Source organism: Dermacentor albipictus, chromosome 1 (genome assembly GCF_038994185.2).
Source record: "Dermacentor albipictus isolate Rhodes 1998 colony chromosome 1, USDA_Dalb.pri_finalv2, whole genome shotgun sequence".
Classification (NCBI taxonomy): domain Eukaryota; kingdom Metazoa; phylum Arthropoda; class Arachnida; order Ixodida; family Ixodidae; genus Dermacentor; species Dermacentor albipictus.
Window position 1 is genome coordinate 426,686,911 of NC_091821.1, and position 72,089 is coordinate 426,758,999.

Genomic DNA, 72,089 nt, shown 5'->3' on the forward strand with positions numbered 1-72,089 from the left:
GGAGCCTTAAGAAGGGATCCCCGTGAACAGAAGTGGTACGGATTAAGTCTTGCTAGACGAGATCGGTCTTGAAACTTGTAGGAAGTCGATCGCGAAACGTGAGCAATTACAGGATGCATGAGCTGCATTGCGCGAGATATATACCCCCGGCTTCGTTTCAGCTGAATTATGTAATTGCGTGCTGGTCTCACAGCAGGCTGTAAGAACCACTGATACATCAAGAGTGATATAATATTATCCGATGTCTTGTCATTACAAAGCCCGTGGCGGTTCAAATCCAGGTTACGAATTTAGGAATACGCATTTGGCTAAGTAAAGGTAGCTTGCAAAGATATTGCATAACGTGAAATCACACCGTGTTATTTCCTGCGTTCCAGCTAATGGAACGTTACCGCAGTAATGCTCGTTGATCGACAACAAGCGCATTCATTCAGTCGTGTCATACTACAAAGGCAGGCTGTGCTGATACGCGTGAGCACCACAGTGCCTGAATCCTCGGGCAAGCTGCTTTATGTGCTCGTTGTTGTCACTAACGCGGCGTATGTGGAAAATGTTTCTGCAAAACTTCAGGGTACCACAATACATATTTAGAAAGGAATATGATACATTATTTCGCAAATAAGTATGGCCTTTACAAGAAAATGCCTGTAGCGGAAGCAGGCCACGCTAGCAGCTGTAGCTTTTTTTGACGGGTAGAAGGCGTGGCTCGATATTTCAACATTTCTCTCAAATTCCTTTTTTTTGTACGCGTCTTATAAATGAAATAAAATGCAAATGATTTCACCTGTGCCTCTGTCAAATTTGCGCAAGGTCAGCGATGCATAACACACTCTCAAAATGTCCCGACCTTTCAATGCATTTGTCGAACGTATTATCAGGGCGCTGTTATGAGAGTGTTATAATAGCGATTATTCGGCAAATGCGATCGCGTAGCAAAATATAAAACAACAACAGCGTGGCATTACGTGCTTCTCCTCGATAGCGGAGGCTGTTTTCTCCACATAGCACGCAAGAGCTTTCACGGGGTGCTTGTTTTTCAGAAAGCAGGAAGCTATTACGATAGAAAAACAGTGCGTTGACGTGAGCCGAGATTGCCATCACTGCAAGCCGTTGCCTACGAGTATAAATCAGTGTGCTTGTTTGTCCTGCAGAGAGCAGTTTTGTTTACCCAACACATCGCCATTTCCTGGATGCTTATTTCTTGTGGAAATAGAATTAGCAGTGAGGGTAACATTTGTGATTTCACCGAAAGCGTTGCGTGGAACTGAATTTCCGGACTTTGCGTTATCTTTGGTAACCACCAGTTCTCTTTTCGCCTTTCGAGCCCCTTCTGAGAAATCAACATTGCACTTAGCAATTAACCTGCCTTGTCTTAGCATCACGCCCTACACTTCGCGGCTCTGCGTAGGTTGTGAGAATTTCTCAAAGAAAAACAGCAGCTGCGGATTATCCGCGCTATATTGTTTTGACGATCGTGGAAGAAATTGCGTTTTTTATCAAAATAAAGCAAGCTTTGTTTATCCGAATATTGCTTAAAGCTTGGGTTCCCATAATATAGGATCCGACGCTCGGATCTGGAAAAAATTTCGTTGTCTTTTATATGTGGCCTCTGGCATGGTTTACAGAAACTTCGACAGCTGAAAGGAACGTGATGACTTCGCATATTGTTTTGTGCATTTATTTTCGTGCGTTCTGAATGTAGTCGAAATAGAACGAAATGTGGAATTCAAGACAGAAGTGCTGTACAAATAGGCAACGGAGAAAAAGTGAGGTGTTTTAGAAAATGTTCACCGACCGCTTTGTGCGACTTTATAGAATCACAGCCTAAATTCTAGCGAGGATATCTTCACACCGTGTTATATCTTCGGAGCGCTTTCACAGCGAAGAGGCATTTTTCCCCGCTAATTGTGAAAACGTTTCGCCCCCAGCACACCTACCATTTCAACATTCAAAACACATTGATTTTTCAGTTAGCACAAAACAAGCGTTCCGGAAGCCTGAAGGAGTCACTCCCACAGGCACGTTCCACAAATTGTGCGGGCCGCTTCGGTTGCTGAACATGCCCTGGGCCAGTAGGCCTGATTGCGCCAAAGATGCTCGAACTAGGTTCCTTTGAGACTGACAAATGCCATTTCTTTGTCCTCCTACTTCTTATTCGCCGCCTTCACTGCCATCGCGTGTCGCGCAGAGCCACAGGTTTTGCGCCAGTGTGGAAGTTGTTGAGCATCATGAACACTTACGATTTAAATTTTCAACCAAAAGTTTTCTTCTTTGGAAATTCATAATGCACATATCTTGGAGCGTACTAGCACGAACACGAAAAGGGAGTCTAGGCACAGAGTTCCTGCTTTAAGTGTTCAAAATCTGAAGCAAGAACGTCGTGTCGGAGCAACAATTTTCAAACTTTATTTCAATGTTTATAGGAGCGTTTTAAAACTTACGACAGCATTTTGGAAGTGTTCTTTGGTTTGATCCAATGCACATGAGATCTCGAATATTTTCTTGTTTTTTATTATACGGAAATTTATCCCTAGCACATGGCATCTCAAGGCACTTTTCGGTGCCGAGAGTCTTCAAACGTACACATTCGATGATTATTTCTGGCGCCTTTACAATGACAACATTTTTTTTTACATTCTGGAAACACGTTTTCATTATGACCAAATTTATTCCTCTTAAGCTTCATTTTGTGAGCCCAGAACTACAAGAACGTTGTCATGAAACCTTACTTAGCTGCAAATAAAATGCAATTAGTAGATATTTTCTCGCACCTTCGCTAATTATGGCACAAGCTTCCAAATCTTTTAGCGAATTAACCTTAACATTTCCAACATTCTCAGCAAATTACATTGCGTTACCTCTAACTGAGTCTCAAAAGAAGTTCAGCAGCATGTCACACTGCTGTAACACGTGAAGAGGAAATCCTATTCAAAACTTGGTAATCCATTAAGTTATACAATCGGAGGGATCAGGCTTATGTAATGCAAAAGGATAGAGTGTGAGAACGAGCCACAGTGTGAAGTACATGTGTGGCGCTTTCAGTCACCCTCCTCAACAAAACATGCGAGCACTTAATGCACTAACCTGAAGGTGCAGCATGCTTGTCGCTAAGAAGTGTTACAAGTGTGTAACAGAAACCGAACGCAATTACGTTGCATTCTCTCAGCAGGGGAAAGCAGCATTCGGAGTGAAACGTCTTGCTTCAACCGCTTCGCGCGTCGCACCTCGTTCCTCGCTTGGCCAGCATCCCCGGCCGTATAGCGCACGGCCGAGGCCTACCACGCAATGCGCTAGGCCCTGGGCGAGCGTCCTCCATCGCGCTCTCCCTTTGCAGCCGACTGTCGTCACTACCACCGCCACAGTCAACACCACCTAGATAGCACAAGGCCTGTCCCCTCCAATCCATGACGTCATGCTACCTGGCCCGAAATTTCGACTGCCAAGGCACGCGTGACAAAAGCGGTGACGTCAAATTCACCGCAGCTTACTCGGGAGCATCCCCATTAGATTCTATGACAGTCGGGCCAGGTAGCGTGACGTCACAGATCGAAGTGTTCAGGCCTTGGGCTATCTAGGTGGTGTTGCCACAGCCACGTGACGTCAGGGACGCAACACCAGTTTATCTGCCTGCGCGCAATGCTCGTTCCCCTCTCTAGCCGCCGCTCGCTCGAAGAAGGTCACGTGGGTTTTTCTACCGCTTTTTACGCCTGCTGTGTTTCGCTCAAGGTCAGCGCGCCACGAGCTACTTAAAGCTCTCGCCTTTCAATTCCGTCGATATTTGAAGTCGATACTCTTAACCATTCTACTCCTAATAGGAGCTTCGGTGCAAAATTCCCAAGAAAGTGGATAATTATACTGAAGTACTAAAGCGCCAAACAGACGACACAAGAAGAAACACGGATGAGCGCTACGTGGATAACACTGGTTCGAAATGACGAAACGCGGTTGCTTTATGATCCAAATCATTTATTCCATATACGCTTGTGTCTAGCGTCCTTAAAGCGATACGAGGTATAAAGAACAGAAATTAATTTCAAGTTTTCTACTTACTGCAAAAACTTGTCCCTCCTCTTTCAACATGCATGCTGCGTTTTCAAAACCCTGCTTGGCTGTTCACAGTCCTGGTGCCTTTTTTAATGTGTCGTCTTGGTCCATCTGACCATATCAATAGATTCGAGTGTCGAGGTACTATTGCCTTCATTAGCCTGATTTATGTTTCCTGAAGAGGCAAGGGCTTTCTATTGACGTTAGTAAACGTTATTATGTCAATCGTTTTCCTAATGCTATACACCTTTAGCCTAATCTTCCAACGTTTGGATGTAATCTGGAAAAAAATGAAAAGCAAGTACGTACAATGTATGTATGTATGTATGTATGTATGTATGTATGTATGTATGTATGTATGTATGTATGTATGTATGTATGTATGTATGTATGTATGTATGTATGTATGTTTGTATGTATGTATGTATGTATGTATGTATGTATGTATGTATGTATGTATGTATGTATGTATGTATGTATGTATGTATGTATGTATGTATGTATGTATGTATGTGTGTGTATGTATGTATGTATGTATGTATGTATGTATGTATGTATGTATGTATGTATGTATGTATGTATGTATGTATGTATGTATGTATGTATGTATGTATGTATGTATGTATGTATAATCACGGTTGACCAAGTGTTTCGTCAGTCAACTATATTCTGCACACTTCCTGACTTCATCCCACCACGTCGACACCTGTCGTAAATTACAACACTTAGTACTCATTCTTCTACTCTTACAGAACACCGCTTATAGGGCAGGTAGCAATACAGAACTTGGCCAACTTCCCTCGATCCTCCTTCATAAGTAGAATATTAGCTCACATCTCTCTAATCCATGCTACTGCCATCCTGCCTTCTATAGTTAAACCTACAATATTCTGTTTCACCGCTCATTTCATGGTCCTTATATAGCTTTCCTTCAGATATCTTTGCTATAATGCAAGTTCGAGCGTAAACGAATATTGTAGTATAATGAATTGATTTATGCGACGATTTTGAAAGATACGAGTAATCTCTCTTTCATAACTTCGTAACCACTGTCATACGCACTCCAATCCGTTTGTATTAGTTTAAATTTATCTTCTCACGATGTCGCTCATGTATGACTGGATCTGATCATCGTTAACTCGCACAGCTTGAACATGCCGGCCACTAATCTCCAATTTTCATTACTTCCTCAGGCTACTAAACACTGACTTAGAATATATTTCATAATATTTCATTAACCTAGAGCCCTTAAGCTTCGTAGGTTCAGAACATCGATCGTTTGTTCCAGCCGTTGTAATAATTCCTGAATAAAAGAATTCCATCAGAAAAGCAAACGGTTTGAGATGTTAATGGCAACAGGCATCACTTGAAACAGCGAATAATGCTAACCCAAGCATGAGATTCCCACTATTCTGGAATCAAATCTGACCATTGCAACGCCGGTGTTCTTTTATTTATGACGTATATTCAGTTTGACAGCCTGATACAGGACAGTTTGACCTCCAAAAGCTTATTATTCATATACGTATGCTTCACCATCATGCAGGAATAGAGAAAAAATGTTTTCGGATGTAACGAAAGTACATTCAACATAGCACACCCATACCACTTTGACAGAGCACATTTATATCCGGCTGTATGGCACGAGCTACAAGCATAACGGGCAGTCTCGAAATATAGAAGCTTCACCTTGACAACAGATATATGTATGAACAGTTCAGCAACACCAGATTCAGCTTTCACCCTGAAAATCCCTAACGTTTCTGTCACAAAGAACAAATCGTAGATAATGTAGGGATCAGTGATTTGTTCTTCGTTCATAGAAAAGTTGCAGCTTTTCAAGGGACACCAAGTCATTCCGAAATTACAGGAGATGTCACTGTAGGTGACAGGGCTCACGAAGCTCATCAAAATGGAGTACTATCGCTACTTACCCTAGCTGCAAGGGATGCACGTTGTCTTTTAAGAAAACTTCGTCGTCGCATGTCCAAATAAACTTGGTTCACAAATGATACGGAAAGCACCAGATTATATGCGACAGACCCTGCATGACGTGCAATTAACCATACCTGTGAAAACGAGGCGTACAATAGAAATAATTCATAAACGCTACTACCACGAGATAGAAAAAAAAACATTGCTGGGTGCTCTTGCAAGGAGGCCAAAGAAGACATAAAGCGTCCGCTATTATACTGCAAAGAAAATACAATAATATACTCTCCATCCGAGGAATTTTGTGAACATACATGCTCTGTATAGGAGGCAAATATGACTACCTATAATCTTGGCAGCATGGCGATCAGAACACTCGCAATGCAGTTCAGCAGACGCGTTGTATGCAGTTTCTAGAAGAACCGGGAATATCGAAAGTTACCAAATTTTAATATTGAAACTTTGATCACGGCGCTATATTTGCATAAGTGATTCATTCTTTTGATTTTTTTTATATATAAGTGCGTCCCGATTCACTGTTATTATTCTGTTCCCGTGCTTCTGTTATGTGTGCTTGTGTACGCCCTGTTTTGGTTGCTTGTAGCAGCCAGTAACAAATTTTTGTGGGGTGTATGCGAATTTTATAATTGTTCCCACTATATTTTTTTCTCTACACTTTGTTCTATGCATTAAGAGTAGACGAGCAGCTGGCGCCATCTAAGAGGCCCCACTTCCTCGTAGTTATATCTGACTATAGATATAGCGAAGCATGCACCTACTTGAATTTTCTACATCTATTGTCTCCTGTTTTGCGAGAAAATGAAGCGCTAATGTTTGCTGTTCGCTCCATATTCTTGCGCATCCCTACTAATGCAGCATCAATAACCTAGAACTTACACCTTGAAGGGATCTGGTCATGGAAAAAGCCGGTCGTCGCAAGTGCGGCACTCTGCCTGAGGAGATCAAACATCGGTGCAATCTGACGTGCTGTTGAAAACCTCAACTGCCAAAAAATGTAGCTGTTCAATCTATAATCCTTCACTGCATTCTATGTTAACTAGCTGGTGCAGCTCCAGGTACGTTCGTGCCATAATTGAAAAATGTGTTACCAAATTTATTAGCGAGGGCATTCCTGTACTTCGAGGAAGACTTTGCTCACTGATTCTAAACTTCGCTATTTCAGCGAGTCCGCTGCGTCGCGAAACTCTCCTACAGTATACCTACATTAGCCACCTACTTGTGGCTACTTCACGGCGCAACCACTACTTGTGGTGCGAAAGTTGGACCCTACGTACAGCCGCACTCGTTGCTATTCCGGTCCTGTTTACGTTTTTATTAGTCAATGTGCAAAACAAATCTCGGAATATTGTAAGCTCCTGCGTCCGCCAGCGCTCCAAGCCGTATTCATGTTTCAGACCGACAAGAAAAGGCAAAACATGTAGCGCAGACGCAGCAGCTGCCGGCAGTCGTGTACGGCAGTCTCCTGAGAAATCTGCTAGGCCAATTCCTTCTGGGAACTGCTTCTTTCGACATCGGCTTCTTTTGACGAAAATTCCGAGAAACGACCAGAAAAAGTTAAAGTAGCAGTGCAAACCTAAGCTGCGTGGAGTTGAGTATTGAAGACACTCAAGCGCACTACGGGCTCAATTTTGAGTAGGTTTATCCGAAATCGCAGCAGTGGTACCCCAAATGCTGGATTGCTTGGCCATGATGGATTATATTTTTTGAAAGCACAGCTATGGCACACAATGTCTCACAAATGATGTTCAATATATGCAGAGACATTAAGGACAGAATGAAAGGAAAATGGTGCAAAAACCGCGTCAGAATGAAAGTTGGTGATCTGGAGAACAAAGGCAGCACAGTTTTCTTTTAGGAAAACATCAGATAAGAATGGTCTCAATGAGAACACCACCTTTATGCGTTTCAAGTTATCATCATTGCGCGCTTTTCAAGATAAGCAGAGGTCAATGCAGTTTGTGTTCTGTATAGCATGCAGCCTGTCGCTGCTGCTCGTTATTTCATTTATTTTTCAAACTAAGGTATGTTCAGACTGGGGTCGTCACACTAGCAAACCGCGAATCTGTCGGAAAGCCCGTATCGCGCATTACTAGCGGTAAGAACGTTAACAATGCTGGCCGTGCACATTGTAAGTGGATTCCATTACGCGTCTGAAGACCGGCTAACCAAAACGCCAGCTGACAAGTTGTTTCTCAGTGGATTTCAACATGGCGAAACCACTGAAACATTCTAAGCACAGGCACCAAAGAAATACGGGCGCCGTTGCAGTTTGAACGACGCACACATACGCATGCGCAGTCATGGCTGTTACTCTCACTGGGGATTGCTCTCGCTGGAGTTGCGTCACGCGAAATTTCAAACCTAAATTGCGGCGCTTCCTGGCCACGTCGTAACTGTCGCACCTGTATGAAACGTAAAGCTAGTGGGCCTTCCAACAAATACGCTCGCATGTGTGTCGACTGTTCGTCTCTTAAGGCTTCATACGATTGCAGTCTGAACAATTTAGTTGCGATTTTAGCGTCTGCGCCTGCGTTTTTTGCGCCATATTTGCACATTACGTACGTAGTCTAAACAGAGCTTTAGACTACGAAGTGCGCAAGATAAGCGGATCTATATACCCCATGTATCAGGTTACCATAACATAGCTTTAAAAACAGAATGTTACGTCGATTGAGAAGTTAGACGGGACGTTAGATGAACGAGTACCACGCTACGGTTTCTGCAGTAGTCTTAAGTTCTTCAGACGATGCTTTTAAGCGTGTTTAGCGAGCTGATTAGTTTAGGCTATTCACGCAAAGTCCTAAATTATTCGTTCTAGAGCATATGTCGAATTACAAACGTTGTGGAGCGTGCTGGCGAAGACAATCAAGTTCTTTGCTTGACATTATATTTTTCGTGCTTCATTTTTCAAGGCTCTGAAAAAAGCCCGCAAAGTATCAAAAAATGACTTGGCTGCCGCTACTGGATCGGGCGCCTTCCCACGCGTTTCTCAAGAACGAGGCCCGTGTGCATGTCTGAAAATAAAACTACGTGAGTGAACACAGAATACAGCGTGCGCTTTGGTTCTCAAGATCACCATCCACCATGGTCTAAATGACAAGAGATTGGCTGGCGATGAAGAAAAATTCCAACACACGTGTCAGCATTCGTTTTTGTTTTATTGCGGACGTGCTGGGTTAGTTTTTTCGTAAGTTCAAATGTTTGGAAGAGTGCCAAACGACGGTGCAAGGAAGGCAACAAATGGGCGGGGACTACAGAACTTTGGCGTAATAGTTATGCGGAAAGCCGCAAGGTGGAGAGAAGTAATTAATGAAGGGAAAATGAGACATCCGCCCAAGCGTAGCTAAGTGCTACGAAGAAAACCCATACGGGTTCCTCAAACGAAAAGCCTCGCATTTGCATAAAAATACGTACTCGTCTGGGACTCGAACCCGGGACGCCACCTTTCCGGGGCAGCCGAGCTACCATCTGAGCTAACCAGGCGGCTAGCAGATGGCAGGTCGAAGTCAAAGTTGTCAACAACTCTAAGTAAAGGCAAGAGTTTTACGTAAGCGTTCTGCGGAAACCAGCAAGGTGGATAGAAATAATCAATAAGGGGAAAATGAGACATCCACCCAAACGTAGCCAAGTGCTACAAAGGAAACCCATGCGGGTTGCTCGAAAGAAAAGCCTCCCAGTTGAAGAAAAATTCATCCTAGTCCTTTGGTCTCACTTAGCTACGTTTCGGTGGATGTCTTATTTTCCCTTTATTAACTACTTCTCACCACCTTGCGGGTTTCAGGAGAACTATAAGTGAAACTCTTGCCTTTGCTTCGCGTTGTCGATAAAGTCGACTTCGCCCTGCCATCTGGAAGCCGCCTGGTTAGCTCAGATGGTAGAGCGACCGGCCCGCAGAGATGGTGGTCCCGGGTTCCAGTCCCGGACCAGGACGAATTTTTCTTCAACTGCGAGGCTTTTCTTTCGAGGAACCCGTATTGGTTTCCTTTGTAGCACTTAGCTACGTTTGGGTGGATGTCTCATTTTCCCTTTATTAACTAAAAAGTTTTATTCGAAAGAACATGTACCACAGGGTGATTTCCCAGCTAACGTTAACCAAGATCTTAAATATAGAATATACGAGGACACAATCAAAGATGTTCGGTCAGCAGTGACGTACCGCATCAGGAGGCTTATTTTTAATAATTGAACTATCGATTATTGGATGAGAATTAACAAACGTAACTTTTTAATTACATAATTTAGGGCACGAAGTTTGACAGAAAAGTAATAATTATGTTTTAAAACACCCGTTGCTTTCGTTTTTCAGTGTGGTATCTATCGCGGAAATATCTGTTACGCGTTATAAGGAAAACGCGCGAAATATGGAAATAGCCACATGATTACGCGTCCGCACGCCGCATATATATATATATATATATATATATATATATATATATATATATATATATATATATATATATATGTATATATATATATATATATATATATATATATATATATATATATATATATATATATATATATATATATGTATATATATATATATATATATATATATATATATATATATATATATATATATATACATATATATATATATATATGCGGCGTGCGGACGCGTAATCATGTGGCTATTTCCATATTTCGCGCGTTTTCCTTATAACGCGTAACAGATATTTCCGCGATAGATACCATATATATATATATATATATATATATATATATCCTCGTCTTAAGCATCAACCATTCTAATTGTGTAAAATATGAATGGTCGACTGGTATCTAAATAACTCCTTCGCTTTCTAATCTGTGGATGCCGCCATATTATCACCTGCTTTCAATAGGAGTTGGGGCCAGTCATGCATCTGTCAAACACTTTTCTCGTACCTACCCCGCGGCATATGTACATCTGTTGTGAAAAAAGTGTATATGTTTACTCGAAATTACCGCTAAGTCAGCAAGCAATGTATCTGAACAGAATTACCTGCAAATTGCACGACAAAATTGCTCGTGTTCCATCTCTATACTCGTTCTGAGAAATCTAAGAAAAAAAGTTCTTATGTGCGTCCTCTAGCTTTCATTTTAATTTTCTCACGGGCCCCCACGGTTCCTTGTGTGAGCAGCGATGCCTAAAATTGTATTTCAAAAAGAAAAAAAAGAATTGCCAGTGACATCATCTAACCCAGGCCTAACACCACATAGGGAACGTCGTGCCATCATTCCCCTAATGCGCGGCAACCCCGCCCTTAATCAAGCGAGACGTGCCCGGCATTCGCACGCGGAGCGTATCACGCGTAATGTGGCGAAGACTTCGCAAGTGCTCTTGCGTGCGCCATATTTTCGCACTCTACATTTCTTTAATGTCATTCCCCGTTCTGGTCGCCCGCTGTGGATGCTTTTGTTTTCCCCGTCGGGAAGTTTCTTCCCAATGGGAAACCTTGGCTGCATCCGTGGCCACAAGCACCGCGACAACTTTGGCACCGGCGATTAATCTCTTGCTGGGCCGCGTGGGCGTTACTCAGCGTGACAGTTGCGTGACAGAGTGTACGCGTGAGCTTACGTGGTTCATCAACATGCGCCTTCCTGTCGTGGGAAGCGTGCGAGAAAACCCCCGGGCTTCAAAGAATTAAAGAATTTGGCAGTACCCAGCGAGACCTCCGCCGCGCTGTTTTGGATGATGATGGAGATAAGGCGTTCGTTTCGTAAAAACGTTCTCCCAAACTTTTCCATGTACGTAATTTTTGTTAAATTTTCTTGTGTCTTTCCTTTCACATTCTTTTAGTGTACACGCTTTTATCGATTTGAGATAGCGCGCTCCTCGATAGCAGCCCATAGTATATGGATAAAAAAGTTAATTAGAGGGGGAATTTGAATGAAATTCGCAATCATACTCGCGCGAAAGTAGTGGTACCAAGAACAGAAGTAGTGATAAAAACATACGACCCAAGAAATCCGCTGGATAAGGATCGCCTTATTTTTTTCTCCCATGCACAGTCTTTCTCTGCCTGCTTGCTTTTCTTCTGACAGTCTCTGCCAGTGTGGATGTCCTTCATAATAAGCCATTTTGTTCAGTAATAAAATGCATTCTATTCATCAGAACTACATTGTGTCGGTATAAAGAAGACAAAATTTATTTCTCGTTCTTTGTTTCTATGTCATCTGACAAGCAAATGTAAATAATTTCCCACCAGCTATGACAAAGTAGAGCATGAAAGTTAATTAAATCTCTGCCCTGTCATTTACCTCATGTTTTATTTTTCTCAAGCCCTTTGACGGGGACTGCATAATTATTTACCAATTCTTTTGCAATCAACCTGAGTGAAAACAAGATTTTCACCCGTAATTCCAACCTTAACTTCGGCCCACTAAAGTCATTTAGACTGCTGAATCAAGAAGCCCAGTTAACATGATAATCGCGTCGGTATTATACAAAAACGTACGCTAGGACACCATACCACTGAAAGTAAACTATTTTCTGAACCGTAAATTACAAGATTCAATCGAATTGCAGCAAATAAATGGGATTTCACAGTAACAGACGTGCAATAAACTAAAGTTTTGCGGCCGCCTACTTTCGCAACAGAAGTAAGAAGGAAATATTCGAAACTTGGCTCTCGACAGACAAAAAAGTGGGGCTTCTCTTCGCAGGCGCCGAGACCATGGATTGCGCAAGCTGGCCTGTCTTCAGCAGCTGCAAATTTTTAGGACTAACCTTCGGCCGTCTTTTGGAACTGTACAGGGTGATGATTTTTAAGTGTTACAAAATTTTTAGGGACCGCCTGTGGTAGATACCACAATTCTTCTCCTTGAGGCGGATTATTCGGCGAGGGCATTACAAGCACAAGAAATCAAAACACGTATTCGGGTAATTGACGCAAAGACACTAATTAACTTTTTCATTAATTACTTTACGACACATTGCAATTCAAGGATTGTTGCCGGTGAGATTGCAAAACGTATCCACTTGAAAGAAAATTCCAGGATAACACCAGTTTAGAGATATTATTTCCCACAGTGTTGAACGAAATATATGGGCGCTCCAGTTACTTTTCTGCTTCAATACATAAACAGGGCGTTTTATTTTGAAAAAAAGTAAGCAGAACAACGACGCATTTTTACGGCGACTTTGATGTCGCACATCTCCAAACTGGCTTTATTCTGGAAATTCATTCTATGCAGGTACGCCTTGCACACTTACCGGCTACAATTCGTAAATTGCAATATGTACCGCAATGTAAATAATTCAGACGATAATTAGTAACTTTTCGTTAATTAGTGGAGCATGTATTATAATTTCTCGTGCAAGCAATGTCTGCCTCTCTTAATAGTCCAGCTCAAGGACTAGAAATACGTTATCTGCAACGGGCGATGTTCAAATATTCTGTAAAACTTAAAATTTGATCACTCTGTAGGTGGCAGGGTATTACGAATACACATGCAAGCACGCACGCACATTCTTGAATCTACAGCGCGAAACTACGCAGTGCGAAAACAGTCTACGATACACACGCCCACGCATTCAATGCCGTCTTCTGCTGCCAAGTCTAGCATCTCTGTTACTTCGCACGGTGAGTATTTTCGAAGTAAGGACATACAGATTGTATCATAAAAATAACTGACCATAAAACACGGCGACACATCTAGGCAAAATATAATTTTGCGTGTCTGTTTATGTGCATTGGTGCATCGTACAAGCTCTCTGCGCTGGCACCAAACTTTCATCTAAAAACCTATTTGTATCTTTTAGGCCAACGAAATCTCTCGTGCACCAATTACCAACCTTTTTTTGTGGGGGTAAGCAAAGCATATGAAGCTATCTGTTATTTACTATGCCGTCGAAAAAACAGCCTTGCTACCTATTGCGAGGGACCAGAAGGGGATCCCGTTCCAGTGGTTTCGAATATATGCCTCGTGGTGGCGCTAGTATTACCAGCGCACGAGGCGGATAGGCTGCCAAGATGTTGCTCTCGTATTGTCTCTGAAATTCAAAAGCTCAGTAGTATACAAAGGACTGACACTCCTACAATTTTGTTGATCGAGAACGGAAGCGCTAGAGGCTATGCTTAGTTAAGATCAGAAGATCGCACAATGATCGTGCCTCAACGAACATATGTATTGCTTGCCAACGACGACAAGGGAGAAGAGAAAGGCCCTAAATGACGTGGTAGAACATGCGCTCAGGAGGAGCTTTCTCTGCGAGGGTGTTCGCAAAGCTTTATTGCATTGACTAAGAAATACTTTCAGGGCTCAATGTAGAATCAGTGCAATAACATTTTCTTCCCAGCAGACTTTCTATAACACACCTTGCATTAATATGGTGATTTAGTTGTTAAGTGAATGTCATCTTGAGGAGTCCATTTTGGAACACCATAGGCAAAAATTACGTTACCTGTGTTGAAAATTACATAAAGTACGGTCGTCGGCCCCTCTCCCTCGCCTCACCCCCGGGCTTCGCGCGGGACAGGAGAGGGCGCGCTTGCGGCCCGCCTTCCTCGCTCCCGCATGCGAGATAGAGCTGCCTTCGTTAGCTCACCCTCGAACGCTTTCACTCGCATATACAGCGTACAGCGACTGGCGACGATTCTATCGCCCTTGGTCTTTACACGGAACATCACGGCGATGACAACGCCCCGGACGATGGCATAAATATGCCTGGAGCGTACATATAGTTGCCGTCGCAATAGAAGTACCTTCAGGAAGGCTCACTTTCCTCAAGCGTATAGACACGTAATACAATCCATGCTTCTATGAAAAAGAAAAAAAAAGAAACCTTAGAGAATTGATTTTCAATGTCACTATTTGTGGTACGATGTGCCGCACAAAATTTATTGAATCACAATGCGCACGTCGCGTTGACGAAGTATTTCCATTCCATGAGCTCAGTGGAACCTCAACATCAACGGCTGCAGGCTCATTATTGAACAGGTAAACATGCACAGAGGGACAGCGCTACTATCATGACGATTAGAACTTGTTGCTGGGCGAGTTAGTTGAGATTTAATGAACGCATTGTTGTGTCAAAAGCAAAATAAATACTTAGGAGGGAGAGTAAGAAACGGCAGGTTCAGCGCTAGACCTGTCGTTTCTGGCGCAACAATGCATTCATTATATCATGATGACGTCACTAAGAGCTGTCACTAGTTGTGGATTGCAAGCGGGACACATCAAGCTCGCCTGTCAATCATGTTGGTAAGGATACAGTATCATCAATTCTTACGAACTTACTCAACCTTCAGTTCTTTTATCAAGCTCTCCATTACACTGAAGCTCTTGGCCGGGATAACGTGATGATTATACTCCCATGTTATTCCTTTTCGTTCTACGACAGTGCTTCAAGCGGCGCTCCACCCATGTTATGTGTATGTTATTTATTATTATTTATTATATCACCGTAATCGGCCCACCGTCAGCAATGGATGGCAAGAGAGGGGTAGTGAAAGGAGGCTTACATTACACTTCTTTTTGTCTGTAGACTTGTTCATACAATATTCAGGTAAATCCGGCGCGATATATTACAATCGTCAGCTTTCTTATTTTTTTATTTTTGCCGAATACCTTTAGGAAAGAAACGTGCTTCTCGATCAGCTTTTGATGAACATCGACATGCGCATGCCGCAGAAACAGAGAAGATGATGACGAAGAAAGAGACATCTGGAAATCGTACACGGTATTATCCCGCCTTTATTACACTTTTGTGCTCGATAGGCATACTGGATATTTGGTGCTGCTACAGGCCGCGGGATTTGCCTGAAATCTGCTGATCATCCGATCAAATATCGGTTGCCATGTGGCGCAGTTTGATTTACAGAAAAAAGAGGAGTAGTAGCGCAACCTTGTCATCGAATGTGCCGAAGTCGGTGAGTAGTAGTAGTTTCGAGCAGTCGTTTTAGTTCTTCTCTCTATGTCCATTATAGCACGCAACGTGCCGAATGTGTTCTTCCTATCCATTAATGCAATGATCATTCTTAGGACACATCTTGCATTTTTCTTGCGCTATACATATATGTCTGCAACCGTTTTCCCGACAACTTGGGTCGCTCGGTACTCCATGGATCAATGCGTAGCGCATCGGGGTGCTGGGCTGGGATCAGTGTTCACAACCAACCTTTAGACTAACTTGGGTCACTGGGTATGCGGCCATAGGCATGTGTCTGTCTTCAATGAACCTCTGCCACCAACTTCGATCAATGGGTAAGTGTCACTGGTGCGTGCCTCTTTTGAACGGCAATAAAGCCCCTTTAAAATGTATCCAGTACTGGACCGACACGAACCCGCGTTATCTATATTTGGACAATGTTATGCGAGGATGTACTCACACTCGCGGACTTCCCGGTGGCGCCGACTAGATTGCGCAGCATGTTCAATGGGAAACGGGAGAGAGGAGCCCAGCTGCAGACACGCCTTATTCATGACGCGTTCAGGCGTTGGCATTGCGGTGCGTCACCAGATTGCTTCAATGCTAATCGAATTAAAGTCGATATTTGTCGTGCATACGTCCTGCCCTCCCCGAATCTTTTAAGCATGAAATGATGTTAGCAACCGTTGTGGGCGACCTTCAAGTGACCTTGAGCCAGAAGCCAGAGCCATCATCCAGGTACTCAAACGATAACATCCAGAGTAGTTGCGAGAACAAAAGGAGATCCCTCCCCCTCCCCCTTCCCACCTTTACAGGATCGCAACACATACGCTAGTTGCTCCCAAGCAAGTTACAAAAAGCGTTGCTTACGAGTTCTTCCTAATGTTTCTTCACAATATCACTCAAGCTTTAACCTCTAGTACGCTGAGGTTTCATCTTATTTCCAATAGAGGCGTTGAAAAGGCAGATACAGGATATCATGCACTTCAATTCTGGGAAATGGATCTGCTGCGGTCGCCGAGCTGCTGTGTGGCGCGGCGCCGGACGCATCTGGAAGCGCTGCTTTGCCTTCAATGTGCGGCGCTCGCCGAGCTGTGGTGTGGCGTGCTGGTGGAAGCGCCTCATGCGCTGCTTTGCCTTCATGGAGGAAAGAAAACGTCATGACAAAGCATTGCGCCACGTAGCCAGCCATGGCAAGCGAACTCTCCTTGTAGCCAGCCCTTTGCTCAGTGGTGACTCAACACGGAACCTCTTGCGTCGAGATCACGGAGCAAGAATCGAGATTCGCTGAGATGTTTGGTCGCGTCTCCTTCGGGCGCTTTTCTTCTAGCTGGGCTGTGCGCTCGGTCTCCTTGGCGTGTTTCGCTGCATCTCGTACACACCACACCACGCCATAGTGGGCATTGGTACATATGGACGCTGCCCGGCTAGAAAACGAAAATCGGCTGAAGTCGGCATGACTTTGCGACATAGCATTTTGATGCAATTACACGGGGGAATAAGCGGAGGTAGACTTCTTGCGACAGACGCGCTTTCTCAATTTTACCGAAGCAGCTGATCGCGATGCCAGCGTCACCTTAATGTACGTATCGCTACTACCGAACTGGCTAGTTAGCTCTTAAACAAGTACTCCTGTCTCGCGTTTCTCTGGTCTGCTTTGTAAAATGTGATTAGAGAGTTATACATGCCAGGGCCACGACCCGACTATGAGGCACACGGCGTAGCTCGGAAATTTCCAACAATATTGACTGCCTGAGGTTTCTTCACGTTAGCCCAATTTACGGTACACGAGCGTTCTTGCATTAGCCTACGTCGGAAGGCAGCCGCCATGGCTGGAATCGAGCCAGCAACCTCGAGCTCACAAGCGTAACGCCATAACCTTTGAGCTACCACGGCGGTTATCAGCTGGTATCGAGAAGCTATAATAGCCTGCAGCTGTTTGCGCAAGCGATCAAGCGCCAAATTTCTAGCTACATTTTCAACAAGCCTTTACGGTGACGTAGGGTGCCGTTTCTCCCTCGGATCGTTCTGCGGGGCCGGTTTCGCCAAGCGGCAGCATATACCAGACACGTCGGGATGTCGCCCTGTCACGTCGCCCGAGTCAGCAATCTGCGAGGCAGGCGCTGTTCTCCGAAGGCGCCCACACGTTCTGGAGCATGCGTACCGGAATGCAAGCTTCTCGCACATATCTGTGAGTGTTCGGCTCTTTCTTTAACATTATCTAGCTGCGCCTGAAATTTCACGCCAATTTGCGAGAGCACTAAAAAAAAAAAGAAAAACGGGCTCCAGGCGGGGCATTTTCGCTGACGTTTTTGTTTCTTCTACCCGCTCTTTATGTTATAAGGGTCACCGAAACTAACCTTGCGCCTGCATGGCTCGTTGAGTGCACGGCTAGTTTTCGATGCTTGGTTTTTCTGTCTCAAACACGCATCATTTCTTCGCGCATGCAACCGACTGGGTCAGAGAAAGAGAGGGAAGAGCGGCAACGTCGAACAATATGAACCGGCGACAGCACCAGCTATGTCAAAAATAATTTGCACGAGTAACAAGTATCGGTATCACATAGTAGAAATATGGCTTTTTCAACGAAAACAGCGGCGAAACGTTCACTTGAAGCACTGTCACTAAACCGGAGTGCATATAGGGCATGGAGGAAGCGAAAAATTCACCAAGTAAAGTTCGAACGGAAATAAATAGGCCTACTTTCTCGCGTAACATAGCTACGCCACCGCAGCCTTTAGCCCTTAGAACTTCCTTTCTTCTATCCATGTCGCAGAAAAAGACATGTTGCCTTGAGCATGACTGCTGACTGCGCGAAGCCATGCTAGCTGCAAGCACGGACATTGGTCGCAGTCAGTGCTCCCCTTTTTTTTTTTGCACGGCTAAATAATTTCCTGCGCCGAAACCAATCGGACGGATTAGAGCCCATATAGAAGTCCATCAATACTCCCTTTTGGGCGACTCGGTTCATCTTGAAACACATGGGTAACAGCGCAAACAGAAGACCACCCGAAGGGAGACACGTACACACAAGCGCTCACTATGCTGAATTTGATCTTCGGGATGTGGCTATCAGGGGGTTCAGATTGCAAAAAAGAAAGAAAAATAATTGTTTCCGTTTTGTTGCGCTTGGTCGGTTGTATTGCGGTTGCGTTGCTGGCACACTATCATCCTTGTCATGTTTCTCCGCTTCATTTCCTTTGCTTCACTCTGGCATGTGTAAGGTGTGCTATCCTTGCGATCAAAACGAGTTGTTAGTCAGCGCTTGTGTGTACGTGTCTTGCTTCTTGCGGTCGTCTGTTCGTGCTGTTACCCGTAGGTTTCAAAGAAGCCCACATTCCGCGCAGCGCCAGCGATTGAGTCGATGCTCCACATTATCCTCTTTTGCCGTGGACAGCGCTGGCTAACACATCAATACTTCTCCGGCTGCGCTACAAATGCTTGTCAATACTTGTCTCCGAGAAAGGACAGGACAGCCCCCACCAAGCTCGTGTAGTACACACTTGCATACGGCGTGCATGTAGGTCCGTATCATCGCATCGTCGGCTCCCATCATCGTCGGTTCCCATCCGTGCCCCGGTAGGACAAAACTGCCACGCTGCAGCTGTTCAAGAAGACAAGCGTCATTATGTCGCATGAGCTGATATAGCCCAGCCACGTACGTAAGGCACGTAATGCTCGCAAAGCAAACCCGCGTAGTTTCACGCATGTCCAAGGGTGCATGAGGAAATTCACGACGTTCTGCGTTCGCGCACTTCGATGCCGCAAAATTTTCGCAGCCGCGCAGCTCCGCCGCACATACAGCTAATACTGTCATACATTCTGACCATAGTCGCATTTATCGTTCATGGTTGGTTATCCACAGTAGTGAACAAAAATATATGCTAGTTTCTTCTTGGGTCCTGCGAGATACTGTTCACGCGGTTGGTCCATGCGTTGGGCCAGACCGCTAACTTTAGGGCAATAGTGGGTTGGTTTTTGATAGGGGTCCTCAAATATTTAAGGGGGAGGGGGGCTAATGATTAGCGTTTTGCCACAGCGCGTACGCCGAATCCAAACGGCATCTTTAGGCTTTGGTTTCCGTGCACTCCTAACGCCAAATTTAAAAAAAAATAGCGTGGGTGTCCTAAGCGACCCTAACCTGCTTTGGGTCCTCTCAGCGTCGCCACGAACATATCATAAATGTGTCAGCGCGTCCTCATCGAGTATAACCGACACTTAGGTATACTTTTCATCCAGAAAGATGTTACGGATAGCAGTATTTCATCTTTTATTTCTCTGGAACTGTGTTTTCATTTTCCTTCCGCGTGCACGAAGGGCACTGCAATCGCATGACACTATGGAAAGGTGGTGCTGTGAGGGACGTGGGCGCGGCTAAAGAAGGGAGAGAGAAGTGAGGCCTGTGTCCCTGAGGAATAAAGCACGACTGACTTTTAGAGCGATAGCTCTGCTACTCTAGGTACAAACCCTGAAAACACTTCTTTCCGTCATGCAGACCTTCAAGCTCAGCCAAGGTCAAACTGGGACTTTGCCTGCCACTACCAGCGTCTGCTGTATACGCCGCGTGGGCACAAATATCTGGAAAGCGATCTATGATGTGTACAATGTGCGCCGAGTGCTGGTAGCTGCTATCCTTACTTCGTATAGCTCTGTACTAATTTTCTATCGCAATCAATGCTTCGCCTTTCGGGCGAAAGTGCTATTTATTTCTGCTGTAGTCAAACGTCGGCAACTTAGTAGTGCACTCACGCACCGTTCTCCTTTCCCGCACACAATCTGATAACACTCCAGCAATGCTGAAAAACGCGAGAGCGTGGCTCGGCTGCATTTGCATACTGTGCTGCGGCCGCGAGGCCACCACATTACTTCGCTTCCTAGTGAGTCCTCAAAAATTTATACAATAATTGATGTTGTCCAAAGGTCCTTACTACGGAGCGTCAAAGGTTCTACGACGAGGCGCCCTAGACCAGCGTCCACTACGCTTCAATTGCCTTGGATGCGCCGGCATCCTGGGTACTTCGCGTATGTGCGCTGTTGGAGCCTCGGCGGGTGGCGCCACAGTTACCAGGGCAGGTGGAAGGCCGTCTACATCCTCAATGTACGCTGGCTTCAGCCGGTCGAGTGATACTACTTCGCGATGAACACACAAGTCGATTGTGAATGGCTTCTCACCTCGACGTAGCACTGGGAACGGCCCGTCGTATGGTGGTTGGAGAGGCCGATGAACTGCATCGTGCTGTACGAACACATTAGTGCACGAAGCGAGTTCTGATAGCACGTGCACCACACGTGGCGCCACCCACCTCCTCGCGGTGGGCAGTGCCACAAAGGTTGTTCATTACGTCACGTAGTATAAGTTCGTAGCACAAGGCCGTATCCTGCGGACTGTGGACTGTCCGTGAATAATTCTCCTGGGAAGTTGAGCGTCGTTCTGCAGACCAATTGAGCCGCGGTACGACCGATGTCTGTATTGGCAGTCGTCCTGACTTCCAAGAGAATGAGTGGCAGTGCCCCCCATCCGGCTGCGCCCTTCCATTGCAGCGAGCGCACTCTTCAGCTGGCGATGGAAACGCTCCCCCATGTCGTTGCTAATGGGGATGTAGGCGGTTGTTCTGATCTGAGAAGCGCTGATAAGACGCGTGACGCTGGCAAAAAGGAAAAATTTGAATTTCCTGGCACGGTCCATCGTTATTACAGACGGTGCACCGAAACGAGTAATCCAGTGGTGTAGAAAGGCATGGGCAGCAGGGTAAGCGGTGATGTCCACATTAGGCATGGCTCCACCCAGCGCATGAATATGTCGATGCATGTCAGCCAATGGTTATGTCCTTGGCAAGGTAATATAGGTTCGACATTGTTAAGGTGTACATGATCGAGCCTTGCGTCGAGAGGCGCGAATGTTGTAACGGAGTCCCAGAATGGCGATGAATTTTGGCGTGCTACACGGCATGCATCATCTTGACGAGCCGCAAACGTACCGATTCAACCTTGCCCTGCGCAACGTTTACGTATCTTTGATTCGTGCATAGGATAGTTTGTGTAGAGACGAGAAAATACAGCGACGTTGACTGCGGGGCACAAATGGGCGTGGGTTGCCTGTGGATCTGTCGCAGCCAATCGGGTCGCATGATTCCGTGATCTGCTTCCATTGTAGCTTGAGAGCACTTTTTCTCGTTAGAGGGCTCTTTAGCTTTCCGTCTTCAAGATGAGCTGCCGCCAATTTATTGAAATCAGTTCCTTCTGCAGCGTTTACCGCCTTTATGGCGCTTCGCGAAAGGGCATTTGTCTCTTCCCTTCACGTATCGGATGTCTGTCGTGAACTCCGAGATGTATGTTAGTTGGCGCAGTTCATGGGCCGTATGCGTGCCACAGCTCGAGCGTATAGAGCCCATAGCGTAAGGTATAGAATCGAATAAAATGAAAAGCTCGGCGACTTCAGAAAATGACCGAAGTTGCATATTCTGGAGTAGGCGGCTAGCACTTCGCGCCCGAAGGTGCTGTAAGGGCACCCAGTAGGCGTGAGGGTCCTTGAGAAAAACGCAGTTGAGTGCCATGTACCATCGCTCGGTCATTGCGCCATGGCGCCGATAGTTGTGTGAGAAACGATCATCACGACGCACTGTGGAATGTCCTGTCGTAGACACGCCAGGAGAATCGCTTTCGCCAAGGCCTGTTTACTTCAGTGGAAACCGTCTTACCTATCGTCGCACCAAGGCAGGTCGCTTGAGGAGCTTTCCGTTTCCTTCAGCAGCCTGTGGAGTTGGAGTTGTGGATTTGGGCGCACCTAGAAACAAAGCGGCGTAGAATTTATGGTCCAGAGAAAGTCACGTAGCCGATGCTTCGCAGTTAGCTGCGGAAAATGGGTGTGGCCATACGCCCGAGGCCGAGATGACGTGTCCCAAAAATGGTAACTCCGGCACTCCAAATTCACTCTTGGCCGCAAAAATGACAACGCTATGTCACAGTAGACGCCGAAAAACAATTAGTAAGTGCTTTTTGTGTTCTTTCGGAGTGTTGCTCGCTATATCCAAGTTGTCAAGATAGGCGTCACAAAACTGAGGTCTCGCAGGACGCCACCGGTGAATTTTTGGAAGGACTGACCTGCGTTGCAAACGCCGAATAGCATGCGCAGGAATTCGAATAGAACGAACGGCATAGTGATGGCCGCCTTTGGGACGTATTGTGCTGCTACATGTATCTGGTGGTATGCCCGCACAAGCTAAATTTTCGAAACAATTGTTACGCTGTGCAGACCCGCCATTTTGTCATGGATATGTTGTATGTGATATATGTCAGGCCTCGTAACAGTGTTTAGCGCTCGATAGTCCCCGCAAAGACGCCAACTAGCGCGACGACGACTTAAGAACTATGTGGAGGGGAGATTCCCATGGGCTGGTAGAAGATTGGATGATGCCCAACTTCAACATATGGTCAAATTCTTGCCGTTCCACCAGCAACTTTCCAAGTGGCAGTCGACGTGGTCGCGCATGCACTGGTTGATCAGTGATAGCCATGTGCTGGCACACACAGTGTTTCACTGGGGATCCGACTTAGCGTTGATGTGCCAGGTCAGTAAGTTCGCTCAGTATGGAAGTGATGCGAAGAGTGCCAGCTGGCCTGAACGGCGCCAGGCTGAGCGGCGTATGTTGAGAAGGCTTGCCTTTAACATCACTGTGTAGGACGGGACCTAGCAGTCTCTGGTTACACACGTCGACTAAGAGAACGAAGTGGCGCCGAAAATCCACCCCGAGGAGGACGAACATCATGTTGGCTACTGTGAGAGTCCAGCGCATCTCTGCAGGCCTAAACTTACAGGTACCGTGTGGATTCCGTACGTAGCGATGACCTTGTTGTTTACCGCTCGCAGAGGCGACATATTCGGGCGCTTGTGGTTCGCGGGCGAAGCTGGGACCACGCTTAGTTCAGAACCTGTGTCAACGAGGAAGCGCAAGCCGCTGCTGTGGTCTGTTAGGAAGAAGGTGGATGAGGGACGTTGGGGCGTGGCAAAGGCACTGATCGCCCTCAGGACTTGCCCGGGGTGTTTTCCGAGAGCTGTCAAGGCGGTAAACATTTGCGCGAGGCATTGTGGTGATTTGCGCGAAGCTTGCGATGGTACCAACATAGCCTCTCGCGCTTGAGACGCGGCTCCGTAGGAAACTAACCACTTGACCGCGACGCAGTCTGGAGGGCGGCCACGGAATCCACTACACGTGAGATATTGTCCTTAGCCTCTTGAAGCAGCTCGGATTGAGACGGTTTGCTTGTGAGCGACCACCATAGGTTGTCGGCTGACGCGTCTAGCTTGGATAGCTCTTTCTCCATAAGGAAGCCATAATCATTCTGTAGTTCGGGGAATTCCCTAAAGAAATATTTCTCAGATCAGTACACTGTCTAGACCGTCCACTCTCTTGCTCAGTAGTTACTGCATATGACGCAGCAGCTGGCGTGGTGCACGGTCACCGAGGTTTGCTTAATGGAGAAGCTGTTGCTACCGCTCGTCTTCAGGGGGCGTAACCTTGCGAAATAGGGCTGCCTTCAACGTGTCCTTAGCGTTGTCTACTGGTGGAGAAACCAGCAGAGCTCGAACTTCACTAGCAGTTGACGTTACAGACTGCTCACCACGTAGTGGTACTTCGTGTGGTCTGCCGTGATGTGCCTTGCAGTGAATCGCGATTCCGCCTCGGTCAACCTGAGTTCAGGTTTCGACGAGCAAAATGGAGGCAGTTTAACCTCGACAATAGAGAGCGTCGGTACCTTGAGGTATGTCCTCAGCAGTTGCGGCTAGGCCGGGTCACCAATGTTGTGAGCGATGCGAGCGTGGCTAAAGAAGGCAGGCAGAAGCAAGGCATACGTGCGACCCTGAGGAACAAAACACAATTGATTATTTCTGCTGCAGTTAAACCTAGGCAGCTTGGTAACGCACCCTCGAAACATTCCGCCACACCAGCAACCCTATTGTAAAGCATCTTCCCGACGGGGCAGACCATGAACGCAAAGCGGTCGCTTGTTGGGGTACGCTCAGCTCTAGGGCCAGACAATAAAATCTTCCTTACCTCAGTAAGGAAGCCTTCATTGCAGTGAGGCTACCTTATGTCACTCTGAAAGGTTCCTTACTGAGGCGCCCTCGGTGAAGGCTTCCTTGGTGCTTCCTTGGTACTTCCTCAGCTTAAGAAGCCAAACAATGAAATCTTCCGTACCTCACTAAGGAAGCCTTCATTGGGGTGAGGCTACCTTATCTCACTCTGAAAGCTTCCTTACTGAGGGGCCCTCGGTGAAGGCTTCCTTGGTGCTTCCTCAGCATAAGGTAGCTCCAAAGCTACCTTCATGCGTCCTTACGCCGCTCCTGGCCCTGAACGAGCGCTTCACCTCACTGCTTAACCACGTGGCATTCGCTTGCGCATGCGCACTGTCGCCCACCTGCGGAGAAGAGCGAGCACGGTACGTCTTGCCAGGCATGTTCGTTTCAGTCACGCGTGCGGCATGCAAGCATTGCTAGGCGTTGCTAGGCGTTGCAAGACGCCGGCGTGCCAGCGTTGCTGGAGCACATCAAGTTTTGCACTGTAATGCGCAACTTTTTTTTAAGTTTAGTAAACGAAACTAGAAGAAAGCGTCCACGCTTCTCTATATTAGCTATTCAATTTAAAGATTGTGCGACGATACAACATTTTTTAATAGAATAATGGTGTTCGCGGAAAGATTTGAAGAGATAATCTCGAACCCAGGCACGCGGCAACCGCTCCTTAGGTGAGGACGGGTGAAGGGAGCTTTCAAAGTACGCTTGCTTCCTCCATCGGTCCTTCGCTGTAAGGAGGCCTCACGTAAGGTTAGGAAGCGCTCGAAGGAAAGGAACTAGGGGTGTGCGAATATTCGGAATTTTGAATACGAATCGAATATTTTCCATATTCGAAGCGTATTCGATTCGAGAAATGCATGTTCGGAAATTCACGAATATCCGAGGACGGCCGAATAACGGTGGAAACGGCGAATATTCGGATAGACTGCGAATAATTGAGCAATTAACCAATTGTATGCTTGCTCCGCATTCTCCTAAGAACATGTTTATTAACTGAGAACTTCGCATGATCCGCTCATTATCAGTATGCTCTGTTTCAGTCTATCTGCTTCAGGCATTTGAGACATGATCAGTTTCGGTTTCTTTTTCACCAAGCTTTATAATTCCAATTATTTTGGAATGCCCCATTGCCTTGAAGGTTGCAAAGGCAACTCAGGGTCGCCTTTGCAACCCTGAGTTGCCATTATCTGTATGCTCTGTTTCAGTCTATCTGCTTCAGGCATTTGAGACATGATCAGTTACGGTTTCTTTTTCACCAAGCTTTATAATTCCATATATTTTTGGAATGCCCCATTGCCTTGAAGGTTGCAAAGGCAACTCAGGGTTTGCTAACATTGATTCAAGATGTATCAATGCTCTTTGTGCGGAGTGGAAATTTGATGAAGTGGCCAGCCTAGGCATGTTTCTTGATCCGCGCTTTATGGCCACAGTTCATCAGGCATCTGGTCAGATGATCTGGCTGAAAAACCTTGTGACAAGGGAGCTCCAGGAAGCCGTCGTGGAACACCATGGGGACACCGCCGTGCCAGCGTCGACTTCGTGTCCACTGGTGGCATCGAGTGTATGGAATGCTTTTGACGATCTAGTGATGAACAAAGAGAAGACACATTTGGCATCTGCCCCTGAGAAGGAAGTTACAGACTACGCGCAAAAGCCTCTTCTGTAAAGGGGCATGAATCCTTGTGAGTGGTGGCAGTCCATTGGCCGCTTCAGGTACCCGCTTTTAAGTGCACTCGCCCGGAAGTACTTGGCGATCCCTGCCACTTCAGTTCCTAGTGAAAGAGTCTTTTCTACCGGTAGAAATGTGACAGTGCATAGAGAGCGTTTACTTTCTGGCCATATTGAGCAGTTAATTTTCCTTCACGACAATCTGTAACAAGCGTTTTACCTGACTGAGGGCATTACCTGAGTCCGTTATCTATAATTGAGTACCTCTTTAATTTGAAGCAACCTTGTAAAATGCAATGTTATTTTTAAAAGGGTAATAAAGCTATTGTTACCTCTCTTGCAATTTTTTAATACTACACATGTATTCGATATTCGATTCGATATTCTTAGAGAGTTCTTCGTCTTATTCGTATTCGATTCGTAATCGAAAATTTCAATATTCGCACACCCTTAAAAGGAACGTTTTATTGTTTGGGCCAAGCTACCTTCATGCGTCCTTACGCCGCTCCTGGCCCTGAACGAGCACTTCGCCTCACTGCTTAACCACGTGACGTTTGCTTGCGCGCGCGCGCTGTCGCCCACCTTCGGAGAAGCGCGAGCACGGTACGTTTTGCCAGGCACGTTCGTTCCAGTCACGCGTGCGGCATGGAAGCGTTGCTAGGCGTTGCACGACGCCGGCGTGCCAGCGTTGCTTGAGCACATCAAGTTTCGCACTGTAATGCACTGCTTCTTTAGATTTAGTAAACAAAACTAAAAAAATAGCGTCCACGCTTCTCTATATTAGCTCATCAACTTAGAGATTGTGCGACGATACAACCTTTTTTATTGAATAGGGGTGTTCTGGTGTTCGCCTAAAGCTTTTAAGAGATAATCTCGAACCCAGGCATGGCGGCAACCGCTCCTTACGTGAGGACGGGTGAAGGGAGCTTTCAGAGTACGCTTGCTTCCTCCATCGGTCCTTCGCTGTAAGGAGGCCTCACGTAAGGTTAGGAAGCGCTCGAAGGAAAGGAACGTTTCATTGTTTGGGCCCTAGACCCCTATTTTAACGCTCCGTAATCTCTTGAACACTCAGTGCCGTCATAATTTATTCCGACACCATAGTCTATCAACGACATAAGTACTGTACACATTCCAAGACAATATCACAAAGAAACCGTAATATGAACCAGTATTGAAAATACGTCCGTGCTAGTAAGAGAACATTTATTGATTGGTGGAAAGTGTAGCCGAGCAAAAGGTTTTGCATACTGCTACTTTGACCTGTTATTATTTAACAATAGATCATAGGACGAGAGAACAGAAAAAAACTCGGATACATCTACTCGCACGAAACCTCGGAAACTTGCAAAAGGGAGCGTCGTGAAATCAACACAGTCTAAATTCAATGCTTCTGGCATAGAAAATAAACAAAATGTTCTCTGTGGTCCGTGCATACATAAGGACAGGTATTTTTATTTATGGATGGTGCCATAGAGCTCGACATTCTACTTTGTTCATTTCACTTTGCTCACTGCGGCCCATTTTTGGGTTTTCATTAGAAATGATGAGCCTGTGTTCTTTCTTTTCTTTCATCCCTTGGCCCATCGTTCTACATTGAACACGGAACAGAATGCCAAGCCGCTTTCTCGGCTAGCATCTCCACCTATCAATAATATTTATCTCACCAGCACGCACACATTTTTACTACTGTTTGAAATTAAGGTTTTCTAGTGGTGCATTCTTGAACATGCAAATTATGTACGCTGTGGATGGGCTATGCCATGTGCATAAAATACGATGATAGTTCGTGTTCCAGAGACTATTTGCGTATGTTATGCTATATATATATATATATATATATCAGTTCTTCAAACCATACCCACACCTGGCAAACCTATTTACGCCAAAGCCTCTCAATCTTACAATGCAACTCTGGAACCACGTACAGTTTGCTAACGTGTGTCCCACATTCTAATTCTGTTCTCATTTTACATTGACGCCATAAGGCTGCCATGAATCTCGCATTCGATTTTCTCGCATCTGTTCTCTCTGGGATCAAGCCAAGACGTCCGGACCAGGGACCTGATGTGCTTGGTGGCGAGCATCGTGTCGGTTGCGCTGGTGCTCGTCTCGGTCCATGCGGTGATACAGCGGATCAGTCCCGAGATAAAGAGCGTCGTGGTGGACGGACACTTCGGAAGCGTGCACGGGAGCGTCACCGTCGTCGCTGGCGTGCTCATAAGCTCGTTCCTGGGTGTGCCGTACGCCGACCAGAGAACGCTGCGATTCGCCGCGCCCGTGCCTTGGCACAGGAAGTTGTATCAGTTCGACGCCACGTCGCCCGCTCCCGCATGCGCCCAGTCCAACATCAAGCAAGGTTAGACAGCAGCAGGCGATAAATTAAGTAACGAAATTCAGAGTAGAATGAATACCAGGATGTAGCGTAAACGCCTGGCGCGCCTTAGCCGGGAACGGTATGTTACTCAGATATGCCTGAAGGCAACAAGAACTTTGGCAAACTCAGTTGGAGTGGACGTCCAGCTAATGCGAAGCATTCAATTTCTTTCTGTCCTAGAAGCGTGACAAATATCGAAGCAAGCAAAGTGCAGTAAGAAAATATTAGCACGAAGCAGAGATCAATAAGACTGAAAAAATAGAAGCACTGCTCTTTCCGCCATCAGCGATTGTATGCGTAGAGTAACTGTAGTGCAGCGAACGGTTATGTAAATATTCATATGGTGTAGTTTCTTAGATTTATAGTAAGTAAGAGAGAATTTTTCTGATGACAACAATGTCGTGGAAAATAAACTAAAATCCCAGTGGCACATACGCAGTGGAGATACCCAGCAACATATTATACTCAGTGGCCTCAGATTCATATAACCAGTGTATGTACCGAGTGGCCCTAGTGCACATATATAGTGCAGATACCCAGTCCCTCCGAGGTACAGAATTTCGGACCAATACCGGGATCAGCCCACCAAAACGGCAAGACACTCCGACCGCGAACATGTGGCTGCAGCTGAAGAAGAATGCTTTGCATTGTTCAGTATTCTCACTCATCCTGCCATATATAGCTTGATGTGGTCCATGATGTTGAACGAATGAACTCTTACCTGAAGACCATGTAGCACAGAACGGTACAGAAAAATATATTTATTATTATTAAATAGGCAGACATAGTATATATAACAGCGCAAATGGGGATAGCTGCTATATGCTTGAAATGAATATTATGCAACAAGTTTGTTTGGACAAGCAATATATTGCGCATTCCTATTGAAGAAAACTCGTATGCCTCCCATATCTAGTAATCGATACGAAACGTGCAGTATCCCATATAAAAACCTGTTTTTCTCGTATGGTATATGTTTTTATTGATTTAGGAGTTATGCAGGATAGGTTTTTTTTTTTCGCTAGAGAACGAAGCCTTACCAGCCCTCTCTCATAGATTAACTGAATAAATTACCAGGTAATGCAAACACGATCAAAGAAAGGAGAGAATTGGGCGACACATTGATGCAGATAGGAAGTTTGCAGGTGACATACGAAGACAGTAGACGCAGCAGGAAGTCTCTGTAGACCGTCGCGAGATACCATTTTTCTGCAGCGAACTAGGATAGGATCAATACACTAGAGAGAAAAAGAACAACGCAAGTTGGATAGTGATTGTCGCATAACTACGCGTTACAAAGTTTTTACGAGCAGGACCGACGAATAAGCTAATTAATAAGGCGCAGCTTACTCTGGCAACTAGGTTACTGCAGGGTTTTTGCGCTAGTCGTCTATGGGGAGATCAGTAAATGGTGACCTTGATTTCTTATCTCATGTAGTATTCGCGTCATCGATGGCAATATCTGACTCCCTCCTACGTCGGAAGCCTGGCATACTCAGAAGTACGCCGCCAGCGCGGTCACTGGTACGGATCAACGGGTTGTCAGTCTGCATATACTGTGACAAATCGAACAGTATATACTAGAATGTCAGCGGCAAGAAAAGCTCCAACAGGACATACCGATCGAACGCTTGAAGCAGCGAATACTAAAAATACTATGGAACGGTGACTATGTTCTCATGTCCTGATGAAGGTATACAAAATTGGAAGCGCTGTAGCTTACTGAAAGCGTTTTGGGTTGCCTCCAAAACGTGGTTACTTAGTTCTAATATTTGCATACGTTGCCCACGTACTCAATTGTGCTTTTACGTTTTTGTTCTTTTACACCGTAACCTAATTTTCGTAATAATGAAAATTCAAATTACAGCAAATTGAGGCGTCATAGTCAGGAGTGGTGCACATTGTGGTAGCCTGTAACCTAGGACAGCGAGCTGTGCATTGGCCTCTACATTTAATGGAGCACACATCTTCCCCTGCGTCTGGAGAGCAGAGCTAAATTTTTATTTGTGATCACGTGTCGCAAGGCTGCATGAAGTAACTCAGTGTCTTCCTGGCGCTTCACAGACAACGCTGAAACGCGCCTTTTCGGTGTCTTTCAGATGAGATGAATATAAGCACATCGGAAGACTGTCTGCACCTTAACATCTGGACACCGTCGTGTGATGGACGTATCTGCCCTGGCAACCTAACCATCGTCTTCTTCATACATGGCGGTTTCTTTCAGGTATGCACCCCTTTCAAGCTGTATCACTCGAACGTCCATTACACATATGAAACTGCAAGACTAACTAAGCAAGGTCCTATTTTTGTTGAGAATTCTTTTTCCATAAAGTTTCCTAGCCTATTTATGACCTTAGCGAGTGTTTGTTCTATATGCAAACTGATGTTTCTTATGCCAAGACGGCGATCTCCATTCTGCGCTTTGTGTTTCTCTCTTCAAGAAGCATGCTAAGCATTGCGTCTCGACAGGAAGGAATGCAGTTGAATTACCTTGTATGATCTAATACTTTCTGAGATAAGCACAGTCCATTTTTAGTGATCGTAATAGACGATATATTAACAGGAGCATAGCCCAGACCTGCCTGCAAAAAAAAAAAGCAATTTGGATCTTGTAAGCACGTAAAAAGTATAGCATTCAGCACTTTCGGTACTCCCTGAATACTACCATTTGTCAAGCAAACATGAAGAAGTTATTTCATAAATTACATGGCCGACACTTTAAATAGGTTCATCAATACAGATTTCTATGCGACGCTTAAAAGCGTTGCGTAGAAATTTATGCATGCGCAGGACCGTGCAAGACCCAGCATGGTCGTCAAGTACATCATGAACTTAAAGAGAGTGCAAATAACCGTGTAACTGATGCTCTGCAGAGAGCAAAACAATATGGCGACGCCAAAAATGAATATTTCTTAACTTGCGATTTATGGTTTCAGTAGCAAACTGAGATTTGTATTTGAGAATAGTTTTCCATAGGATTTTCTAGTGTTTCCGTAGACAAAGGTACTTCACTGTACACAGAAATATTTTCTATGTTCAGTTGGAGCCTCTTGGTAATGCCTTTGTTAAAACAGCTTGCATGTAAGTTGTCCGCTGCCAGAGTAATCCTTATTGTTGTTAACTCGTTGCACTTACGTTTGTTCGTTAAGTGCAGGAGAAGCCCGACTGCCACGCAGACCTAGTCTTCTCTGCTCCATGAAGAGGGAGGGAGAATGCGACAGGCTTGCAATAATGTTTATCACTCTAATCACTTCCTTTTCTGACAAATTTTCCGACCCCGCGTGACGTGGCCGTCGCCTGTGTGCAAACAAAGATACAATTGATTTTTGTTGATGCCGTTTTTCTCAAATACGTTCATCATCTGCGCAGCTATAGCTGCTCATTATGGCGACTTACGTTGTTTTGCTTGAGCCTCACCATGCAACCTATGCTAAATGTCTCGAGATCGTTTACGTCGCAAGATGGCGACTTCCCCGCGTCCCTCATGATCACAAAGCCTGCAAAGCGACGATTGCGTTCTCTGCGAGAACCTAGTCAGCATATTCACGTTTGTTTCTATTTCACAGCTCTTGCACCAAGCAAGTTTAACTGACAGTCAATTATTGGCGCGTTCGACTGGTTATGTACCAATCTCGAATTCGGTTTTCCCCGGTGGGGAGCCCTCTCGAAATTGCAGCCAGAGAAAACCTGCCCCAGTCGAACGGGCTATAGGTTTTCCCAGAGAAATACGAACAGGCACGTGACCGGGTTCCTGTCAGATTTCGACGGCGCCCTCAGCCCGAAGGTGGGAGCGCCTCCGACCGCTCCGAGCTGCAGCACGGCGCTCCGAATAAACCGGACGAATGTGTTCCGAGCACTCCATTTCGACCAATCGAACGTACACTGCACTGCGAGAGAGCGCTCCCGAGCACTAGAAAGCGACCAGTCGAATGGAATGTAAGTAAGCGATTTTTTTTTCTTTTTATCTGCGCTATCGCACTCACAGGCGGGCAGCAACAACGACCCGTACCACGACGGCCGGATTCTGGCGGCGGTCGGTGAAGTGATGGTCGTGGTCCCAAACTGGCGTCTGGGCCGGCTGGGCTTCGTCAGCATGGCGACTGCCGACTCGCCCCTGAACGTGGGCTTCCTGGACCAGGCCGAGGCGTTCCAGTGGGTCAGGCGCAATGCGGAGCCCTTCGGCGGCAACGCCTCGGACGTGGTGATCGTTGCGCACGCCTCGGGCGCATCGGCGCTCGGCTACCACATGTTCGCCGGCGAAGGGATGGTGCCGGGCGCTCGAAAGTTGGTCTTCATGAGCGAGAGCCCATTTACCAGGTGAGGCCGCAGCGCCCATTAAGAAATGAAAAAGAAAAAAATCTATCTTGCAACTTTATAAGTGAGATACTGTATTTACTCGTGTAAAGCCCGCAGCACCACTGTAGAATGCGAAAATCAGCAAAGATGTTTCACTAAGCGACACGCGCATACTCACCTGACTCGTTTCCGCAAGCCGCAGCGAGATGGCACTAGTCCGTGCCAGAAAAATTTGTCGTCGACTTTAAATGTTCTCATACTCCATCGCCAGTGGTTATATTTATTTGCATAGCAGTCTGAGTGCAGTTACAGGCTTGAAAGAGCAGCTATAAGCCTGCCTCGTGCAAGGCCCGCACCCGGCGAATATTCAGAAAAAAAGATAGTGTGGGGCTTGTACGAGTAAATACAGTTTTTTGGCGTTTCGCGGTTACAGCTGAAAGGGATACTAAACGAAAATATTGAGCCGCCTTGTATCCTTAGGTTGTCTGCCTAGAAGATTATCATTGTTTTCCCTGGGCCAATATATGACTTTGTCGCGTTGAAGAAGGCCACCGACTGTCACGCTCCCGCTGCTCAAATGGAAAGGCTCGCGCCAAAACGTACGAGTTGACAAAATCTCCCCTTCCTTCTCTGTCGCTCCAAGTAAATCAGTGACTGCAGGAGGCACACCAGAGGTATCATAGTCGAAAATATGTCGTGCCACTCCATTTTTCCCCTAATTGTATCGCTTGCAAATTTCGAACTGGGCTCTCATTACGAACAAATAATTTCTTATTAAAGCGGCCTAGTCGATCAATCTACCTTCACCTAATGTTTTGCTTGGGTGCCACCTTGAAACTAGTTTTCGATCTTATGAGAACGTACAAGGTTGTATATCCTAAAACATATTCACCACTAAAAAACTCCACTAAGACACTTCTTCGTTCATTGAAAATGCAGTTGAGAGGAGTTGGGACAGCTGCGATACAGATGCACAAGCTTTCACTGAGGTCATTTTTTTAATCATTTACCGGCTTTCATCATATAATGGAGAAAAAAGCCTGGCACCGAATGATGTAATAAAAACCATTTCATTGGGTATTTTTTTGCTACGCCTCTACAGCTTCCTTAATCCAACTTACGCCTTTAAACAAACCTAAAACATTTCTACAATTGCGCCTGCGTATTTAACTAACTAATCGCACGTTAAGAAAATACTCGGCATAACTCAAAAAGACCACAATATATGTAACTTTAAATGCAGATGTACCGCATTAAAAAAATAAAAGCGGGGGCTCAATACACCTAAAACAAATGGCCGATGTGCCGTTCTTCCCTACCATGCGTATATCAAGACGTCTGCTACAGACAATTTCAATGAGCCCCAACAGGAAACGCTGCGGCATAATTGAAAGTTGTTTTTTTTTTGTTTAGAAGGACGCGTTACGATTTGTTATATCTTCTCGTGATAAAAGAAAGATTTTCCTAATCTTTTGTTGTGATTTCGACGCCACGCAGATACCCCGTGTACGGGCTTAACCGCGCACCGGATCAGATGAGGGCGATCCTGGCACGACTGCTATGCGGCGACGAGGCGTCCAATAAGGGCGCCTGGCTGCAGTGCTGGCGCAGGCTGCCCGTGGAATCGCTGTTCAAAACACCGCCCGGAGCTTTGCGGGGCCTGCCTACATTCTTTCCCAACCTGCCCATCATGTGGAATCCCGTCATGTGGAAGAAGCTCAGGGTATGCGTACGGCATAGCGAGGCCGATATAAAAATCGACATACCCAGGCAATTTTGTACATCGTCCCTTAGGCCATCGCCTAAACTTTGTCGCAATACATCAAAGTAAATGAAAGGGCAGCACTTCAAAAAAAAAAAAAAGCTCGTATTTCATGTGATCGGCCGACTTTGAGCAGCTTTCATTTAGCAACTTCGAGAAGGTACTGTCTTCTAATAACGCAAGCACTTGCGGACTTTAGTCGCTACTTAAGTACTGCAGTATAGCACTGATTTATTCCTAATGAAAATGCTGCTTTAACGCATCGGTGAAGTAACGATCAAGTCCCATACATGCATATTCTATTATGAGGAAGTATCCTGTCGACATTGCTACTGAAAGGTGCTGAAATGCAACCGATCATTTGATATGTCATTTCTTATTAGAATATCTGCCCGTTAAGTTTGAACTGACATTGTGGAGCGTGGACAAGCTTGTGATATGGCGGAAGTTGCAATGTCCGAAATGTCTGGACATTAGGGGCATTGTAATGTAAAGTTGTTTCTCCAAACTGTTTCCATTCCTTTTTTGCCTTCAGCCCCTCACGAATGGCAAAAAAAAATGTGGCCAGGCAAATTTTGGTTGTCTGGCATGCGACGACACAAAAACAGCGAGAACACTAGATGTGATAAGACGTGTGCGCACTGATTGTGAATGATAAGGCTAAAGAAAGAGAAAAAAATGATATTTTTTATTTTACCCAATTTTCATCATTAGCCATCGCCCTTTGGTCAATCTTCTTTTCGGCTGTGCCAACTTTATCTATCTTTCATGCGACGTCACAAAACCACGAAAGCTCACCGCATCAAAGTGTGCGCATTAATTGAAGATAAATAATGTGGCTAACGAAAGTGAACTTTCTTTTTCCTGGAATAGCCAGTGGCTACCCCGCTCCGAAAGGAAATTAAAATGGCTGACTACCGATCACTCTGCGGCAATGGCTACTCAGAGATGCCGGCGAAATGGATTCATTTCCGTATATGAAAAAAGAAATTGTTTGGCAGTAAATTTAACGCTGTCAAGCCCTTCCGATCACGTGTAGGACATCGCTCTGCTAACTCATCTTCGCCGAGGTTCCGCTATAGCGGCATTGTCAACCTTCAGCTTCATGCATTCACAATTTTCGGCCAGCCAGGGCAAACAAAGCGAGGGAAAGCAGACCCGCCGCGAATGCCGGCACCGCCGTCCTCTCTCAGTCAACCACTTTCCCGGCGCGAGCTCAGCGTCCCGAAGCAGTCAGCACTTCTGCACGCTCTTCACCTGTTGTCAGCCGTTCAGATCAGAACGATCCATCAACGTAGGCAATTCTCTTCCCTTTGAAAGCAAACAAAACTGGCCTCTTATAAACGAAAGAGCGTTTCATTAGGCTGCTTAAACAGTATTGCCGGTCATTACGTACACTTACGTCAGAATATTGGAATAAAGTCAAAATGGAATACGCTAGGTTTCAAAATGTTTTACATGGCATCATTTCCAGCAGTTTGTGGGACAAGCTTCATTTTGTATTCCTTATTATATCGATGGTTTTCTTAATCACCAGGAAGAAGAAAACATTAGAAACAATGTCCTTTAAATATTTAGTGGTTTTTTCTAACCATTATCTGTGACTTCTCCGATTGAGCCTACGATACCACAAACAATTTACAAATTGCGTCATTGGACTTTGGAAACAAGCTAACTAATCGCACTTCAACTAGTATACATGACTAGCTCAGGTCAACTGAAAACAGTAATCCGTTCATATTATTCGCTTAAGGGTGCATGCTTGGCGAGTGCGTCCGTTGATCTTGTTTGCTTAAGATTGCAGAGTGGCGAGTGCATGTTTTTTGGCACCGGTATGTTTCCTCACCAAACGAGTTTTTGACAAACACTAGACTATATTCCCTTCAGATGTGAGACTTTCTTAAAAAAAGACTGCTTAAAGTTACATGTGGCACCCTGTATCTAGGGCATCCCAGCGAGCTAACGTTAGCCAAGGTGCTCAATAAAATAATGAATAGAAAAACCTATAGTAAGATATCATATCAAAAGCGATGGTATTTGGTCGACAAGCCTCTCACAACCTAACACCATATGTCTTATAACTGTACCTTGGGCCGTGTATTTTCAATACTTTGTTTCATTTAACAGCTTGGCTAAAGCTGGGACACACAGTGCAACGAATTCGCCACATTTTAGTTTCATTGTCGACAATATGCCTTGTTGCGGTTTCAACGGAGCAGCGGTCATGCCAGCCATTTGTACGATAGCGATTGGTTAGAAGTGAAAAGTGAAAAGATAATTAATTATGAGTTCTTGCGTTGTACATTTACCAGCCTGCAACATCAGCTACAGTATCGTCCCATTGCTTGCAGAGTAACGATACTTATTGAGAGGAAGTGGTTGTTTACCATGAAAAAAACATCAGCATGCACTGCTATTTTTCTGGAAGGCCGTTCAGTGGTGAAATGAACAGGCAACTCAACATTGTAGCGCACTGACGTCAGAAATCACCCGAACGCAAATGACCTGTGCTTTTGATGGAGCGCCCGTTAAGAATGTCACGCCACAATTTGCAAATGTGCAAATTTGTCTGTAAGATATTCGTCACAATCAGGTATTTGTTAGTAAGTTCAAAACCAGTGCCGATGTTTGCGGTATTTGCGTCTCTGTGCGTCCTTGTATCAGTTCCTCTGCTTTAGAATCGTTATGATGCCGGCTCCTTCATTTCGAAAGCGTAGTGACAAAATGCATTAAAGGTATAGCCTTTAAGTTCCCAAAATACGTCTTGGATTTTCGTTTCTTCCACTCCGTAAACACTCTGCATACATGGACAAACAGAGTAAGCAGGTGTTATTCGTACAAAGTAGATGTTCTTAGGTTCCTGTGTGCTTGTATCTTGTCGCATGCTTCTGTGCGCATGACAACAAACCTTCTTTATAAAGATTGAGAAATTTGGTGAGGAGGTTGGTTGCCTTTCACTGTAGAGTTTATGGATGCTGATTTCTAGTGTGGTACTACAGCCTTATGTCTTCTGCTTATCTGTACCAATTCCTTGGGCACGGGACAGCCCCACAGTTCGTAGCACCTGGAAGCGATTTTCTTAGCCATTTGCTACGTTTAATGTTGAAATTGTACCTGATTCCAGAACTCCCCAATGTCACATAGGTAGTACGTGACATTTCGTATTTTTTTTCACCCTTGTGATTTGTTCTCATCACGTACTTATTCTGCATAGTACCAATGCCACCTCGATATTACAGGAGGCACAAAAATGAACCTATTTAAGCTGTATAAAGCAGTTCGTTCAGCCCAGAGAAGACGCAACTGGAGCGGAGGCCGGAAGATACTATTGTTTTTACTTTAATGAGCTGTTATGTTACACAATTAGGCATGTTGCTTTTAAATCTTCCGGTAAAATACGCGAGTACAACGACGTGCATAGAGACCGACACACACAGTGCTCTCCCAGTGTTTTTTGAAACAATAATTGTAGCATTGATGGCCTAGTAAGTGTTCATGCATTTTAGCTGTTCACTGGAAACAACAGACGAACTGGGGACAAGAGCACAAGCTCTATATCCAAGTGTTTTTTGTTGACATTTCTGGCGATGAACTCAAGGTGGGACATCATGAGATGTAGTAAAGTGATCTTTGTAGCACCAGCAGTCGATTATTGAAGGAATGACCGAAGATCAAATAATCAGTCATAATTAGGTGAGCCGATTCTATAATTTTACCAGCTAGCTAATGAGTCGCATATATGAGCATGGCGCACATGCTGTCGGTTACGTCTTCCCACTTCCACTTTTCTCTCCTTTTATACCTTTCAGGTATCTGGAATGAGTGTACTTATGGGCTTCTCTGACAACGAGGCGCCGGCGCTCATGGAGAATTTCGCCGACTATCTAAACGTCTATCTGCAGGAAACTAATACATCGGCTATGTCTCTTCTATCGTGGCTTGGCTTTCCGCAGAAGGACGCTACTGAGGTGACGGAAAATTATGCCGAGGTAATCGACAACAGTCCCGAATGGTTGCGCTTCAAGCACGACGCAAATTTCAACCGCATCTCGTACAAAAGTTCGTCGGCCTGTATAATCTGAGAGGCAGTCTCACAAGGTTCGAACTGGGCGACGTTGGCATATTCGTGCCTTTGCTAAGTGCTTTCAATGTGGAACGCTTTCGCGTGAGGGGCAACTGCTTCTCAACTTGGAGAACTCGTGGAAAACTCCTCCCCCAATTCCATGTCGGGGAGACCACTGCGGGCACGCTCCGGCTAAGGAGGAACACTGCTGGTATAGACAACGCTCGAGACTGCTGTCGCCAACACTCTGCGAAGCGCCGGGCCACACTGGGCCGTTGCAGGAGGCGCGACCGCCTCACACCGCTCCGATGCAGTTCGCGTCCCTGCGGGACTTCGCTTGCCCGTGTTGCGTTCCTGATGCACTCTCGATGACGTTTAGCGAAGCAAACGCTGATACAATGTTCATCATCATCAGCCTATCTTATGTCTAGTGAAGAACGAACGCCTCTCCCCGCGATCTCCAATTACCCGTATCCTCCGCTAACTGATTCCAACATGCGCCTGCGAATTTCCTAATTTCATCAACCCACCTAGATTTTGACGTCCTCGACTGCGCTTCCCTACTCTTGCAACAAATTCAGTAACTCTAATGGTCCACCGGTTTGATTTTCGGTCACGCAAAAATCACGAGCCAGATAAGCACGGGGACCTATTCATCTCATTACAGGCGCGTTTAGCTGCCCCACCCGCCATCGCTATCGAATCAGGAATGGTATGTCTTTGAATTATCTGCGTCAAACACGTCTCTGTCACCTAGAGGGTCTGATCAGGCCCTCTACATGGTCTGACATGGTTTTCACACTTCACGCAGGGAGACAACCATGTAATCAGTGATTACCAGAACAAGTAATGCGTTACATCGATGGCCGAGCCATCGGCCTTGACTCATGCGGTCTGGAAGGACAAAGCTTTACCTATTTACGCTATAAAGCAGTGCAAAGCTAACGGAGCGCGACTTAACGTGATCATATAGGCAGCACTATGTATGTTGTTAACTTGCTTCATACAACAATGACTCGTCCTAACGCTCCCTTCACCTGGTCCTCTTAGCGCAATCGAGACCGCTTGAAGTGCTACCTCATGTTCGGCTGCCTAAGAAAGTGCGCTCTCAAAGAGTTTGCTTAATTTCATCCACGCAATCGCCTGAAGGCGAGAGCGCACGTTAACGTTCCGACTATTTCGTTATATCAGCTATTTTGTTTTCTTATACAGTCAACAATCTATACGTGATTCCTTACAACAGTTGCAATGAGTGGCGAAAAGGCACGGACAGGGCGCACATAGATGGATGGAGGCAGACGGCTTGATCGGCTGGAGGGTTTTTGTCAAAGGCACGTCATATTAGATAGGCCACGCAGTATTTTGTCAAACGGCCCCTTAACAGGCCGCACAGCAAATTTTGGTTATACGCTGGAAGTTGTTACGTGCACTTTAGGGAATATTCTGCTGCAAATATTTTTAAAATTGGTTCATTGATAGCCGAAATATAAATATTTCAAACGAATATAATAGAAATATAAATATTTCAAATGCCGAGGGCCACTGCAAAGGACACTATCTCCACTTGCTCCGTCTAACCTCTCCAAGCAAAATTCCTTCTCTGCGTTTTCCCATGGCAGAGCCGGAGAATCACGTGAAGCATACGTCACAGGCCTCACCCCTTATGTTTTCTTTGTCGCCTTTTTTTTCACTTTTTGTTTTTGCTGCGCGATGCACTTCCGGTGACGACCTCGAGCGCGCGCTGTTCCACTTGTCTTGTTTCGCACAGCGCTCGAATTTACGCGTTGTGCAGGATAACACTCCCCTAGCGGTATAAGTCAGTGCTGCATTAACACCGCGGCAGATGCAAGCGGATCACAGCGCATGATCGCACTCTGGAATACGGTAGAAAACGGCATAGTTTAGTTGTCAGCGCGGACTAAACGGCAATAGGCCTCTTTTGGGGCGGTGCGATCTAAAAAAAACAAGCAGGCATTCTGTTTGTGTGTTTTATTATTTCTCTAAACTTTTATTCGTTGACTGAAGCAACAGATTGCGCAAATACCTGATATTGCCTGGGTAGTTCTAAACATCACGTGTCACTATGAGTGACGTCGCGTCGCGAACACATGTACGTAGGCACATGCGCACATATACGTGACCCCTCCGGCTTGGAGCACGGTGCCCACGAGGAGAAGATTACACGGCGTTCGGTTTGAAATTTCAGATATTTTCGCGGCGCGTAGCGATGTAATATACTTAGCAGATACACTCGTTAGCGCGCATTTTATGTAATGCGCTTCTCAGCCCAAACTGACCAGACCTGGTGAGGGGCCCTTTACCTGATGATGTTATAGACTTGAATGAGGCTGCGACAGATCCTTTTTGGCGATAGATACAAACACTTCCATTTTCATTTTCGAGGTTGAGTAAAAACTGCCGTTCGACATTCAAATTATTGCTCATCTGAATGCGCTTGGAAGTGTGGCGATGAGCCAAAATTTGGACGACGTCTCAAGTATATATTTTTGGTTCAACTGAGACAACGTTCTTAATGAGCCATTTGGTAACTGTCACGTAATTTGAAACGTATTTCTAAAACCAGTGAAGGCTTCAAACTCCGATGAGAAGAAAAGCGGGAACAACTGTTAGTGTTAAATAAAATTTTATAGCTCTTTATTGACGGCGTGAAATGACTGCCACAAAGTAGCAATTAGCATAGTTTCGTGAAATGGTGATCGAAGCTTTGCTAACAATAACCAGTGATATGGGCGCAGTTTATGCGGTCACCCATGTTGAAGGGAATCTATGAAAAGAAGTCCTACCAAGCGCAATACCCCTGTGCATGGTAAATATAGTTTTGTGGCGTACTTAAAAGCAATGTGCGCCGCGACCAGCTCAGCGTACATGCATGCTGCTTTTATTTAACCTAAAATGCAGGGCGCTGGACAAAGGAAGTGGACCCAGGAACTCTTGAGCGACATTGCCGTCGTGTGCCCAGTGCGACTGTTCGCAGAACAGCTGCACTCCCTGGGCAATCGCGTACACACCTACGTGTTCCATCGCAGCGACCCGACGAGTGACGAAGGCGTCGGGAGGGATGACGTCGTGCGTTTCCTGTTTGGCAGCGCCATAGCGCGGGACTTGACCATCGAAGAGCGAGTGTTCAGCCGACGCGTCATGGCCCGCATGGTGCAGTTCTTCAAAACGGGGTGAGGGCTTCTACGCGGCTTTGCCACGCTAGAGCAGTTCCGCTCACTTCGCCAATCTATAGGCAACGTATGTTTTTTTTTTTTTTTGATGCACTGCATTGGTCGCATTCAACGCTCTATTGGCGCGCCACCATCGTCCGAGACCGCTTTAATGTGGTGTAGATAAAAAAGTGTCATAGTAGCGATATGCTGCTTTATTATCGCCATAGAAGTGCACATACGAAACTGATTTTTTTTTTGTTGTTCTGGTGGATATTATTTTCTGCTTTCGTTCGTCGATTTGCCTCACGTATGCTCGGAGTATAGAGCTTGGTTGCTTCGTTATAGGACATTCTGGCGGCTTCGATGTGGCGCTCCAAAACGAATTGACAGGTGTGCAATTAGATTTCAACTGGAAAACACGTACTTTGTGCTCAGGTTGCGCATTGTGATTATAAATAGGTGCGTCGCAGAATTTTGCCAAACATCGTTCAAGCACTCACGATATATAAGACGTGTTTGAACTAAGATCGCGTATACTGGTCACTGAGGAGAAAAATGGCTCGTCAGCGCATGGCGTTCACCTCCATATGTCTGCGTTCAATGCACACGTGATTTGGCTGTCTTGCTGCAATAATTTTGAAGGCAAAGTCTTACTTGGCATGTTACCGTCAGTTTCTTTTTTGTATGGGCTATGTCTTTTACTAAGTTCTAGCTTCTTTCGAGAGCCGATCCCGAAGATTGTGTAGTCTCAAAATGTAACCCGATCCATATCAAAGATGGTGCAGCCTAAAGTAATTCGCTATTCGCCTTCGTATAGCAAAACCAATCCCGAATAAATTGCCGACCAAAGCGGACGGCAGAAGAAACGTGCATAGGTTGCCAGACAGTCGCTACGCGTGTACTTAAAAAAAAAGGTGGAAGGCTATTCAACCACTAGTTGACGTCGATCAAGCATTGTCACTCCCAGCGCTGCTCTCTAACTAAGTTACATAGTTCATATTGACACGTGTACTTGTTTGTCTTTACGACACGTTTTACCGCCGAATAAATGTTATCGCACAGCGCTGGACGAGCCTGCATGTATCGGAAGTTTCTGGAATGTTATCGATGCTTCTATCCGCTGTCTCTGACCGAACTTTGTGTAATCTGATCGCATGTGTGCGCAACGCGAATAATGTAGGACTTTGTTGAAGGCACGCGGGTCCCAGTGATTACTCTGGAACATTCGACGACTGGCGTATAAAAACCGACGCGCTTGACCGGCTGGTCAGATTTTCGACGATCGCCGACCGTGTTCAGCTTGAATTGAGCTATAAGTGTAGCCTGTTTTCGTGGGCACAGGTTCGCCCAATAAAAGTTTTGTCTTTCACAGTATTGCTACTGTGTTCTTAACGTCACCACCACGTGGCAATATATCCCCCCCTCGCCCTTCTTATCCCGCAGCTATAGCCCAGGAAGGCATTGCCTTTCCTTCAACTACATCGCCTTCTAACTTTCTTGCGCCTTCGGTCTTGATAGTCTTGTTAGTCTGTGGACCCACAATTGGGTCCACAGACTAAGGGACTCATTTTTTTTCTTTTCGCCGAACATTGCGATTCCTTGGGTGGCACCGTACGCCGTCGCTCAGCGGCTAATGCGTTGCGCTTCTGACAACGACGTCACAGATTAAATTTTGGTTGCACTGGTCTTATGCAGATGGAGGCGGATTGCAAACGCGCTCATGTACGTTCCGTGCGCTTTGGAGGCACAAAAGAATCATAGGTGGTCAAATATATCCGGAGTCCTCCTTTACGGCGTCCTTCATAATTTCCTAACCCCATTTACCTTACCTAACCCAACCTAACGCGCGTGTGTTGACAGACCGGGGTGGGAGGGGGGGGGGGGGGAGGTGTCCTGGCTTTGACCTCGTACACAACGTTCCTTTACTCGCAATTCGAGACGCTAACACATTTTCCCTCGTTTCCGCGTCCTCCCGCCTCACACCCTCTCCCCTTTAGAAGAACCCCACCTATATATACTGTGGCGAGGAAAGCATATGTCGCCTTGAAGAAGACAAGTCCACATGTCGAAACGTTGGCTCCTACATTCACCTTGTTCATGTTTTGCTCATCGTCCTAACCCAATTTAGTGTTTTAGGAAGGTAACTAAACATCAAAGTGTAGTATAAGTACTTGGACTGCCTTTGGACAAACCATGTGTGATGGTTATGGGACCCAGTTAATAGATCAACTGAACATTGTCGACATGAACCTTTACGCCTCTCAAGAAAGTGAGACGCCAGACCAAGCGACGAGAAAGGCAATCATGCTGCACCTCTTGTCTCAGAAAAGCGGAAACGCTTTTCAGAGACAATTGCTGCACCAATTTGACTAAAACTTGAATTTCCTATAGAACGGCATATTCTAGCAAACTTGAGAAGTAGCATTTTATTTAAGGCACCATGGTTTTTTTAAAAGATTTGCGGAAAATTGGTAACTCGCAAAGAAATATGAGCACAAAGTTTACAAATATGGAACGCTGTATCACAAACATATGGCAGTTCCATGAACTGCAGCTGTTCGAGCACCTAAAGCAAAAATTATTTATATAAGCATTTGCTGCTTATGTGAGATAATTACATTTTTACGAGGGTTTTGCTAAAGTCCGACTCGCATATTGTTGAAATATTTCAGAACGCTTTTCAGTACATGTATTATGTCCGCTATAGACGTACTGTTAGGTGCAGTTTCCATAATTGTGATATCGTTCTTTATTGCTTAGTTACGAAGTCCGCACGAATAATTGCGCGACTGGCCGCTTGAGGCACTGCGAGTATTCGTGAGCTTCTTTCACGCTCGGAAAAACATCTTTATGTAGCATGTATTGAGCAACAGAAAGCTGTACCGGGAGTTTTTGTCCTGTCCAGTTTTTGTTTTTGTCCCTGTACAATTTTCTCATTGATAGTTTTTATGCAGGTATAATATTTGAGAAGTTGACTAGTTAATTACGACTGATTAACTAATTAGGTGGAACGAAACAAATAATTTGAGTATCCTACGAGAGCCCGATACTAATGCACGCTATTTATCCAGAAACATGCACAACAGGTAGATGCAAAGTGTGTGGCACCAGAACCACGCTACAACACATGCTACGGCAATGCCAGGAACTAATACAGGACAATGAGAGCGAAGCCTCCATCGAAAGCCTCCACGCGCGATGGCAGGCCGCGCTGCTCAGCTCGAACCTGGAAGACCAGCTCCAGGCACTACAGCGGGCCAAGGAAGCCACCGAGAGGCAAGAGCTCTTGGCCGTAGCCTGGGCGAGTGCCCCAGCCCAATAACACGCCAGACGCGAATCGTTCTGATTAGAAATAGTTTCCTCACTCACTCACTCACTCACTCACTCACTCACTCACTCACTCACTCACTCACTCACTCACTCACTCACTCACTCACTCACTCACTCACTCACTCACTCACTCACTCACTCACTCACTCACTCACTCACTCACTCACTCACTCACTCACTCACTCACTCACTCACTCACTCACTCAATCACTCACTCTCCAAGCAACGGCAAACAACGTTACCTTGCTTCTGTCCAGCTGCTTGGCATTCGCCTATGGTGAAACTCCAGGTGTATATATATATATATATATATATATATATATAGGGCCGGGGTACTTGGAGCAGTATGGGAGAGTGGGCTGCAGTGGGCAGGCGCTGCAGTGGGCTTAACCAGGCTGATGATGGTGAAGATTATATATATATATATATATATATATATATATATATATATATACATATATATATATATATATATATATATATATATATATATATATATATATATATATATATATATATATATATATAATAGAGATAGAGAGAGGGACAGATGAGAAGCGCGACTTCGTGGCTATATTTGTTTTATTTACCGAACAGTTTCGGTCGCAACAGTTGTACGTAGCTCCTCGTACAGGTAGGGCCTGAGCCGAGTGAGCTCCTGAACAATTTCTACTGTGCTGCACCAGGTTTATATCATGGATACGGGACCTCAAAGGCGCAACATTATGTTCCCGTAGTTGTCTGACATTTACGACTAAATCACCGCCTATATTTTTTTTTAAGCGAGTAGCCTTTTTTGGGTTCTTCCGTACATTTTCGTGCTTGGTGCTTTGGTGGTCGCTAGTTAGCGGTTTATGCATCCGCTTACTAAAGTTTATTAGGTAGTACCCATAGGCATACCCACCTGGGACAGAGAAGCCCGGAGGTCACGTGTTTGGGCGAGTTTTAGCACGAAGCTGACGACACTGTATATGAATATGGTTTCAAACAGCCTGCTTTGTTGTTCTCGCCTTCGTGCACGGAACACGTACACAGTAAAAGGTTTTACACCCTTAAGGGTGTTTGCTTGTCCCATGAGTAACACCCCTACCACTATGGCGTTTAAAATTTATAGAGGACGTCAAATAAACTCTAGCTAGACGTGCGACGAGAAAAGACGCAATTGAAAACTATGTAAGCATTCTTACAGCCTTGGGCGCACCGAGAAACGCGACAGGAGAATTTGATAGCGGCATATTTGAAACTTAGTTTAATGCACTTTTATGTCGCCTGTCACAGCTGTCATCCATTTTACTTCCAAGGAAAAGTTGGCAAACAAGATACCATCATTGGTTCCCACCAACAATTTGATCTTAACCCTTAAACGTGAGGGTGTTTGTCATGGGACAACCGAACACCCTTTATGCACTCATAAAGGTGTAAAAATTTTTAGAGTGTAGCCCTTAACGAAAGGCGGGATAGCCAGAAAGGACTCAACTCTTGCCATCACTGAGGAAACGTTTGATAAATTTTTGAAATGTTTCGAAACAATCGGAACTTTTGCGCTGGTGGGTTGTGGAAAGTAGTAGTGATGTTAGAACGACGTATGGCTTCTGGCGCACATCGTGTAGCTCCTCAAACCTTAGGTAGTGTGTGTGTTTTTTCGCATTGCAGTCGCATTAGAGCGTCACGCATTATTTGCTTTCTGTTCTTTCTGCGAACGTATTCTGGTCTCACGATGAACCCGCTGCCTGCCCTTCTGACACGCGCTCTTTTTCGTTCCACGTAGCCCTCTACCTTTCATTGCAGCTAACGCAGTGAGAAGATCAGTGAGAAGCGTGGACTCAAATGTATACAGCTCAAATTAAATATATATATATATATAAATTTGAGCGTGCACAGTAAAATATCGAGGGAATGTTGGTTTGGATATGTGAAGTGAAATATGTCAAGAAAAGTAGTAATGCGTGGGCCAATTAGGTATGTTTTGTGAACTTACTATGACTCCAGTAGTTATCTTTTATGCAAAGTGCGGTTTTCAACATTATGTCGTTTCCAAATTATACAAGGCTTAGCATATTGAAATTTGCTGCGTATAACATGTGTCTTTGGTGTAAAAAGGCAGAACGATTTCCTAATTGTAGGTGCTTTGAGACTGAAGAAAAAATGCGCAAATTTGTACTAGGTGATCTTCTTGGTGCTTGCAGGGGGGGGGGGGGGGTAAAAATTTGCTTTGTGCAAATTGCGGAGTGTGTCTAATTTAACCTTCGCAGGAGTACGGCGTGCATCTTGGGATACAGCTAAGTCGTACGAATTGGGAATTACTATAGCTGTTTCTAGGTGTGCAACTTGTCAACGAAATAAACGGAATGCCCTAAGACTCTTTCTAAAACACATTCCTTGCTTACAGTTCATTCAGAGTCAGTCACTAAATTCTACTCCACCGGAATCACCGGCATTCCGACTAACAACGGATCCGCGCGAGCTCACTAAGACTAAATTCTCGGTTTGGTCCGAGTCTGATTGAGTTCGCTGACAAACGGTTTTAAATAGTTTTGTTTTCTTTGTTTGGTTTACGCTGATGGTATGTACGCTGCACTCTCAAGTACTATTGAGGTGCATCGGAGGGAGGTTCGATCTCAATGAACAAGTGGTTTTTTAGCCGGCCGCAAGGGGGAGACGTTGCCGCCGGAGAAGGCGCCGTACAGAAACGCGATGGTTGTCCTAATTATCAAAAACCTAACGAACAGTCACACACTTGTTTACAAAAGATGGTGCTCTAAAAGTTCACACAGCAGCCACGACACACCCTTGCGAGTTATGCACTTGTTCTCTACATTTCTTCTGTATCGCAGCGAAATCCACGGGGAGAACGACACGGTGGCTGATGGAAAGTACTCCGTCACTTTTACTTCTAGCTCCAACGAACTTCCTCGCTGGGTACCGGACTTTCGCAAGGAGGCCTGCGAGAATCTGCGGAAGTACTTCCCGGTCATAGTCGAATTGCCCGATTCGGGGCAACGTTGACTGCGAACAAAAGCTGATTGACAGTGTAACCATTGGGCTCTCATGCACTCACAGTGCAGGATTTTGACAGACACTTTTTAAAAGTTTGAACACATTTACCTCTTGTGACCGAATAATAAGTTCATTGCAGTAATGTATCTTAATAGCCGCGGCTTTCTTGTTGACGCACAGCAAGCGCTTTCACGGATGGTGAACCATCCAAATGTTCAGCGTAATTTCAAACTTAAGCAGTGCGGGAGCAAAATAAGCTATTCAGCATATTTGACGCAAAGAGCCTCAACGAGACATGCATGATGTACAAGCAACGCAAATGAAGGTTTTGTACGAAGGTTGTGACCTCGACTCATGTAAAGCTAAGCGTCACGAATGCATTCTCGAACTTGGCATTCTAAAGGTTGAACACTCCAAGGACGTATCGACTCCGGGAAGGTGCTTTGTTCTACACGATGAGTGGCAGAAAACGTCGTGGCCTGTTTTTCGCAACCTTGATGATGGTTCTTTAAATAAATGTGTAATCAGCATGTGCAGTTTATGTGCTTTTCTCTATGCTACGTTGTTAAACATAGTCGTATTTCCCATATAAAAATTTCCCATTCTGTTGTTGCTCTGCTCAAATCGTATTTGTCTTCTGTTCAATGATAGCATATCCACAAAGGAAATGATTGTTACTATTTTATAGGTTATGGCGATGCACCACCAATTGTGTGTATATATATGGTTACCTTACTTTCGCTGTAGAACATTGTGGATGAGACAGCAACACAGGTTTTTCTTAAGAGCTTATTGGATCTGTCTCTATATAGTGGAATTTTGTAAGTTTAGTCTTGGCCATTAAGGTAATCAAATATGAATATCCCTGACGTTAACACGCTTCTGATATTGAAGGTATGTGTGCATTATGAAGTGTCAGTAAAACTACTTTTTCCGAATAATACAACCAGTTCTCTAGCTATTGCGCATATAATTATTGCAGCAAATAAACGTGACAAAACAAAAAAGAAAATCGCTGTTTCATCCGAAAGGCAAAGCATCAATAACGGTAGCAGTCATACTAAGTAAGGATACTAGTTTTCTTGAGCATATGAACTTCTAGAAACTAACTAAATGAACAATCGTTTTCCACGCGCGCAGAGGCAAATATGAACACATCTCAGGCTTGATGAGCACGGATACTCGCTGTCGAAACGCTGGAGTTAGGAATAGCAGCAATAGCAGCAGCGAGCGAATTGACCTTCGTGCTGCCTCTCGTTTTAACACGAACTGAGCGGCGAAAAGACAGTGCGCACTAAGCTGTATCAGCCCTAAGCGCGCCTATAGACGCTCTACCCATCAGAGATCACTTTCGAAATAGGGCCTCCACGGGCGGACTTACAGTATCCGCGGTGCCACTAGATGGCGCAGTGCGTCCAGAAAGAAGCGCGAGAGAGGAGCCCAGTTGTCACTTCACGCATTTCTCAGCCTTCGCGCGCACCGGCGGGCCACGGATTTCGAAGGCCATTATCAGGCTTCGTGGTTGGGGTGTTAGATGGCGCCGTCTGTTCTTAAGGAATAAAGTGCCTCGATATAGCGCGCCGCCGTACAGGGTGGAGACACTGCCTTCGTGACCGCCATATTCGGGTGAGTGCAGACGCAACGGGTAGGGCAATGGAGCGTCAGCCGACATTATTGTGTAGCACTGTTAGGAGCGGCCTGCGGAGGCTGGCGAAATAGAGGAGAAGCGGCCGACGAAACCTGCCTGGCCCGCTGCGATGACTCACGTTGTGAAAACAACCATGCGCTGAGTCAACAAGCGAACGGCGCCACCATGTCTACTGCGACGATTCGCTTTATAAGAACGACAATACGACAGTCCCCAACCGAATGGCGCCGGGATGTCTACGGCGGTGACTTGTTTTGTAAGGACGACAATACGACAGCCCCGAACCGAACGGCGCCGGGATGTATACACGCAGTCAGCGGTTAGTGGATTCACCCTCACCGTCACGTTTTGTTTGAAGCGGTGGAACTCCTAGAAGAAGGTGTTTTGCGCCGCCGTCTCACGGGCCTTATAAGTCGTCAGTCAATGGACAGACGCGGCGGCCACTGACTGCAGGGTCAACTCTGGGATAAAGAGGCACCTGCTCGGGTTAAGACCTCTGTCTGCGAGAAGCCTCTCACATTGGTGTGGTCAGTGAAACCTGTGCGGAAGCGCATACGTAAACCCTCCCCATCAAAGGCGGGTCGGCTACGATGACTTTGGACACTCCGAATTGGTCGTCGGTCGAATGGCCGTTTTTCCTCACCTAGGGATCTAGGGAGGACAAAGTGTTTATAAACAGCTGTTGCGTGACTGCTCAGTGTGCATTCTCTTTTAGTCATGCTAGACAGATGAACTGTATCATTCTCATGTAGATACTGTAAATAAATTCCAATATTCCTCGTTCTCGATGAGAACAAGTCCCTCCTTTCAACAACGTCCTCAGCGCGGATAAGTTACATGATGGCATGGGCCAGCTGCCATCTATTTCATGGCTGACCCCAACCAGTACAGCATGCGCTCGCGCTAGCAAATTCAGGTGTATAAAGGTCTTGCACATTTACTCGCAATCCTAAGTGCTTCTTACACAAAGAAATAAAATATCGTATGATTTCATGCATAGATCTTAGAGGAAATAGCTACTGTGCAGCTAGGTCTGCGTTAGCCAACTGGGATGCTCAAACCGATGAATTATTTGACTGTATTGACTTCTCTATAAAGGAACGCCTTACGGTGCTGTCGGGCGTGAGAGTTTATAAGGTGCATAATATGCAGTAGGCTTCAATTGTGTCTCTTGCTACAAATCAGCAACCAGATGAGGTTGAGTTGAGGCTCCATAAAAAAAAAACCCTTTATTAGGCTGACTTTCGCCTACTAAGAACTGCACAACTTCACGGCGGCGATACACTCTTGTCGCGGACGTGGAAAGCGTAGCGACCTCGGTGCACCAGGCCGATGTTGCGGCCCTATTCCGGGCCACCAATCTTGGAACGCGCTTCTCGCAACAGCAAAGCGAGTGAGCATCGCGTCGCAAACAGCAACAACTGAACTTTTACTAGCTGCAATCTCTTTGAAGATAAGTCGGATGGTTCCGCGTACATGCGCTTTTGGCACTACCCACAAAGCACCATTATTCATCGCCACACATTAATCTAGCTTCGAACAACGCGAAACTAAAGGTCAGATGACAAGTACACTTGCCAGTGTGCACTCCCATCCGGACTCTCCCGGCATACATCGCTTCGTATTAAGCTGTGATAGCGCTTCAAAATGCGTAATTCGTTCTAGCTGGTGCTAGAAAGAGCGGGTCCACGCCAACTAGCAGGGCCAGACTGGCGCAAGTAAGTACGATTGCGCACTCAAGCTGCGTCGTGAACATAGCAAACGAACTACAGAAAGCCGCTACCATTGCATGCAGCGTCTGCTGAGTTGCGTATAGGTATCGCGACCACCACGTTGTGCCGCGAGGAGCCCGCTCGCTGGGCTCACTTCGGCATGCTGAGAGCAGCAGCATGTACTGATAGGTCTCTGTGGGTGAGGCTTCAGGTCCACGTTGAGCTGTCCCGAGCTCCACCATCTGACTGAAACACGTCGGCTACTTCGCGGGTTGTACACCTTCGAGGTGTGTCGTTATTATAGTCGAGGCTTGGCGCGTTAGGAATGCATTTATCACGAGTTAGGTGTGTGACATGAATCGCTAATTGCCTAGCCGATATGTGCGCGGCCGATGTACTCGCTCGCACGGACGAACATAAATATGGCGTTTCGTTCTACCCTCGGAAACTTTATGATTGTCGTAGAGATAAGTGAGAAATGAAAATGTTCTACTGATGCCACTCGGTGCCATCTTTGATTGGCCAATAACTGCGCTTCTGCTGAATGAATGGAACAACTTTTTGCTGCAAAGTGTTTATGAAGTAGTGTATTCTAACGTGACATGCAATCCACAGCAAAGATCAGTTGTATACCAGGCCGAAAGGGGTCGACAGTATTGTACCGCTGCGCATTTTTTTTATGCACAAATCCATTTTCCCCGGCAGCTCCGAGTAGTCAGTGCCAGAGCAAGCAGCGGGCAGCCGTGTCCTATTCCTTTTGGGATAGGACGGTCTCCGGCTATTTCGAAAGAAACAAAAAAGTTTTGTTCGAAATATTAATCCATCTTTAATGCATGAACGTCACCTTGACGTGGTGAGTTTTTGTGGTTTTGTGGCGTCGCCCGACAAACAAGCGAAGTGCGCTCAGCACGTAAATTGATTTGACCAATCACGGTGAGAAATAATTACTTTTCTTTTATTCGGTCTAATCGCACATAATCAGTGTGTACACGTCATATTTGATGTGTAGTTTTCGCAGTTTTCGTGTGGTCGCGTGACAGACAAGTGAAGTGGTTGGGACCCGAAAAGGGCTTGACCAATATAGAGCTCGTTGCAGAAAAAGAATAGAAACAGTTTGGAATAATTTTATGTTATAGTGCCCCAACATTCGAGCCTTGGTTAGAGCGCTTGATAAGGGCTAACTTACCCTTTTCCCCTTTGTTTACTCAAAAAGTGCGAAGCCTACTCATCTCCAATCTTTCACGCAGTGAACGCTATTCCCTTAAGACTCTGCTCTATTCAGCTGAAGACGTTTACTGAGAAGAATTTATTAGACCTTTTTTTTATAACCACTTCCTTTCTCGAATGGCACTGCTACAGATTACGTAGTGCTGTTGGCACTGAGCTCAATAAAAGCCGATGCAGTCTGTTTTTACTGATATACCTGTTGGTTCCAGAATAAATACTTTATTTGCAAGTCAGCATTTCCGTCATCCTCTTACATATCTTTCTTTCTTGTCTTTTGCGATGTCTTTCACCTGCTGAAGTGGGAGCTACGTGGTTTCACAGTAATCGCGATGGTGTTGCAGAAAAAATTAGGGAACTCAATAAAAAGCTGTTAGATAACTCTCAGAATATTCACGCACCGCATTTTTGAACTGACAGAGCTTTTCGAAATTTGTTCATAGACATGTTGCTGCCAATTACATCTACATAACATGATTTGTATCACAACATAAAGCTATTTTTTAAGTTATTCGCTTCACTCCTTTATTCTCTATAATTTTTCTGATTAATATATACATTAACTTACATCTATCTTCTCCATCTTTATAGTATCATAAGAGGTTTTGTAGATATGTTGTCTCAAAGACAATAAATCCTGAAGTTATAGTCGTGTGGGGTAGTATTCCATAAAACAAAGATAAAAAAAGTTTGAAATGCGAATGTAATAAATTACGCTTGCGATCTTAATTAGTTAGCCATTCTGCTCTGGAAGGGGCTCATTCCGGAACCAACCGTTCTTAACTTTGTAGTGCCAAATGCAAACAGCCTTGCGGAAAGACCAGCATTGCAATAGCAATGAGAACATCAATGTGACACACGATCAATTTAGTTTCCGAGTTGAAGACGTGCCAGCGGCAGTGGTGCAACATGCCAGCCTAGGGCACTAAAGAAAAACAGTTGAGGCGGTCGCAACTGCAAATAGTATTAATGAACAGGAAGATGTGGTTTCAAAGTATAGGCCTAGTGAAAATTGAGGGTTGGAGTAACCGTATCGCTATCTTTTATTGCAATTCGTTTTCGTGATGAGCTGTTGTATCGGTGATTTACTCTTATGCAGAAGAAGAAGGACACAGAACGCCAAATTCATACGTAGCGATTTCAAATAAAGTATATTCTTGATTGCATGCACTCTATTTCTGTTTCACGGTAGGTTTTCTAAAGAAAAAGAAAGGTAAAAACAAAGTAACCTACAAGAAGCGGCTTTCAAATGCTTTCAAATGTATAAGCTCTAACTAAAACCAACGTTCGGAGTGGTCTTGTGGCGTTGGAAAATTCAACCCATATCCATTACTAACACAGCACGCGCATACCAAACAACATAAGTTTACTGCAACGACCATTCGCGCTAAGGTCACTGATGCACTTGGCTACGTCTCTCTAAGGTGCGACGGAAATCACACATGAACGGGATTGGGCGCAAAGTACTGTTTTCGGTCCATTGGTTTTGCACTTTCGATCTCAAAGAGCAGGCAAACGGAAAGGGTAAAGTCGTTAAAACCATAGTTTTATGTTTTTGTTGTTGTTGCCGCTGTAACCTTGCGAATGTGAAATTTAACGGCGAAATTAGAAAGCGCTCCATCAACGTCTACTCCGGCTTTGTGGCAAAATACTCGCTGCCAGCGGTAATACGCTTAGCGGACGCTGAATGTGTCTTAGCTTTACGGCTCAATGGTATGAGGTGTTTGGAACAGCTTGAGGAAACCAAAACAAGCTCGGAGCGAGTCCGCGCCTATGGGAAATAGCTTTTCTGTCGTAAACGTCCAAGGTCAACCAGGCGAAAGCGACAAAAGTGTGATGGCTAAAGCAGATACAAGAGAAAAACCAAGGCGACCATTCACCATTTGCGTGTGGCACAGCCATTGCGTGCTAATGGATATAAATACTTACCAAGACCGGCTGTGTTATTGTTGCTATTTTGTCAGTATAGTTGCGGCGTGTGCTAAAGTAGACGGGTGAGATGCGTTTATTATGGGGCAATGCTGTCATAATGTACCGCGGAAGATCTCGTAAAGTTGCGTTGAAACTGCGTGTCCGCATTCGTTTATTGCTTCCGGCACCAGATCTGTGCTTTAATTATTACACGTGCTCTGTTATACTGCAGCTCAGCTTTACTTGCTCTTCCTAGATGGGCGAGGGAGCGCTTCAATCGGGAGCGCATTCCGTAACTGCGCCGAACGATCAGACGATAGGTTAGAAACAGCTTGGTCTCATGCATCTCCTCATTCAGCCGAACTACCAAATACGGCGGCCAACGTTACTATCTGCAGCAGGTCTTACACGAAATGCTTCATAAAGATTTAGTGGTCTGTACTTTATTGCCTCGAATCTTGAATAGAAAGTCAGGATATTTGCGCCTCACATGCAACAATAAACATCCGCTCGCAAGGTTTACGAGTAAACATTCGGCCGTTTCATCTCATTGTCTCTCATACTGCAGAATTCTGCCGGTGTGCCTGTATTGCGGCGGGCTGCATTATCCGTACATTGGTTGGTGACATTCTAATTCAATGCAACTGAAGCGTAGAGACTACGCTTGGCGACACTTGACGCAGAAAAACATATTAGCTACACGCGTACAACGGCGGCTTCTTTTTTGCGCTCGCGCTCTCGTCCTGAAGCGTGCACACGGAAGCGTTCAACCTTGAACGGGCTGGAATTCAGCCTCGAGATGCGACACACTGTTCAGGCCGTGAAAACTGCAGGATTATTTTATGGTATACGGAGAGAATCGTTGAATATTCAGATCACTTTACCATGCCGCGCGCCAAACTATGCAAATGGCCATTCCTACACGGACGGTAGATGGTTCTTATTTTTTTTTATCTAGGATTGCTTCGCTTTTCTCCCATACATTTTCTCCTCTTCCACACCATTACATTACGAGCAGTATAGCTTCCGCCACGAAACTACTGCTAGCGTACTTCGAATAACTTTAGGCCATTTAGGTTTTTCTGGTCCACTATTGAAAGCATTCGCCGCGCGTCTGACATGCCCTCCGAGCAAAGCCTGCTCTCGCAGTCGCGTTGTAAATGTTTTCGCGCGTCGTTTCCGCCCGCGCATAGGCCAATAGTATCGTTCCTCCGGCGCAGCGAAACAGCATAACTACTGCATGCTGTTCTAAGCAGCTTCAACGTTATATGCGGCTACGTGCAATCGTAGTGCGCAGTTTTGAACCTGTATATGAGAAGATATCTTTTTTTGCCGTGTAAGCAAATGCTGTATGGGAACAACAATTTTGTGCAATATATGGAGTAATTCATGCATAACAGGTAGTTACGCTTTTTGAAGTCAAGCTGCATTTGGGGCAAAATTGCCTGAGTACGAACGCAAGCAAGTATTTTTACTAAGGGCCCAGTAAAACCTTAGATGTACGTGAAATATATTTCCACCTAAAAAATAGTTTCACAGGAAAGCCAACAACGACGCTATAAGCTGCGTTAAATAGCTAACTCTAGGAAACAGTGGTCGAATTCCCAAAGCCTCAGTTTGTAAGTGCGCTTCGCCACTGACTGGCAGCATTCGCTAATCGTATGTCTAGCATCCGGATTGGCTGTAATTCATTCTTACGAAAAATTGTAGCGTCCGAGCTTCTTGCAAATCCGGGGTCAGGTTTTGTAAGTGTGTAAGAGTACGTATCTATCGTGAACGTAAAATTCGCTTGGTATATGGACGCTAAGTGAAATATAAGAGATAGAGACGACGACAACATTACAAATGCGGAGGGCGAAAATACATATTTCGCGAGAATTTTTCAGGTACCGAAAATAAACGGTGGCGTTGATGGCGTGAACAGGCCTCCAGTGTCCGAATAATTGCTGTCTTAGTAAAATGAGCGCATGTGTTCTCTTAAATGAAGCGATATGTTTATTCTCATGGGAAAGGAATGGGGAAGCATAGTAAACGGGCTTCTACATTTGCAACAGGACTTGTGGAAGTAAAAAAAAATCGTGCTGTGAACCAATTCAGCTTAACGAGAACTTACTTCAACACTCACTGGTCATAATGAAATTGAAGATCCCAAATCAACATGGCCATTTACACGAAACCCCCCCCCCCCCCTAAATTTGTCTTACGCTATGAGTGACGATGTAATAAACAAAGTTAGAGAGTTTAAATACTTAGGCGTTTGGGTACGCTCCCAAATTATCTTGGCAGTGACAGGTAAATTATGTAACTGCCAAGGAAGAAAAAATGTTACAGTTTATACGTAGGATTGATCAGTTCGTACAAAAACTACTGTATAAAATTTACGTACAGTCTGTCTTTGAGTATGCCAACGTGGTGGAACGAGTCCGACGGCGCGCGACATCAATCAACATAAGAGGGTACAGAATTTATGTGGACGGTACGTGTCAAACAGCTACGGTGTGAATTTCAGCGCTACAGAGGCTAAGGAAAGCTCAAAATTGGAGGCATTACTAGGCTGACGAAGGACGTAATTCCTAAAGCTCTTTATTCCCGGATACCATGGTACGAATGGTATACGAAGAGACAAATGTGTACTACAGCCTCATCACTGGTCACAAAGCGTTGATCGCAAGCTCACGGAATACGAAATTTCCTGTAAGACGAGTTGTGTAAAAGGTGATTCTTTCCATCCGAAAACTATTCAAGAGTGCAATGGTTTGCCTGCTTGTGTTGTCACTGTTGTATCAAATGACGTATCTTCTGCCCCCTCGAAGTGAATCGAAATTCCTGTTTCCTTTCTATTGCTGCATTGCTTGTGTAGAAATTGTATGCTTCGAAACTGGTGTGATTATTGCTAATGTTTATTTAGCTTTACACGTTATGTATGGATGTGAACAAATTTTCCAGGTACGTTTCATAGTGTTTGTAACCCCCTTCTCCCTCCACTCCCCATGTGCTGAGCGTTTAGCGATGAGGGTACTTGATAACTAAGTAAACGAATACATAAGCTACTAAATAAATAAATAAATAAATAAATAAATAAAGTAGCAAATACCTCACGAAGCGTGCACCATTTTTTATACTAGCAAATATGGCGGCCGCCGATCCCTCAGGCACTGGCTACTCGCACCTGCCGCAAAGCATGGGTTTATTTTCGTACAATAAACCTTCTCGCGTGGCCGTGTAATGTTACCAAGCACCTTCGGCACGTTTACGACCTCACTCTGCCAACTCTTCTTTGCCGAGGATCCGTTTTAGCGACATTCTTAACCTTCTGTTGCATGACGCCACGATTTTTGACCAACCAACTCAAGCCAAGTAAGTGAAAGCGGAGCAATCGCGGACGCCGGCAGAACCCTTTTCATGCGGTTATCCATTTTCAGTGCACTGGCTCGGCCCCATCAAATCCCTCTCCACTTGAGCGTTTCCTCGTCTCTTATCAGCCAATTTGATAAGACAATCCGCCCACTGTAGGCAATGGGCCCTATAACGTAAAACTACTACAATGTGTTTTTTTTATTCCAATCTATATACTCTATAAAAAAAATCTATTTTTTATATGCTTATTCAAGGCCGGCAGGGGTGTACTTTAGGTTCCTCTTTAATTCCGTGCAGGTTTTCCTGTGGCACAATCATTTCAGTCATGGCGTTTATGCATACAGTTGGAAATAATTTCTTGTTTATTATAGAGAGTACCTGAAAGGCAAACAAATGCGAAGGTAGCTCTTAATATGCGTGCAGGTGCAATCCTTTTAGTGACGTTAAATAATATCCTGCGTACGGTACTTCAGCCATGATTGTAGTGTCAGGAGTCACTTTTATCACCAGCAACAACGCTTTAGGGGAAGTAAGACGTGTTTCTTTGCATCAGCGCAGCTATAAACCAGCTTTTTAGAGCTAAGCTTTCTTTTATGAATTCTTCCATTCTCTGATTACGTTTGCTAGGTGCAGCTGCTGTCGTGCGAAAAAAAAAAGGAAAGTGAATCACGTGTCCCTGATTATGGGATCGAACCTGTTTTTCTCCTGCAAGACAGACCGATGCTCTAGCTATTGGGCTGCATTTTTCTTTATTGCAATTAGGCCGCAATTACACGTACACTTATGTCGGCGTGCCAACGGCACCGAACTCTTTCTGGTGATTGCCGCGTGTGTAACGTTGAGCAGGCCGGGTGCGTGAAGACGCACGCGCGCGTGCCACTTTACGTTACGCCAGAGACGCAGGAATGGAACGAGCAAACTTATAGTACGTGTCTAAGCGCTTCACGAGAGCTTCAATTCACGTGGATTTCAAGATGTATGTTGGATCTTCCTGATCCTTTTTGCTTCTTCTATTGAGTACCATATATTATTATTCATCAAAGTTTCACTGTTATGTTTTGCTTCTAGCGAATGTTTCTAGCCGTTTCGGAAAATAGTGGGGTCAATGCCAGCGGAATGCTCACGAGCAACTATGCTTGAAAAACTTGCGGCTCTTTATACTAAATGTCTCACGACTTCAACGGTCCCAGACAAATGGAAGAGTGCCACCAGTATAGTTATTCAAAAAATTGAGATGTTAATAAATTGAAGAATTATACGCCCATTAGTCCACTTCTAGTTTTGTATAAATATTCACCAGAATAATTTCCAACAGATTAAGGGCAACATTTGACTTCATTCGATCAATAGAACAGGCTGGCTTCAAAAAAAAAAAATACTGTACAATGGATCACATTCATGCAATCAATGGAATATGTCAATCAGGTAATCGAGAAATCTGCACACTACAATCAGCTTTTCAATACGGCTTTCATAGGTTACAGAAATGCATTTGATTCAGTAGAGATACCAGCAGTCATGGAGGCATTACGTAATCAAGCAGTACAGCAGGCTTACGTAAATATGTTCCAAAATATCGACAAACATACCATAGCTACCCTAATTGTCCACAAGAAAAGTAGAAAGATACCTGTAAAGCAAAGGGTCGCACAAGGAGACACAATCTCTCCAATGCTATTTACTGCATGTTTGGAAGAAGTATTCAAGCTATTAAGCTGGGAAGGCTTAGGAGTGAGGGTCAACGGCGAATACGTAAGCAGCATTCTGTTTGCAGATGACATTGTCCTGCTCAGCAACACTGGAGATGAGTTATAAAAAATGATTGAGCACCGTAATAGAGAGATAGTAAGAATGGGGTGCAAGATATATACAAAAGACAATGGTAAATAGCCTGGCAAGAAATCAAGAGTTCAGGATAGTCAGTCAGCCTCTAAAGTCTGTGAAGGTGTACGTTTACCTAGGTCAATTACTCACAGGCGACCCAAATCAGGATAAGGAAATTTACAGAAGAATAAAAATAGGTCAGATCCTCGCTGGAAGCTTACCACTCTCATTGAAAAGCTCGTGTACAATCCATTCTACCAGTGCTAACATATAGAGCAGTACTTTGTAGACTGAGAAAGAAGTTCGAGAGCAAGTTAAGGAACACGCAAAAAGCGATGGTCCTTAACCAGCGAATGTTAGGAGTAGCGTTAAGAGACAGTAACAAAGCGGTGTGGAATATAGAGCAAACGGGGATAGACGGTAGTCTAACTGACATTAAAAAGAAGAGCTGAGGAGGCCGTGTAATGCGTACGTTAGATAGCTGGTGGAGCATTAGAGTTCCAGAATGGGCGCCAAGAGAAGAGGAGTGCAGTCAAGTTCGGCAGAAGACTAGGAGGGGTTATGAAATTAGGGAATTCGCAGGCGCTTGTTGGAATCTGTTGGCGCCGGACAGGGGTGATTGGAGATCGCAGCGAGAGGCCTCCGCCCCTGCAGTGGACGTAAAAGAGACTCATGACGTTTTGCAGACTGATTATGGGTCGCAAAAAACAGAATATTTAGTCATTACACTGGCTATTTAATTTCTGGTGTACTTACACTTTGTTTTCAGTAAAATACGCCATGGCAGCAACGGAGCAGCCCGGCCGGGAAGGCCCAGTGGCTTCGACCGGAGGAGTGTACTGGTGATAGACCATAGGAGGTGACCCAGCAAAAGCAAAGTTGAGGCGGATCAGGAGGCCCGAGGTGGTGAATAGCCGTTAGGCGATTCGTCTTTGAAGAAATTTCCTAGCGACTCTAACCTTTCTCCCTCCTTCTATCTCCTTCACTCCCATATCCACGCCCCTGCTGGCGCTGGGCCGTGCTCCCGCAAGGGTTGCAGAAGTTAGTGCCAGCCTTTCCTCCTTTCCCCACAAGAACCACTTCTCCAGTAAAATACGCAATTATGAAAACAAATATGACACTCAATGATGGTTGTTTACTGAAGACAATAAGAATGCGAGATTTATCTCATAGGTATATAGTTATCTAAGCGGCTGTAAGTACAAGACGTCTGTAAGCTGGCCTATCCACGGCGGAGACGTGGGCAAGTAAATGCGCTTTTTTGCTTGCGTGCATGGCCATTCTTTTGAACCCGAGGGTGTGTCTGTGTGTTGCAAACAAGTGCTGCAGAGCGAGGGACGGATTGTGTTTCCCCACATTCCATTTCGCATTCTGTTTTCGCTCCGTGGTGGTCTGGCTGAGTGTGTACCCATGAGTGCAACTTAAATAAGCAGACCAGCTGGCTCAAGTGAGCACGCAGCAACGCTGACGATATTTCAGGCAGTCAACCCTGGAGCCACTAAGCCAAAGCATCTGGAGATGCCTAGCAGTTGTGTGCGTCAACAAAATAAGCGTAAGGCCGGCGGGCTCATTATGTACAATGTCTCTTTCTCCTCGCTTTCTATTCCCACCCGCCCGCCACTCTTTCACGTTGGCCCTTCTTCGCTTCAGTAATCTTCAAAGAATCATGGCTCCCTGCAACGTGACGTGGCTGAAATCTACTTTTGTACAGCGAAGCGTCCGAGTTGTGTACGTGACCAGCCCTGCAGTAGGCTCATAACACCGGATCCACGTATTTTACTCGCTATCGCTGTTGCTTAGCATAAGTGCTCTGTCCAAGTTTTGGCTGCGGGTGCGCATCAAATTCACAGAGTGTTCGGTGGCAGCACGGCCTGCAGTATGCAGTATGTTTCGTAAGACGGACGTTTCGATTTCTCTATTAGCCTCTGTCCCCTTTCAGCTTCAGCAAAAGTGTTTCAGAACTGATGGAGTCCAAACCGCTGGCCGGGGCCTATACCGTAGTGTCAGCTATGAATTGAACCCTCTCACTTTTTGGTATTGTCGCAGGTACACTATCTTTTTGCTGATGCTCACTTTTGCCGTATTATCGCTGGTATGCATTTCGAGTAAGACGAGCCTACGGTATCAGAACTTTGTTTAGTGCCGTCGCCAATGCTGCGATAGAGTCTTGCCTAACCTCCTCGCGGGCAAAACGCCAATATTGTCCTACATTCTCGAGTATACGCGAGCTCCAGTGATTACTTTGTAATGTGCGGCGATACAAGAATAAACTCCGGACGGCCTCTGATCCGTGAGCTGAAAGGCCGAATTCACAAAACCTTCTGTTCACAAACGTTCTTTATCATTGCCCGGTAACCTTCGCAATAACATGTAGTTCCGTAATAATCATTGGCTGGAATTTGTTATTACGACTGATTTCAACGTAAACGGTTTTTGTCTATTGTTGCCCATGGGCCGCATTCGCAAAAATACAGTGCCCTTGGCCATTGGCTGGCTGCTTTGGCCGATGGTGTGATGAGCATCAGAATTTGCGTTTTACGAAGAATTCCTGCCTAAGACTTTTGTGAAGTACTTCCATTAAATAGGCTGTAGACATGACGACATAGACATGACGATATATGCTAGCACATGCTAGCCTATGGTCATGATGAACATATTATAGGCGAAAGCCGCTGGCTAATCGGGAAACACCACATACAGACGAAAGCTATATGTGCCTTCTAACTCAGATTCTTGAACGTTAACGGTATGTTTGGTTCACACTTGCAGGCTTGGCAAGCGCACACTTTGAGACGGGACAAAAGAAGGAATGCACAAGACAAACACTAACTCGCAACTAAAGTTTATTCGGAGCCGGCAGCATACGCATGGAGACTCAAAGGAGGTTAGCCTACCGCACAGTACATAAGAGGACAGAAACATCGCAGATCCCTTGCATTTTATCAGAACAACAAAACCACTGCATTTTTTTCTGGAAATTACCAGTTTTCTAGTTTTTATATAGAAAGCAGAGGGGAGAGCGCTTGATTGGTTGTGTATCAATCAGAGATGATCCTCTTTTTTTTTTCTCGAAGCAAAGACTCATTTCACGGCAAATGTTGTTTGCCAGTATTTTGTGGTTATTTCTTCAAACATAAATTTAAAGCTATAACTTTCACATAAATATGGTGAAAAACACACTGTTGGAGCTCTTCCAGTACAAAGCTTACTCGTAAGTTGAATGTATGAGCCTTATTTTCGGAACCATCAGACATACGTTTGAGTCCCAAAACAGACATTTCCCATATTTTGATGCGTACCATTTTAATTCCCCCAGTCGTACATTTCTTGCTTAAAGAAATTTAAAGTATAAGTGTTCCCAATGCCCCCCTTCCCCCAAGGAAGAGAGATCAACCTTACAACTCTGTTATTCTGTAATCATAAATGTCTGTGAAATTAAGCAACCATGTCAACGATAACGCATTACACCGGCTATATAGATTACGACTGAAAGTTTTATAGACAACAAAACACGTACAGTGTAGATTTGCACTTATTTATTTGTATGTAAATTGAACGTCTGCTCGAAGATTCACGGTAAATGAAGTGTGCATCTGACTGCAATTGAAGCAATTACCCGTTGAAGCTACTTAAAAGGGTCTTCTAGAATGCTGCAGCCGTCCAAACGCACTAAACAGACGCCAAGCAGTTATATCCTGCAATAACAAATGTTTACAATTTAGAAATAGAGAAAGAAGAGATGTATTCAATGAAGATCGAAACTCGCGACCAATGTACGCGTAATAGATCATGGCTGCAACGAGTGTCACAAAAGCGCACGAACGCAGGGACAACGTCTTCATGAAATAAATAGCAACCCTTAAAGGTTTCTGAATCTTCACAGGAGCCTGAAGAGTTTTAGTTCGCGTACTGCTTACGTAAGTACCTTCGCTCGATATATCAAAGACGCCGCAAACTTATTCATGACAAAACTGCACTGCGCAAAAGCTAAAGAAATGTAAATTCATCACCATGCAGGTCAAATTCCAAGTAAAGAAAAGGAGGACTTAAAGTAGCTAAGAGTGACTAACGAAAACTTTATTTAATGGATATCACTTCGTTAACTCGAGAGCTGCAAAGCGAGCCACGTGCGCTTACTAAACAGACAGTGGTTATCGCTGATTAGGTGGGAATAAACTTCTTGTTCACGCATCGCAAGTTACCTCTGCAAACGTGCGGCCACCGCGGGAAATTATTTTACCTTGTGCTTTGTCTTTCTGTAAGATCAAGTTCTTTCAGGGCTGATTTCTGCTATGAGTCCCCACTCATACGTCACTTTTTACTGTGCACCTTTCTCTTCTTGAAGCTTGGTGTCCATTAGCAGATACCAAAGTAAGAGGTCTTTAATCTTTATACAAATGAGCTCTCAAGGCATTTCTTCTTATAACATAATCTCGATGTGTGTTTTCTTGCGTGTATGTGTTTGTATATTTTCGTGTTTTATTTCATGTATTTCACACAGATGTATTTTTAACAGATCTTTACAAGCGCTTTATCGTGTTATTTCTCATTTTATAGCGTTCCTACCTTATTCATGTAAATTAACCCCTGTAACCTTGATCTTGTGTCCCGTTGCAGTCCTTTGGTTATGGGACATTAGTCTGAGGTACTTTGGCCTGAGAATTAGATGCACTTTTTAGTAGTGATCATGATTAAGTACGGAGAACAGTATTATGTAAAGATGATAAGTTTATGTTGATAAAAAAATGGATCCAAGAAAAATTGATGCAGAGTTACAGAAGTAAAAGTTGAATACAAATATTGGCGCAAATCATTGCATATTTGTCCTGCACCGGACTTTTTTGAGTGTGTCCATGTGCTTTAGAGCACCTTGTTCGTAAAGATTGCATCTTAGAACTATGAAAGTGAGTAATGTTATTTCGAACGCCCACAAGTGATCGCTTAGGCATGCGCAAATTTAGAATGAAATTAAAAACTAACGTAAGAGGAGGTCATCATACCTTGCTGGTGAAGCAGCACACTGACACGGACACAGCGAGTGTCGTCTTTTCCTGTTTGTCTTCACTGTGTCCGTGTCAGTGCGCTGCTTCACCAGCAAGGTATGATGATCACTCACCAACTAGCCCAACTTTCCACTGTAAGAGAAGGTCGTACAGGAGGATCTAGTGTTTCTCAAGAAATTGCTTTTATTTTGCACAGCCGACGTTCAATTCCTGGAGGAATATAAAGCAAGAGAGAACGAAACACTGAAATAATTTGAGATTTTTTTTCCACGTGTTAGCATCATTGTGATGACCCACCATGGTTGCTTCGTGGAAAGGGCGTTGCGCTGCTAAGTACGAGGTTGCGGGATCAAATCCTGGTCACGGCGGTCGCACTTAGATGGGAGCTAAATGCAAGAACGCCTGTGTACCATGCATTGGGTTCACTGTAAGGAACCCCAGGTGGTCGAAATCTACCCGCACTTCACTATACTGTGGTGTGCCTCACAGTTTATAAACTGTAATGCAGAAACATTTTGTAATGTCGAAACAATTAGAAAATATTCTGACAAACAGCAACGCTGAGAAATTGTACAAAACTTTATACAAACGTTAAGCAGTATGTTACACTCCTGTAATACGTGAAAGCGAAAGCCTGCTGCACACTTGGTAATGCGCCGTCTCGCATCTTTTCGATGCTGCTCTCGAAGCGGTATGAGCCTTGGAATAGAAGATGAAGAAACGCAGGAGTCTGGGTTCAGGAGAAGAGAAGAAGGAAGTGAGAATAAAATGTAGACAAGATGGACGCCAGTTCCACAGCAATGCTTTACGTTTACTGTGTCCTTTAAGTAGGAACGCTACATTATTTTGGCGCAGCCGACAGCGAACTCCAACATGTGGGTGAGATTTTTCCTTGAGGAGACCTCCGCGGACAAGATCATCTTTTCGAGATACCAAGCTGAAGATGAACCAGCGGTGGAACTACCTCGCGAACTCAACTCGGCAGAACTCATGAACCTGGTTTTAGAGAAGGCTTCCATGGACCCTGATGAACTACGTCGAAAGGGTGCTGTGAACGTGAACTTGCCTCTGGTGATCTTCGACGAATTAGTTCTTCAACCGATGCGTCGGAAGGACTCTGGATCACAGTCGTCGACGGAAGAGATGAGCCTCGTTTTGAAAGCACTTCGGCTACAACAAGAACAGATTTCGCAACAAAACCAGCTGGTGACATCGCTTATAAGCTCTTTAAACACTGAGAAGCCAGTGACTAAATTTGTAGAACCTGATGCATTCGACGGCATGTCATCAAGTCCAGAAGGTTGGCTTGAATTCTATGAATATGCCGCTGGAAAGAACAACTGGCACTCTAATGAGGACAAGATTACTAACATGCGTAGTTACTTAAGCGGTGTTGCACGGAAGTGGTATGATTTGCACATTATTGAAGAGGCTGGCAACTCTTGGAATCAGTGGAAAGAAAAATTCTTGACGACATTCCGAAGCAACCCAGTGCAAAGGTGGGACGCCGCGCTTAATTTCAAATTCAAGCAAGGCTCCCTCGTAGAGTATTTCTTTGACAAATGCCGCCTTTTAAAGCTGGCCGAGCCTATGCTTCCTCCGTCTGCCGTAGTAGCACTAATAATGCACGGACTGCACGCGCAAGTCCTGAAGCAAGTGCAACTACGGTCACCTAAAACTATGGACGGGCTCCTGGAGTGCCTTGACGACATATCATTTACTTCAGAAGAAAATATAAACGCTAGCTCAAGCGGTCACTTCACACGGTCCGGCACGGATTGGTCAAGCCGTAATCAGCGAGAACCGCGCCGCCTTGCAAGCGGCACAGAGAGCTTGGGTTGGCGCGCTCCCAGAGGTCGGGTGCATAACATCGACAGCGACCCTGTTCCCCTACTTTCGGACGCTGAAGAGGCTCCGACGACAAAAAACTGATAAACAAGGGTGATCAGTCCGACCCGATGACCACAACTGAGACTGTTTATTTAACTTGCTCTAGCCTACTTCACATCCCTGTGAAAGTGGGAAACAGACACATGATGGCTTTGGTTGACAGCGGTGCTTCTGTGTCTATAATAAATGCCAAGCTGGTAGATGCAAGTCACCTGCATAGTGGAAGAGTACTACGGGTGCAAGGCTACGATGGAAAAGTGACAATGCATAATCAGTGGGCCTCAGTAAACATCGAGTTCCAAGGTCATGAAATAGCGAGTGAAGTACTGGTGATTGAGGGGGTGACGTATGACTTTCTGCTATCCAGACCAGATATAAAGAAACTAAAAATCAACGTATACTGGGACGATGCGGTTTTAGTGGAAGGACTATCAAGGCAAGAGACACAGCCGGATAGAAAGGATAACCTGCGAGTTGTCACTTGCGCGGAGGATATTGCAACGACCTATCCTGAACTAGTATGCATAGGAAGCTATCCACCGGCGATGACGTCACACAAGGTGCCTTTCGAACTCACCGACAAGACCGTCATCCGAAAATCACCTTACAACATGTCAAGAGAGCGCAAGATATGGTTGAAGAAGGAATTGCAGGAGATGCTAGACGCCAATATAATCCGGCCTTCTGTGTCACCCTTCGCCTCTCCCATAACTATTGCGCCGAAAGAAAATGGAACTTTCAGACTGTGCACAGATTACAGGGTTCTCAACCGACAGACAGAACTTATACCATTTCCCATGCCGAAGATAGACACGATTATAGATGAGACAGGTGGTTGCCGATGTTTTTCACGTATTGACTTGTGCAAAGGTTTCTGGCAGATCCCGCTAACCGAAGAAACAAAAATGTACACTGCTTTTATCACGCCCTTCGACCTGTACGAGTATAACCGGCTTCCTTTCGGCTGGAAAAACTCACCAGCATGGTTCCAGAAGATTATGAACGAAGTCCTGAAGCCTTTCCTAGGTGTCTTTTGTAACGTGTACATAGACGATATTATCGTCTTCTCCAAAACAGAGACGGAGCATCAGGCACACCTGTCCCAGCTATTAAATGCCTTGAGCTTGGCACACCTCAAGGTTAATTTTAAAAAAAGTGCGTTCTTTCAAAGAAAAGTGGTGTTTCTTGGAAGAGTCTTTGATGGGACTACCAAAAGCACGAAACAAGAGTCCGTCGAGAGGATATCCCAACTGGTAAAACCATATGACGTACACTCATTGCGTGTATTTTTGGGATTAGCAGGACATTTCAGGCCCTTCATAAAAGACTTTGCCATCAAAACAAGATGCCTCACGCGCCTAACACAGAAAGAAGTTCCATTTGAGTGGAATGAGGAATGTGAGAGAGTCTACCGTGATCTGGTGCACAGAATATCTGCTGACCCTATTCTACGCATACCAGATTTCACTTTACCCTTTGAACTGAATACCGACGCCTCACACTATGGGACAGGTGCAGTCTTGTACCAGAAATGTCCAGAAGCATCCGGCCGAGAAAAGCGACACGTAGTAGGTTACTACAGCTACACCCTCAAGCCACCTGAAGTCAACTACACCACTACTGAAAAGGAAGCTCTTGCAGTCCTCAAAGCAATTCAGTACTTCCGTACGTACCTAGAAGGTGCGAAGTTTACTTTGTTCACCGATCACCAAGCCCTCACTCATCTCTTGAATATGACCCAACCTAAGGGACGTATCGCCAGATGGGTGAACTATTTGCAGCAGTTCGATTTCACCATCTCCCACAGACCTGGACCCCTTTTGACTGATGCAGATGCATTGTCTAGACTGATGATACAGGCCAACAACGAACAATCGGCCGAAATCAATGAAATTAAATTGTGGGAAGGCACTGAACAATTGATTTTTAGGGAAGGTCGCTATCAAGTCCCGCCAACGCTGGTTTCCAGGGTGCTTTATTTGTACCACGATAGCCCAGAATCTGGAGGACACGACGGATTTTGGCGCACCTACAACAAGCTAGTCAAGAGATTTACGTGGCCTCACATGAAAGACGACGTCAATCGATACGTTCGTTCATGCCACATTTGTCAAATCAACAAAGTGAAATATAAGCAGCCTACGGACGCCATGATAATACCTTGCCACTCAAACGTGCCTTTTGAAGTTATACACCTGGATTTCGCCGAGCTAAATAAGAAACGAGAAGGAGTCCGAAAAACGCAAGCTTTTCTTCTGGCCATAGATGAATGCACCAGGATGGTCGCGGCACGGGCAGGAAAAGAAGATGCGAATAGTGTCATCGCCCTTCTCGAACGGGATATGTTTAGGACAACCAAGACAATTGTATGTGACAACGGTCCAGCGTTCAAGAGCGAAAAGCTAGCAAGATGGGCTCGAGACCATAATATATCAATCCAGTTCTGTGCGCAATACCATCCCGCAGCGAATGGGCTTGCAGAGCGTGCTATACGAGATGTTAAACAATACATCAGGATGTACGATAGTTTCCCTGGTGGTTGGAAATGCTCTTTAGAAGCAGCTGTAAAACATCACAATCGCTCCTACACCAGCGGCTTGGGATGCAGCCCGCAATTCGCTTCTTCAGGAGAAACCCCTATTCTTCAGGCGGACCGTGAACTTGGGCTGTTAGAAAATCTCCAGATCGTCGAGGAAAGGAAACAGAAATCGCAGGAGGAGAGGTACCGTAAACGAATGAAAAAAAATTTTGACAAGAGACATTGCTCAGATATTCCAGACATTCAAGTCACCGACGTCATTCTAGTTAGGAAAGGAGTAAGAGAATCCAATGCCAAATTTTATGGTCCTTACTCTGTGACAAAGACGGCCGCTCAGAAAGGAATATTGAAGACTGTGTGGTACATTGGCGAACGTGGCTCAGTTGAATGTGCTTCGATTGGAAACGTTTTCAAGTATTACCCCAGGAGGGGTTAGCAAAAGAAACCTGGAAGGGTGAAGCGGTATGAGCCTTGGAATAGAAGATGAAGAAGCGCAGGAGTCTGGGTTCAGGAGAAGAGAAGAAGGAAGTGAGAATAAAATGTAGACAAGATGGACGCCAGTTCCACAGCAATGCTTTACGTTTACTGTGTCCTTTAAGTAGGAACGCTACATTTTCGATGCTGCTCTCGAAATTCGGCTCCTTCGGCTGGTTTTCTATGCTTAGCTGCAGCTCAGCGCAGCGTGCCAACGACGTTTCTCTTCGACATTAAGTTGCATCGTCTCAGCGGGGTAGTGAAACGTATGCTGTTCTGAGTGTTGTACGGGTGATTTCAATGAATGTATAGGCTGTTCGCTTCCCTTTGCTGAGCTTGTAGCCCCAGCCCTAGGGGGTTATTATAAGCCATTGCACTTTTAGCTTGCTTACTGGGGTACCAGCCATTGAGAAAACGTCACGTGCTTTCTTTTTCTACAACTCGACTAGATGCCGCGTTTCTGTACGTTGCATGCGTAATTCCAATGAATGTATGCAATGTGCACTTCACTTTGCTGAGTGCGTATAGCCTCTGCAATAGAGAGTAATGAGTCATTGCATTTTTTGCTTGCTTAGGGGGGTATGACCTAATGCTGATGATGATACTTTTTGTACCATTAGACCGGACAACGCGTTTATTCAAGAACATCGGGCGAATGAGCCACTTAAAGCTTTCGCCTTAATGAATTAGGATTATCGAAAAGACTAGTCCGACCGCAGCAGAACCACATACCGCACGAAGAGCGTTATTCAATGTACGTAAGCAAGAGATAAATCTTAACTTTTATTTTTCTAGGCCACAAACTAACCTGCATTCGTGAATATTGGTGAATCATTACCAATTTCCTCATTTTTGTGTAGGAAATCAGGTATTAGGCAAGCAAGCACCCGTATTCCATATTTAATTTTGAACATTGACGTTCGAAGTCGGCTGCGCTTGAGACGGTATTGTGCATTGTCCAGCAGATAAAATGAGGACTGAGCAAACTGGTCACATAGAATTCCCTTCTGTCTATACATGGAAAGCTTTAGTTGGAAAAGCAGCTTAACTTTGAGTATTTTAAACTTAGAAAAGGATGTTACTGTGTGGCCTCTTTGTTTTAGAATTTTTGTGCAGAGCAGCCATTATTTTGTAGCAATATTAAGCTGTCTTAGTTTGTTTTAGTAGTGATACCCCAGATGAAAACACAGTACTTAAGATGAGAATCAACAATGTCATAGTATAACTGAAGTGTTTACCATTTCGGCAGTAAATTTCGATTACTGTTTATTAGTGATATCCCCCTACGTATATTTGCAGCAGGCTTGTTTACGTGGTGTGCCCAGCTCACGTTCTCTTCGAAAACAACAACCTCAAAATGTGTAAGTACCTACCCGTTCAATAGCGCAATTTTTAAAACGAATACAAGCACTATCATTACGAAGCTTGTTACGGCTTTAGTTTGATACGTGCCAGGATATTGTCCTCGACTGCATCGAAAACAGTTGCCTTGTTCTTAACTCCAAGAAATGTCACTTTGGGGTTCGTAAACCCCTTTTGCTGGGTCATTTTGTTGGCAAGGATGGTATCCGGCCTCATGCCCTCAGGATGGCAGCTGATCAATCATTCAGTCTACCGTGGTCAGGGATGCAACTTCCTAGTTTTATGGGTCTTTTCTATTACTTTCCCCGATTTATTCCTGATTTTGCTGACGTTCCCTATCCTCTTACCAGTCTTTTACACAAAGACATCCGGTTTAAGTGGACACACGAATGTAGTTCTGTATTTCGTCATTTGAAGTTCTTGCTGACCTTCCTATACATGTCATTCAGCACTTCAATCCCATACAGCACCGACAGAAATTCACACAGGTGGAAATGGCGTTGTTCTGGGTGCTGCTCTGGCTCAACGCTATGACGACCATCAGCACGCGATCGCT

The 72,089-nt window shown here is 45.1% G+C and overlaps 1 protein-coding gene across 2 annotated transcripts; it reads left to right on the top strand.

The window, feature by feature from the left end:
* Window positions 1–15,642: 15,642 nt before the first annotated feature.
* Window positions 15,643–49,119, top strand: LOC135896649 (cholinesterase-like). 2 transcript variants are annotated; one of them, XM_065425130.1, is made up of 9 exons: window positions 15,644–15,854; window positions 17,857–18,044; window positions 28,634–28,950; window positions 31,068–31,192; window positions 32,954–33,285; window positions 34,762–34,987; window positions 38,836–39,015; window positions 42,009–42,280; window positions 48,427–49,119. In XM_065425130.1, exons 1-9 carry the CDS (start codon window positions 15,783–15,785, stop codon window positions 48,596–48,598), a joined length of 1,884 nt encoding a protein of 627 aa, XP_065281202.1. In that variant the 5' UTR covers window positions 15,644–15,782; the 3' UTR covers window positions 48,599–49,119. The 2 variants fall into 2 exon arrangements, with proteins under 2 accessions (XP_065281209.1, XP_065281202.1); XM_065425137.1 differs by lacking the exon at window positions 38,836–39,015 and having other exon boundaries at window positions 15,643–15,854.
* The last annotated feature ends 22,970 nt before the right edge of the window (window positions 49,120–72,089 follow it).

Excerpts from the sequence above, each read along its gene's own strand:
- LOC135896649 (XM_065425130.1), top strand. The coding sequence starts at position 15,783 with ATGTGGCGCAGTTTGATTTACAGAAAAAAGAGGAGTAGTAGCGCAACC. Across the intron at positions 33,286-34,761 it reads AGCGAGAGCCCATTTACCAG|ATACCCCGTGTACGGGCTTA; the intron begins GTGAGGCCGCAG and ends GACGCCACGCAG. Across the intron at positions 42,281-48,426 it reads GTGCAGTTCTTCAAAACGGG|CGAAATCCACGGGGAGAACG; the intron begins GTGAGGGCTTCT and ends TCTGTATCGCAG.